Source organism: Chionomys nivalis, chromosome 8, assembly GCF_950005125.1.
Source record: "Chionomys nivalis chromosome 8, mChiNiv1.1, whole genome shotgun sequence".
NCBI classification, from domain to species: Eukaryota; Metazoa; Chordata; class Mammalia; order Rodentia; family Cricetidae; genus Chionomys; species Chionomys nivalis.
In genome coordinates this window covers 629,689-701,777 of record NC_080093.1, presented here as the reverse complement: position 1 = coordinate 701,777, position 72,089 = coordinate 629,689, and positions in this window count along the sequence as shown.

The window sequence follows — 72,089 nt, the reverse complement described above, 5'->3', positions numbered from 1 at the left end:
CTCCTGAACAGTAACCTTCATCAGGCGATGAAAGGAGACAGATACAAAGACCCACATTGGAGCACCGGACTGAAATCTCAAGGTCCAAATCAGGAGCAGTAGGAGAGAGAGCACGAGCAAGGAACTCAGGACCGCGAGGGGGGCACCCACACACTGAGACAATGGGGATGTTCTATCGGGAACTCACCTAGGCCAGTTGGCCTGGGTCAGAAAAAGCATGGGATAAAACCGGACTCGCTGAACATAGCGGACAATGAGGACTACTGAGAACTCAAGAACAATGGCAATGGGTTTTTGATCCTACTGCACGTACTGGCTTTGTGGGAGCCTAGGCAGTTTGGATACTCCTCTTACTAGACCGGGATGGAGGTGGATGGTCTTTAGACTTCCCACAGGGCAGGGAACCCTGATTGCTCTTAGGGCTGACGAGGGAGGGGAACTTGATTGGGGGAGGGAAATGGGAGGCAGTGGTGGGGAGGAGGCAGAAATCTTTAATAAATAAATAAATAAAATAAAATAAAAATAAATGTTCAGGCAATAGCTCAGGCTTGTCCCTAGCTAACGTTTACATTTAAGTTAACTCATTTCTATTAATCTATGTATTGTCACGTGGCTCGTGGCTTTACCTGTCCTTTGGGTCACTGGCATCTCTCCTGACTCTGCCCTCCTTTTCCCCATCATTCTAACTTCCTGCCCAGCTAATCAGCCTGCCAGGTTTTTATTAACCAATGAGAGTAGTACATATTCATAGTGTATAAAAAGATTGTTCCACAGCAGCCATATACCTTACCATATATTTTACACATATTTTTATTTTATCATAAAAATATTGATCAAGGGAGGAAAATGAAACCTGTGTTATTTAACAGTTTGTAGACCAGATGTTTAACATCTAAACCTTTAGCCATACAGATGAGCCTCCATAATAACTGTCTCTGCAATTATTACCAATGGGCCTGGAAGAGACCAGAGAAAGAGAGGGGCTATGTATGTGAGTGCTGGAGCTTCCCTCATGAGAATGATAAGAGCTGGCACAAAGATAAGGTGATCCAGGAAAAAAGATGAGACGGGGACCATGACCTCAGGACCAGGAGATGGACATTTTTAAAAGGTCGGGGAAGGCACTGTAGGACGTTTAATAAAAACCCAGAGACAGAAATTGGAGTTCAACCTGAAGGTCAGAAAAGCAAAGCAGCCAGCCACTGGTTCTTACCTCTACCTCTGTCCGAAATGGCGATCCTGCCTCCACGAAGCCTCAGTATGAAAGCATATATGAAAACTGTGTCCTCCCATTTTATATTCCTCTCTAGCACTGGGATTAAAGGCATGCCTCACTACCGTCCTGTTTGTATGGCAAACTAGTGTGGCTACTGGAATTAAAGGTGTGTGTCACTACTGTCTGGTCTTTAAGACTGATAATTGCAGCTGTTTTACTCTCTGAACTTCAGGCAAGCTTTATTTATTTATTTATTTATTTATTTATTTATTTATTTATTTATGATATTTGTAATGAAATATCACTGCAGGACGTGACTGTAAGACCTGAAGATGTCACTCCTCAGGAAGTAGGATGGGACACCCTTGTAGTTTAAGCTTTAGGAAAGGAACAGAAAGGAGCAGAAAGGAGGCCACCATCAGACCTTCCCTGTTGGGAGAATATAGTTTGCCTTCAGAAGGTAACAAGGGAGGCAATACTCAAAGGATTGCTAAATTCAAGGTAAGACAAGGGAATTGAACAACAATAAAAAAAAATCCATTAAAATGGGTGGGAGGGCTGCAGAGATGTATCATCAGTTAAGAATTGTTATTCTTTCAGAGCGCCTAGATGGCAGCCCACATCTGTAACTCTGGCTCCAGGGTATCTGACACTCTCTTCTAGCCTCTGCAGGAATTGTACATGCATGGTGTACGATTATACATGCAGCCTAATACCCATCCACATAAAATAAAATAAAGTAATATTTTTTTAAAAATACAAACGGCTGACCTTGGAGCAAGAGTTCTAGAAGTTACAATGAAGGGAATGGAGCATGCAAGAGAAAAGAATTTGCCTCAGAGGATACAGGAAAGTTTGGAGATGAGAAATGAGAAGTGTTTTCAAGGTAATTGAAATTCTGGTGATGAAAGGTCAGAGTAATAGGGCATGCCTAATCCCAGTGGCATTTCATTGGGAAACGGACCCAGACCAAATGCAGCTCAGCTGTGGCCTGCAAGGTCTGGTCTGATGGAGCTGAAAAGCAAAACTGGTCTACCATCAGCCAGCACAGCAGATGTCAGTGTCCGTGATTGGCACCACTGAGCCCAAGACACCCGACTCTTCATGGCCAGTGAATTCAGGCAATCCTCACCAGCATCACAGGAGTTTGGACCAAAATGCTTCATGAGCTTATCTCAACACCCCCCAGAGATTAACACTAGGCAGAGGCCAGGGTTCCCTTTATAGACATGCTGATTATCTGGGAAGAGTTGTTTCTGTCTTGTCATATGGAAGAAGAGGCCCATACAAACGAATCCCAGTTTCTATTTATTTCAGACAGTCAGGGCATCACTACCTGAAACTGTCCCCCCACCCCGTACTCTAATCCCAGACACCTCTAACTTTGGTGCAGAACTGGCCCTGTCAGCATGCAGGTCAGCATTGGCAGCATCTCTGTCATATTCTATCCGTCACCAGTACATATAGATAGAAAATTCCACATTTCCCCTCCCTGTTCTTTTAATTTTATTTTTATTTATGTATATGTTGGTATGCCTGTGTGTGTCATGTGTGCGCAGGTGCCTGCAGAGCTCAGAGGAGGGTATCTGACCATCTGAAGCTGGAGTTAAACAGTTGTGAGCTTCCTGATCTTCCTGATGTGGGTAGTGGGGTTAAAACTCCAGTCTTCAGCAAGAGCTACACGCTTTTAACTGCTGAGCAATCTTTCCATACCTATTCCTCATTGCTTTAGAAAAATAAATAGAAAATGGAAAACTTGATAAACTCATACTAATGATTTTCTCTCACTATGTAGCCTGGAATTCACTATGTAGACCAGGCTGGCCGAGAACTCACAGAGATCCACTTGTCCCTACCTACCAAGTGCCAGGATTAGAGGCATGCACCACCACACCCAACACTAGTAACTTTCTTTTTAAAAAAAAATGAAAAGAAGCTGGCTGCGGTGATACATACCTTTTAATCTTAGCACTTGGAAGGCAGAGGCAGGTGGAGTTCTGATTTTAGCACCACCCTGATCTACAAAGCAATTCCAGGATAGCAGGACTACACAGAGAAAACCTGTCTTAAAAAAAAAAAAGAAAGAAAGAAACTATAATGATAACCCATCTTAGAAACAGATAATCATTAGATCTGGTGCAAACTGGAGTTTTAATCTTTATCACTGATTTCCTGAACTTCAGCTGGTCATAGCAATAATTGTATAAAAAGAAATCAAATTCATATTGCCAGGCGTGGTGACATTTATAATTCCAGCATCCATGGGTCTGAGGCAGAAAGATTTCCAGGAGTTGGAGCCCATCTTGAATTACATAATGAGTTCCAAATTAGCCCAGGGTACAAAGTGAGACCATGTCTCAAAAATGGGGTTGAGGAGTAGGAGCAATAAATCACTGCTATGGATTATCTAAAAGGACTGCGGATTTTGTAATATTCTTGACTTTTGAGGATAGTCCAGCCTCTTAGATCATGTGGTTTAATTTTCAACTTCTGTGCTTAATTTGGTCCAAAATTTTGAGGAACCTATGTTGAAAGGAAGTCTACAGAGCTTCCGAATGGTGAGCTCTTTTCCTGGAGCACCATGCCTCCGAGACAACAGCCGTCGCATCCCTGAGGCTTTACTAGAAGGGAAATGGAGACATCATGAATGTAGCTGAGTGATTTTAAATCAAGAAAATGAATAGTTGTGAGATATTCACCAGAGAAAACTGCTCAGACATGGATTTAAGCCAATAGAAAGTCTTTATTAGCCTGCTGGTGATTACACTGGGTGTTTCAGATTCCAGTGTAGCCCCGAGCCTTTCTCAGGATGAGCTTTGAAGCACAAAAACCATGTTCTGGTTGACACACTTCAGTTAACAAGAACAGTTAGCCCGAAGCAGGACTACAGAAGCCAAGTTAGTGCATTTAGAGACTTTTCCAGAACTACAGACTTGATGGACTTGATGGTACTGTCTGTGTGTTGAGTTTTACAGCCTTAATAGCACTTCCATCATGGAGTCAGTTGTGCTAAGTCTGGGGGCCTACTAAAGTCTGGGGCCTGTTACAACAGTCACTGTCTGCCTGCTATGTACCAGGCATACACCAATGGTTTTGTCATCCACAGAAGCTGCCTCTCCTCTGGACTCAACTACTCTTAAAACCAACAAAAAGAGGGAGTCAGGTTTGAGCTGGTTGGAGTATGGCACCCTCTCTAGGTGCTCAGAACACTGGGCAATCATAACACCAATGATAACATTAGCAAACCACCATTGTCTGCTATCTCCATGCCAGACATTCAGTTAACCATGTTCTATAGATTATCTTACTTAATCATCACAAGAAGCCTAGAGGTACCTGAGGCTAAACTGGTGGAAGGAAACCCCTTGGGTCAGGGGTAAGAGATGTTGGAGTGTAAGTACATTTCATTCCCCTGGCCTGTCTCAGCCGGTGGGAAGCTTCAACCAGGATCCAGGGTGAGGGCTCTTTTTCCTTTTTTTCTTCAGTTTTCTGTCTTTCCACTTCTGGTCTCTACCACCTGCCACAGACCTCAGGAAACTATGGGTCCCAAGATTAAATCCATGATGAATATCACTAAGAGTTGACTCAAAAAAAATGTTGGTGCCACAATTCTGCCCAAAGAGTCTAAAGAGGTCTATGGAAGCCAACAATACGTATAAAGAAACGTGAGACAGGAATGTTCCCCTCTGAGGGAAAAGCTTGGGCCAGGACCAGCCATCAAAAATACAATAGGTCAAGCTGAGATTGGAAGCCAATACTTGATAAGTCTGCTGCACAAAAAATTGGAATGTGTTTGAGTCACAGATGTTTCAAAAGTGGACCATCCATTTCTGGAACTGACTTACCTCTGAACTTCTTATTGCATGAGATTCAAGGCCTCCCTTGGGGTCTGAGCCACTTCCAGTAGGGTCCTTATTACTGAGAAAGCCTTTGCCACCAATGGATTACATACCAGGTCCAAATCTGCATCAGACTGAGGGTGCCCAAGAACTTTAGTTACCAACATCCCAGACCTGCGGAAAAAATGAAATGTGGAACTTTCTCAGAGGCCAGAAAAATGGTCAGAGTGGTATCAAGCCTAATTGAAAACAACAGCTCCTTAATCTAAATTTACAGCATAATCAGCCTCCTGGTTACCCAATCATAACTAAATTAGACTGGCAGTATATTTCATACATGCTAGTTAAAATCACAGAAAGGAGAAGCTGCATTTGCAATCTAGTGTCTCTATTGCTTCCTCCTGGAATTGGGGTGAGAACTGCACGGCCTGCAATGTAGGAGATCTGAGTTTGAGTCCTGTCTATGCTGTCTATGGCTGTGTGACTTGAAGCAAGCACCTCAGACCCTCTGATCATCTCTGTCTTCTCATCTAACAGATTCCAAATAAAAGGGACTGAACTCTCTCGGAGACAGAAAATGACATTTCACAAAGGGTCAATATCATTTAGTTTTGCCAGTTTTTGTGTGCTTACATGTTCGTGGAGGTGTACACATGTACAGGTATGTGTGTGTACTTGTAGGTGCATCTACGTACTGAGGCCAGAGGTCAACCTCAGATATCCCTTAGGATGCTATATTCACATTGTTTTCCGACACGGGGTTCCTCACTGGCCCAGAAGTTGCCCATTCAGCTATACTAGTGGTCAGTCATCCGAAGAGATCCGCAACCATCCACAGAGACCTGCTTGTTCTCGTCTCAGAGCACGCCATGACACCTGAATATTTTAATATGGGTTTAGGAATCTCAGGTCTTCATTTGCTCAATAAGCACTGTAGTGCCTAAGCACCTCCCAAACCCATTATGCCTATTCGTGAGGGTCATGTAACTAAAATTATGCAGTAAGTATTGGTTTGAGTCTATTAAGAAGCCTGGCTAATACTTTTTAACACAGGGTCTCACTGTTTCCCTGAATGGCCTCAACTAAGAGCTTGTCTACAAATGCTTCCTGAGTGCTGGGATTAAAGGCATGTACCACCATGCCTGGCCTAGCCTATGACATTTTTGAGGGCATCTTACTGCCAGGAAATCGATAAGTCCAAAGTAGCAAAGATTTTGACTGTTCAAGCACTAGAAAACTTGGGTTGGTGGAGGAACCTGCACGGACAGGAAGCCAGCTTATGAATGCTGTGTACCCTCTGAGTAGGGCAAACTCTCCAAAACTCAATTTGCATGTGACTCCAGAGATGCTTAGCAAAAAGAAATCTAGAGTGGTGTCAGAGTCATCAGGAACCAGTGGACCTGATAGCTCTTCTCAGTATCAGAGGTGGCTTGACAGTGGAATTTCTCAGTCATCTTTACATCTACATCATGCCTGTCAAGGAGAATCTCAGATATCCAGGCCGGTGGCCTCTGTGTATTGAACGTTACCTGGAAGTTTGCTTGCATCATTAAAAAAGAAGCCGCACCTTCAGCCTGGAGCACACCTGTCCATTCACTTCAAGAGGGAGATGAGGAAGATGGGGAGGTGGTTAAGTGCTTTCTCAGAAGGTTGAGGACCTGAATCTGATCCCCAAGTCCCACAGAAAAATCTGGGCACAGTGTCATTCGCCTGTAATCCCAGTGCCAGAAAGACAGGAGGCTCTCTGGGGCTTGCTGGTCAGCCAACCTAGCTAGTCAATGAGCTCCAGGTTCAGGAAGAGACCTAGTCTCAGAAAGATAAGGTAGACCTTGGGCCTCCACATACCTGTGTAGTTCCCCCACTCCTCTTCCTCTCTCCCTTTCCTCCCCTCCCTTTTCCCTTCTGCTTCCCCATTTCCCTTCTCTGTTTCAAAACAGAACTTGTGTGCATATGCACTGAGCATGAGTACTGAAAATATGTGTTGGAACATGGGGAAAACAGCAGAAATGTGAACCCAAACACTGACTCCTCACCAAAGACACACGTGCCCCTTCTAGAGTGCAGGGGTTTTGCACAAACAGCTCTGGCTCTTTCAGGAGGCCAAGTCCTTGAATGGGGTTTGTGGGCAACATGCTGCAAGTTACTTGGTGGCAGCATAGGCCAACTGGTTACGAGGGTTGAGGTGGTGAGGACGGCTCCTACCCAACAGTCTCAGAGGCAGTGAGCAGACCTCTGCCATGTTGGACTGGGCAGAAACAAAAGGCAAAGCAGTCTTAGTCCTAGCCACTTTGCATTTTAAGAATTGAACCTGGTCAAAAAATAATTACAGATTTGCAAATAATAAAGACAAATCCAGATGGAAAAGACCTCTAAATGAGTTGTATAAATGTACGCAAATGAGAGAGAGAGAGAGAGAGAGAGAGAGAGAGAGAGAGAGAGAGAGAGAGAGAGAGGAGTATAGGAGTATAGACTCTACTTGGGAGTAGAGTAACTTAGTGTGGCTGTGTGTTCCCTATGGAGGGGTGCTGCTTACCTTGCCCTCCAGATGCTGATGGTTTGTTGCATGCAGTCACACATTTGCATGGACCTAAGGGGTGTGTTCCTTTGTTCCCTCCCTCTTTTGAGCAGACTGTATCCATTCTACCACCCTCCCAAAGCTTCACCAGCTAGCAAGTATAACCTGAGTTATACCCACAGCTGTCCAGAGCTGGGGGCCCTTTCCCCTGAAGGCAACGGTTCCTTCTATGCACTTGAATGCACAGTAGGCTCATACCACTGGGTTTCAAGTCTTGCCTGCTTGATGGGGTATCACAGAACCTGCTCCCTAGGCTTTGTGCCAGCCCTGTTACTCCTACTTAATGGAGCAACAACAAAAGTTTGGCTCATCCAGGGCCTGAGTCCTATCTGATCGCCTGCAGTGACAGTCCACTGCCCTCGTCTTGGGAGCACTCCAACAACTCCTAACAGGGATTCTTGCCAACCTTCCCTCTTTACTTGGCTTCAATACAATCCAAGGTGCAGCAGATTATGCACACACCTTGGGGAGGGAAATAACTCCCACTCTTCTATGAGACATACATAGAGTAACTTTCTGTCCTCTTTAGCCCAAGATCCAGGTCACAGGTAAGTCTCACTTTATAAGCTGTCCTTAAGGGAAGCCTTCCTTTATCTTCTGATCAAAGCTGCCAGCCCAAAGGCTCTGTCATGAGCAGTGAGCCATGGGTGTCAAGAGTGGCTTCAAACACAGGGATGGAACAAAATCCTTCCCCTTTCTTTCCTTAAGCCTTCAAGTAGAAGGAGAATAAGCTGAGTCGTTGCATTTAACTTTTAGGAAGTGGTCCTTAAAGTGGTGAAGACTTCCTTCTTTCTGATGGCAAGAAGGTAAATGTGATGGCTGGGAGGAGCTGTCTTAGACTGTAATCTAGACGAAGTGCCAAATCAAGGACTAGGAGTCCTAATTCCTGACAAAGGGGGGATTCGCTGCCTTTCTAATCCTGGACTGCTGGTTTCTGTCTCATTTTCATGACTTACTTCCCAGGCTTTCTGCCTCTCCCTGTCAAATCTCGCCATGAGAGTCTAATTCTGAGTTTGAAGCCTCCCTTCCCTGGAAAAAATAATTTCCTAGATTATTAGAACAGAATGGTATCTGAAGAGGAAATATTGTTTGGGACCTTATTGCTTTCCTTCAAAGAGGTCTGTGCACTAAGCAAGATCTCCCACTGACCACCAGGGGCACCTGCTCAATTAAACCTCAAAGAGTGGTCCTCACAGGTTTCAAGTCAGGTGAACATGGTGAGACTATATTAGATTTGATGGCTGTTTGAAGGTGAGAACCTTATTATCCTCTTTCATTAAATTAGTTAAAACAGGGACTGGAAAGATATCTCAGTGGATAAAGAGTGCTTGCTTTTTTTCCAGAAGATCAGAGTTCAGTTCCCTGTACCCACATTACATAAACACAAATAATAACAACAACAACGCCTGCCTTCAAGAACTGACCTTCTCTGGTATGAAAGTGCATACCTGAAATACCAGACTCAGGAGTCAGAAGCATAAGGATCATAATTTTTCAGCTGGCCTAAGCAATACCAGAGATCCTGTCTCCCAAAATACTCATCTGATTTTTTTTTCTTATTTCTGTGACAGGATCTTCCTATATTACTCAAGCTGGCCTAGAATTTGAGGTTCTTCTGCTTCAACCTCCCAAATCTGTGTTTACAAATCCAGGCCCCCTAGCAGTTTTTGAAATATTTTAAGAGTGTGTATTGTGTGGGGGTGGTCATGAGTGCAAGTGTATAAGGAGGACAGAAGACACCATGTCTCCAGGAGCTGGACTACAGGAAGCTATGAGGTACCCAACATTGAGGGTCCTCTACAAGAGCAGTGAGTACTCTTAGCCTCTCAGCCATCTCTAGCTCAATACAAGAAGTTTTTTACTTATGTTGAAGATAGGATGGAGAAAAAAAACAAAACTTTTACTCTCATGGAACTTGAGGTTGGTGGATAGAGAAGGTTTTTAAAAAGCCCATAAACAGGGTCTGGGGATGTAGCTCCAGGATACTGCACCGTGTGTGTGTGTGTGTGTGTGTGTGTGTGTGTGTGTGTGTGTCTGGGGGTAACCAGACTAAAAGAATTCTGGGAAGAGGAAAGGCAGAGAGATACAGTCACCAGTCAGACACAAAGGAAGAAAGATGAGAATGTCTCACTGATAAAAGGTACCAAGTCACATGTCTAAACATAGGTAAGAATTATGGGTTAATTTAAGTTGTAAGAGCTAGTTAGTAACAAGCCTGAGCTAATAAGACAAACAGTTAATAATTAATGTAAGTCTCTGTGTGTTTCTTTGGAACTGAATGGTTGGAGTAGGTGGGACAGAAACTTCCGTCTACATGTGAGTGTCACAGGTGTCATTGAGGAAAGACAAGATAGATAGAGGGACAGAGCACAATGAAGCAGACAACAGAAAGGAAATTTGGGAACAGAGACATCATGAAAGCTCTGGTGAACCACCAATTACCAAAAAGAACTTCCTCGAGAAGCAGTCAGCAAGGACTAGAGGCCACCATTACCAAAGCCCAGTGGCCCAGCATGTGGCTTATGCACAGACCCTACCTAGCTCTCCAATCTGTTCTGTTTCTGTCCTTCCAAACCTGAATGGAAAATAGGATTGACAAACATAGGGCTTTACACAGACCGCCCTAGCACAGTAATTGCCCATTCCTGTCTGGCACAGGCCCCTCCACTGAAGCTGGCTTTAGTTCTTCACATAATGGGCACCACCTGGGTCCCAGGGATTGCATCTGGCATCAATTAGTTCTAAGCCCAAACTGGAGTAGTACCCTGGCTCTCCTCCCAGCTACTGGCTTTGGAAGAGGCCAGATCCTGGCTGAGTGTCTTTTACTCCTAATAACCTCTATCAGTGACCTCCACTGTAGACCCACCAGGCCTACAGCTGTCACGAACACGAGCAGCCTGGTTCCAGGGAAAAATCAGCTGTCAACCTTCACTGTGTGCCCTAAGGACCTGGTGAATAGGGACAGCTTAAGCAACAGCGAGAGGGTGAGAATGCTATTTCTAGCTTCCACAGCTAAGAGCACATCCCATGTTTGGAATGATGGATGGGCTGGAATCTTTGGTAATGTGCACAATGCTTATAAAGCTGCTTGAAGACAGGTGGATGGGAGAGATCTCATCCCTACTTGGCTGTTCTCATGGTCTGATCTTGGGCAAGTAATTTACATCGCATTACCTAATCTTCAAATGCCCTATTTTAAAATTGACATGATAAAGAACTTACTGCATATGTGGGGCAGATTAAGTAAAATAATCCATGCAATGCACTTAAAAATATTTAATGTATGTCTTTTGGGACTCATCTTCATTCACAACCTCAAAAATATTTTAAAGCCTTCACTATGTGCTAGAATAAACATTCAGACATGTCCAACCTTTTAGCATGACAATAACAGATCATTCTTGAGATGACTAACCCTCCCAAAACAATCATGTGCCACACACACACAAAAAAAAAACTCATAAAATTTTAAGTATGTTTGTGACTTTGAGCTGTATTCATAGTTGTCTTCAGTGTCATGTGGCCTTTGGGCAATAGGTTGGATACATCTGTCAGCTAGCCTTTGAGGATGTAACAAGAAATAAATTTGGAAGTGATATTGAATCATATCCGCAGACCACACATTGTGTGAGCTTCACAACATTCAACCTGGGCTGAAGATCTCAGGCTGGAACTAAAATGCCCCTGTATGCCTGAGGTTTTCTGAGTAACCCAAAAAACACCCCAAAATATAGTGGCTTGAAGCAATACCTGCTTCTGCTTTCGCAAGACTTTCGGTGATCTGGGTAGTTGTTGTGAACTGGGTGATGCTGGCTACAGCAGGTGGTGGAGGATGACCTTAAACATGAGCCCCAGGCCCCAGTATGGATATATGCAATTCTCTTGCCACAAGGCTCTCAACCCCCATAGAGCTGTGATGTCTGACAACAGATGTCAGGAGATTCCACAGTAAGGTGGTCCCCAATGCCTAAGTACCCTCCAAGTCTCAGCATGTATACATAATATTTTGTTTCATTGGTCACAGCAAATCACAAGACATGGAACCAGTAAGCAAGAACAAATGATGTTTTGAACTGTCATGGCCACACTGACCCATTCCTAAGTGGTTCCCAAATGGTTTTGTTCATATAACCTATATTAGTCAGTTCAGGCAGCCATAACAAAACAACATGAATTGGACAGTTTAAGCAGAAGTTTCTCTCATAGATCTGGAGGCTACAAGTCCAAGAACATGGCACCATAATTATTGGGGTATAATCAGAATTATTGGAAGTCTAGCTGGCCTCTCTTCTTAGTTTGCAGATAGCCACCTCCTTGCTATGTCCTTTCTGGCCTTTGTTCTTTTATGTGGAGAAAGAGAGTGATATCACTATTTATTTTCTGTGTGGGTGTGTATGTACATGTGTATGCATACATTCATAGCTTTCTTTAGTGGGTAAGTAAGAGGATCCTCAGTCATTCATTAAAGGACTGGAAAAGTTTAATTGCTTTCTTATTTTTTTAAAAAATAGTTTTAAGTGCATTGGTGTTTTGTCTATGTGTATGTCTGTGTGAGGATGTCATATCCCCTGGAACTGGAGTTACAGACGTTTTGAGATGCCATGTGGGTGTTCAGAATTGAACCCTGATCCTCTGAATGAGCAGCCAGTGCTCTTAACTGCTGAGCCATCTCTACAGCCCACTTTCCTGGTTTTTAACCTCAAAGTCCCCATAATTTTCCTAAAGCCCAGGAGATCATATTGAGTATCCCATTTGGAGAACATTTGGACTTGCTCTGTCAAGGAAAAGTATTGGTTTTTCATATACTAAAATTTGAAACATCTGTGTAGATGGTGAAATAAATAAGGTTCTTGCCACACAAGTACAAGGACATGAGTTAGATTCCCAGCATTCACATAAAAATCCAGACCTGGCAGTGCGTGCCTGTACCTTATCGTACCAATGCTGGGATGCTGGGATGTAGACAAGCAAGCCCCTGAGGCAGTGTGGAAAGAAAGACTTGTGACAGTAGAAATCTGTGTCTGTGGGAACAGAAATGCAAGCTGAGGTGTGAGTAGGCAGTGCTCCTTAGGAGATCCCAGAAGAGGATACTTCCTGGCCCTCCAGTCCCTTGTGCTGTCACCTAGTATTCCTTGATTCTACTTCTAGGTTCCATCCTTGTATTGCCTTTCCCTTATGGCTGTCATCACCCCTATCATCCCGAGAAAAGAGCCCCTGATCATGCTTGTTAAGGACTTTAAAAATAATCTTTTCCTTGAAATTTTGATATGTGTATACAATATATCCTAATCATATCTACCCCTACTTCTCCGTGAGGGATTTTCTTAATATATATTTATTGACTTAGGAAGACCCACCCTAAATGTGGGTGGCACCATTTCATGAGCTAAGACCTGAACTACATAAAAGGCAGAAAGGGAGCTGGGCACAAACATTCATTTCTGCTTCCCTACTGTGGATGCCAAGTGACCAACTGCCCTCACGCTCTTGCTACCATGCCTTGTTACCATGGACTGTACTCTCAAACTGTGAGCAAAAATAAAACTTTTTACCCTGAAGTTGATTTTGTCATGGAATTTTATTACAGAAACAGGAAAAGAAACACACACATACCAATAAAATCAAAGAAGAGAGGAAGGAAGGAAAGAAAAAAGGAGGAAGAGAAATAGGGAAGGGAGAGAGGGACAGGGAAAGGAGAGATGGAGAAAAGGAAAGGAAAAGAAAGGAAAGGAAAGGAGCTTTAAAATCTGTTTGCAAAAAATGCCTCTGAGATTTGATACAGGGGTTCTACCACAGCCTGAGTGACTGTGATGGTCCAATGATGTAGGGGCCCCTAATGAATTGACTCCAGAACCTTAGACTGATCCACAAACACAACAAAAATGCCAACCAGCTACCAACCCCCTGGTAGCAGTTTATGAGTGAGTACATATGATAATTGTCTTTCTGGGTCTGGGTTACCTCACTCAAAATGATGTTTTCTAGATCCATCTATTTGCCTGCAAATCTCAAGATGTCATTTTTTCTGTTGTGTAATACTCCATTGTGTAAATGTACCACATTTTCCTTATCCATTCTTTGGTCAAGGAGCATTTAGGTTGTTTCCAGGTTCTGGCTATGCCAGAACAATGCTGCTATGAACATAGCTGAGCACATGTCCTTGTGGCATGGTTAAGCATCCTTTGGATATATGCCAAAAAGTGATATTGCTTGGTCTTGAGGAAGGTTGTTTCCTAATTTTCTGAGAAATCATCATACTGATTTCCAAAGGGATTGTAACAGTTTGCACTCCCACCAGCAATGCAGGAGTGTTCCTTTTACCCCACATCCTCTCCAACATAAGTTGTCATCAGTGTTTTTTATCTCGGCCATTCTTACTGGAATCTCAGACTTGCTTTGATTTGCATTTCTCTGATATCTAAGGATGCTGAACATTTCCTTAAGTGTCTTTCAGACATTTTAGATTCCTCTGTTGAAAGTTCTCTATTTAGGTCTATACCCCAGATTTTTTTTTTTTTTTTTTTTTTTTTTGGTTTTTCAAGACAGGGTTTCTCTGTAGCTTTGGAGCCTGCCCTGGAACTCCCTTTGTAGACCAGGCTAGCCTCGAACTCACAGAGATCCACCTGCCTCTGCCTCCCGAGTGCTGGGATTAAAGGCGTGCACCACCACCGCCCGGACCCATTTTTTTTTTTTTACTGGATTATTTGTTTTTTGTTTTTGATGACAAATTTCTTGAATTCTTTGTATATTTTGGATATCAGACCTCTGTCCAATGTGGGATTGGTGAAGATCTTTTCCCATTCTGTAGACTGCCGTTTTGTCTTGTTGACCATGTCCTTTGCTTTACAGAAGCTTCTCAGTTTCTGGAGGTCCCATTTATTAATTGTTTCTCTCAGTGTTTGTGTTACTGGGATTATATTTAGGAAATGGTCTCCTGTGCCAATGAGTTCAAGTATACTTCCCACTTTCTCTTCTATGAGGTTCAGTGTGGTGGGTTATATGTTGAGGTCTTTGATCCCTTTGGACTTGAATTTTGTGCATGGAGATAGATATGGGTCTATTTTAATTCTTCTACTTATTGATATCCAGTTATGTCAGCAACATTTGTTGAATATGCTTTCTTTTTTCCATTTTTTTTTGCATCTTTGTCAAAAATCAGGTATTCGTAGATGTGTGGATTAATATCTAGGTCTTCGATTCACTTCCATTGGTCCTCCTGTCTGTTTTCATGCCAATACCAGGCTATTTAAGGTAGCTCTGTAGTAGAGTTTGAAGTCAGGGATTGTGATGCCTCCAGAAGTTCCTTTATTGTACATAATTGTTTTGGATATTCTGGGTTTTGTTTTGTTTTGTTTTTTCCCTTCCATTTGAAGTTGAGTACTGTTCTTTTGAGGTATGTGAAGAATTTTGCTGGGGATTACATTGAATCTGTAGATTGTTTTTGGTAATATTGCCGTTTTTACCATGTTAATTCTACCTACCCAAGACTATGGGAGATCTTTCCATTTTCATGTGTCCTCTTCAATTTCTCTCTTCAAAGATTTAAAGTTCTTGCCATATAGGCCTTCTACTTGTTTGGTTAGAGTTACTCCAGGATATTTTATGCTATTTGTAGCTGTTGTGAAGGGTGATGTTTCTTTTATTTCTTTCTCAGTCCATTTATCATCTGTGTAAAGAAGGGCTACTGATATTTTTGAGTTAATCTTGTATCCTGCTACATTACTGAAAATGTTTATGAATTGTAGAAGTTCCTTGGTAGAATTTTTGGGGGTAGCTTATGCAAACTATCATATCATCAGCAAATAGTGAGAGTCTGACTTCTTTTCTGATTTGTATCCCCATGATATCTTTTTGTTTTCTTATTGCTCTAGCTAGTACCTCAAGAACTATTTTGAATAGATATTGAGAGAGTGGACAACCTTGTGTTGTTCCTGATTTCAGTTGGATCGCTTTGAGTTTCTCTCTATTTAGTTTGCTGTTGGCTGTTTGCTTGCTGTATATTGCCTTTATTATGTTTAGGTATGTTCCTTGTATCCCTGCTCTCTCCAGTGTTGGGAGTTGCTGGGTGCTATGGACCCCCAGACCCTGAATTCCCTGTGAGTGGCTTGTTTTTCTTAAGGTTGCAGCTGCTCTGAGCAAAACAACTTCTTTTCCTCTGCTCTGAGCAGGCTACAGCTGCTCTGAGCATGAGACCTTGAAGGCAGGCTGATGGGTCTGCAGCTAAAAGAACCCGAGAGCCAGGGCGTGGCCAGAGCCCTATAGAAGCTTCCCCTGAGCACAATAAATTTGACACTTTTGTATCAAGAGTGACCCATCTCTCTCTCTCTCTCTCTCTCTCTCTCTCTCTCTCTCTCTCTCTCTCTCTCTCTCTCTCTCTCTCTCTCTCTCTCTCCCTGTCTCTCTGTGTGTGTGTCTGTCTGTGTCTGTGTTTTTAAGTCTCTCAGCCCAGTTCCAGGCTTGCACAACCGGTCCTGTAGACACAGGACCGTTGGGAGCTACAAGCATAGTACTGTATAGCACGCAGTACAGACGCCGGGTTCTAACACTCCAAGACCTTTATCATGAAGGCTTTTTAGCATCTAATGAGACGATCATGTGGTTTTTATTTTTCAGTTTGTTTATATGGTGGATTACATTGAGAGGTTTTCATATGACAACTGATTTTTTAAAGGCAAATTCAGTCCTCAGGAGTCTCTTTCTCCAGCTGAGCATCCCACGCAACTCTTTATTGAGATCCTCTAGGTAACACACTGTCATTAGATCTCATCTAAGCTTGATTGTTCTGCCCACATCCTGGGCTCATCAGAAAAAGTCAAGGCAAGCTAGCATCAGAGGGACCCAAGAGATTATAACAAATAACTATCAGGCCACCCTATGAACTTGTCCAAGCTTCTCCTGCCTAAGTGCCACCTCCTTGGCTCTTCTGTAGAACATCTGTCTTCTACTAACTGCTTGGCAAACTGTTCACCTTTCAGCAAAGTTCAAATGTCAGCTTCTCTACAGATAATGTCTTGGATACTGCTACATGAAAAGTGGCTAAAGTTGGGCTGGCTTGATAGGAGACCCAGTTCTGTCCCCAGTGAGGTAGGTGACAGTGGCCAAAAAGTTTAGCTTTTCTGAGACAAGCTTCAGATTTCTCCCACTTGTAATTTATTAATCCAAATTATGGCTCAGAGTTGCTCTGCCTTGGGCTTATGCTGGACTGAGCCTGTCTGAGAGGCCCTGGCATAGAATAGGAGCCTCAATCTTATGCAGGCTGAGGACTGGAGCACCTTGCCATGAAACCATAAGACTTCTAGTCAGAGGTTGAGATCACGACTCTAGTGGTAAACTGTTTGCTAACGAACATAAAGACCTGAGTTCAGATTTCCAGCACTCATATAAAAATCAGGCATAGGAATATGCCCCTGTAGCTCCTAATGCTGGGAATGCAGAGACAGAATGATCCTTAACGGGCCGGTTAGTCTAGCTGAATTGGTGAGTTCTGGGATCTGTGAGAGATTAGTTGGCAAAAATCAGATATAGGGCTGGAGATACGGCTCTTGATGTTCTTCCAGAGAATCTGAGTTTGGTTCCTAGCATCCACAGCAGGGGGCTCACAACTGTCCGTAACTCCAGTTCCAAGGGATCTGACACCTCTGGCCTCTGCAGGCACCTGTACTCACAGGCCCACACTCACAAACACACACTCTCATACACAACTAGAAATAATATAAATAAATCTGTAAAAAAGTAAAATATAGATACACTGTATTTATGAATGAAATTAACACAGAATAATTTTAATAACATGTAGATGATTTAAGTTGATAACTGGTGCTAACACACACACACAAGAACAGCTCTTTTCAAATTTAAATGAGGTGCTACTAGGCATAGTTAGAAGGCAAGTTTTGGTCTCTGGTCACCTGAACAGCTCATGCATTCCAAACATGTTCCAGGGTGTGTTGAATCCATAGGCCCCAGGACTACACTTGAGGAGACGCTGCCTTCCTGATCAACAGGAAGGAAGCATGGAGCCTGAAAGAGGCTGCTATTCCCACAGATGCCCACAAAAGCTGCTGAGAAAGGCAGCCCAGAAGGCTCTACATGGTGGAGCTCAGTGGTAATTTGTGTTTTTTTGTTGTTGTTGTTGTTGTTGTTTTTTTGTTTTTGTTTTATTTTACTTTTACGCCTTACTCTTTTACTCTTTTGGAGACCTGCCACCCAGCTCCCAAATAAGTCACTCACATGGCAGCTGATTACTATGAGTGCCTGGCCTTAGGTTGGCTTATGTCTTGTTAACTTTCCTTAAATTATCCCGTCTACTTTTTCCTCTGGGTTTTTTCCTTTTCTTACTTCTGTATATCTTCACTTGCTCCATGGCTGGCTGTGTGGCTGGAGAGCTGTCCCCTGACCTAGCCCTCTCCTTGTTCTGTCACTCCTCTCCCCCTCCCCCTAGATTTCTCCTAGACTCTCTGCTGCCAGTCCCACCTATTCTTTCTCCTGCCTCACTATTGACCTTTTAGCTCTTTATTAGACCATCAGGTGTTTTAGACAGGCAAAGTATCACAGTTCCACAGAGTTAAACAAATGCAACATAAACAAAAGTAACACACCTTAAAATAATATTCTACAACAGCAGTTCATGACTGTTTAAATCACCTACTAACCACGAACCATGAGAGTTTTCTCTCTCCATCACAAATGTGTTTTTTCCATCCCAAGAGATAAACACTCTCAATTGCTGACCAAGGGAAGCTGCCTTTCCAATTTGTCTGAGATGGAAGGAAGAGAAGGTGAACTGGACAATCTAAAGAGCAAAAACCTTCAGCCTGTAGGGATGGTCTGGACAAAAGCAGCCATGACCAAGATCTCTAGGATGCCAGGAAGGGTTTAGAGACAGACGTTTCTCTTCTACCATAGTTATCAGACTGCCCACATTAGAGAAACATACAACTCATTCCAGCTGCTGCAACTCTGTTATGGGGCATGCTGAAATGAGTCCTCTGGGATTCCCAAATGTTCCCTGGAGTTGTTCCACAATTAAAAGGGCATTTTGTTCTGCTGCACTAAGGAGGGGTTGCTCCCCAAACAAGCCTGTTCCATGAGCTCTACTCCCTGTTCTCCACATCTGAACATTCCTTCCACTAGGTACTTGCTAAAGCTAGGTACCTGCCATTCTTCCAGGCTCAACTAGAAAAGGATTTGCTATTCAAAGAGAAGGCTAGAACCACCAGCTCTCAAATGTGAACTGGTCAAGACTGGACTCTGTCCTAAGGCTGATGTCTCCTCAGCTCCCAGGACCACACCCTAGCGCATTGCCCCCACCAAGTTTGGGAAGTGGAAACAAATTAATCACTGGGTGTCACTTACCCCCAAAGGATCAAGAGGAACACAGAGGGACACGTACAGAAGAAGGCTCACCCGTTCTCCTGCAACACGGACTCTGGTAACTCTTGCCATTTTCTACTAGCACACACCCACACATCCGTGTGCTATGCTCTAGAAATAAGACATATGAACCATCTAGCTCATGTCCTCAGAGAGCTGACAATTCTGTAAAAGCCATGATACAAATGTGCTGCTTAGTTCTTATCAACACAAAAAAGTCACCTGAAATGAGGAGAGTTCAATTGAAGAAATGCCTCCATCATATTGGCATATAGGCAAGTCTGTGGGAGCATCTTCTCAATTGTTGATTGATACAGGAGCGCTCAGCCACCTCTGGGTGGTGGCACACCTGGAAAAGTAATCCTGGAAAGTGTAAGAAAGATAACTGAACATAAGCCATGGTATCAGGTCAGTAAGCAGAGTTCCTCTGTAGTTCCTGCCTCTGCTCCTGCTTGAGTTTCTAACCTGACTTCCCTTCATGATGAACTGTGACCTGTAAGCTGAAATAAAACCTTTCCTCCCCAAGTTGCTTTTGCTCATTGTTTTATCACAGCAACAGAAACCAAACAACCATGCCAGGAAACAGACTTCTAGGAAATAAAACGTAAAGTTGTTTTTGCTCTAGTGAGGAGAATTGCTGATGGAAGACATGACTCTTACCTAGTCTTGCCCGTCATAATTTCATGCTCGTATACTCTCAGCTTTCTTAAGGATGTCTCAGTTATGGGACAAGTCTTCTATTTTAAGGAGAAAGAACCAGAAATATTGTTTGTAGGCAGCGTTCTGTTTTTATAAATGTAGAATGTGTGTAAAATTAACTGCACAGAACTGGAACAAGAGACTTTGTATTATAAATGGCAGTTCCATCCTGGGCAGCTCTGCACTGTTTGGCAGATTGTACACTGTGTAGCAGCATCTGGCTACAGATTTAGTAGGGACTGGAACTCAGCTGTGTATCATGGTACAGTGTTATACTTATGTAGAGGAAGAAGAAAAATAACTCCCTTTTCAAATTTTCACAAGATACCCTTCCACTGGTAGTGGTCTTAAATCTGAGAGATCAAAGGTATTTCACATCCAGGGTTGGCTCAGCTGTCAAGAGTGCTTGCCTAGCATGCCTGAAGTCTGAGGTTCGATTCCTGACACTGCATAAACCAGGTGTAGTGGCCCTGTTTTCTCTAACCCTAGCACTGGAAAGGTGGAGGCAAGAGGATTGCAAGTTCAAGGTCATCTTCAGCTACAGAGAGAGACTGGAGCCACTCTAGGTTATGGGGCTACCAGAGACCTATCTTTTTTATTTTTTAAAGATTTATTATGTATATGGTGTTTTGTCTGCATGTATGCCTGCATGCCAAAAGAGGGCTTCAAATCTTATTACAGATGGTTGTGAGCCACCATGTGGTTGCTGGGAAATAAACTCAGGACCTCTGGAAGAACAGCCAGTGTTCTTTACCACTGAGCCATATCTCTATTCCCAAGACCTTATCTTTTTAAGAAGTGTTCCACAGGCCGGGCGATGGTGGCGCACGCCTTTAATCCCAGCACTCGGGAGGCAGAGGCGGGCGGATCTCTGTGAGTTCGAGACCAGCCTGGTCTACAGAGCTAGTTCCAGGACAGGCTCCAAAGCCACAGAGAAACCCTGTCTCGAAAAACAAAAACAAAAAAAAAAGAAGTGTTCTACAATTTTAAATATTTAAAGATTGATGTTTTCTTTTTCTTTACTATTAAGTCTTTGTAGAACCATTCAGGTCAAACAGCATCTGAGGCCAAATATTGGCAACTGAATTTCCTCCTGGAAACAGACATACTAACAGCCATGGTGTCTTAGGTTTTCTATTACTGTGATAAAACACCATTACCAGAAGCAACTTAGGATAAAGGGGTTTGTTTCAGCGTGTAGCCATCACCCAGGAAAATCAGGGCAGGAACCTGGAGGCAGGAACTGATGCAGAGACCATGGGGCAGGTGCTGCTTACTGGCTTGCTCAGCCTGCCTTCTTACAACACTCAGGACTACCAGCCCATGGGTGGCACTGCCTACAGTGAGCTTGTCTCTCCCACATCAATCTTCAAGCAAGAAAATGCACTTCAGGCCAATTTGGTGCAGGCATTTTCTCAACTGAGGTTCTTTCTTTCCAAAATGACTCGAATTTTATGTCAACTTGACATCAAATTACCCAGCACACATGGAAACGTTATTCTGTTTAGCTCTAATATTAGCACTTTCTCTTTGCACTGCTTCCCACTTGTTTTCGGTAAAGCAACACGGGGAAAATTCGATGACTGTTGAACAGAGCTGTGTCAGCTGTGGGCTGGCAGGCAGCACCACCTTTGGGTGGCTCAAGTTATTGTTCAGTAGCTGGCACTTGACAGTCCAGTTTTGTTCTAGGAAGCCAGATTAGGTGTGTCTGTGCATGGCATTAACAGAGGCCAGCTCTAACACTAACACAAACATTAGGTGGTGCTATGTTGTGCTGAGTGCCCTCTAAAGATCTGTGGGTCAAGGATTTGGGCCCCAGATTGTGGCACCATTGACAAGTAGTAGAAACTTTAAGAAATGAGACCTAGTGAGGTCTTTAGGGTGTGTGCCCTGAAAGGGAGAAAGATGCCAGCCCTTTCTCTCATGTTCCTTTCCTGTCCATGAAGCGAATGGCTTTACTTTATCGGGCATTTCCCCTACGATATTTCACCTAATTGCAGGCTCAGGAGTGGCTGGATCCACTGATCATGGACTAATACCTCCAAAACTGAGCCAAATGAATCTTTCCACTTTGTAAGTCGATTATGTCAATGTTGTTACAGTGACAGGAAGCAGGTACATCTATTACTTCTCTTATTGCTACAACCAAATCTCAGGTGAGAGGCAGTGTAAGGAAGAAAGGGTCTATTGGACTCACAGTTTGAGGAGACACTTCAGACTCCAGTATGGAGAGTGGGAGATGGCAATATTGCATCTGGGGTCAAGAAGCAGAGAGTGGACAGGAAATGGGGTTGGCTATAAAACCTCAAGGTCCAGACCCATGGATGTCCAAACCCACTTCTGTTAGAAAGGTTTCATTTCATAAAAATTCCTTAATCTTCTAAAATAGTGAAACCTGCTGCTCCAGGGCGGCTAGAGCCGAGTCTAAGGGAAGGATGTCAGGATTAATTGAACACACACTCTGGATGTTGCAGAATCAGAAGCCCTTTATTGTACATCACCAAAGGGGTTTTATACCTAACCCAGACAGGTGGGCCAACAGGATGGAGACCTCATCACCAGATCCTCAGGTTAGGGCCAAGGCAATGCGTACTCAGGAAGCAGGGTTGGTAAGCAACCCTGAGAGCAGGGAACTTGGAAGTTTCTCAGAAACCTGGAACAACAAGGGCAAGAAAGGTCACCAACAGGGGAGGTGGGTAGGAAAGCCAGGACTCCATTAGGTCCCAAAAGAAACAAGCTGGTGACTAAGTGTTAAAATATATGAGTCTATGAAGGATCTTTCACACTCAAACCACAATATCCAGCTAACACCCAGTGGGTTGATTTCTGCTGCTGCTAAGAATTCTCACAAAATCTGCCTCAAGGTGTAGCCTCTGATGCTTGTATACCTGGGGTTCATCCGCCTCTTCTGTCTTTCTCCTTTGCTCACTGTGTCTCTCAGAATCTTCTACTTTCCTGGAAGCAGCATACTTAAATGAGTCTTGACTCCACAGGAACTTCCTTCTGATGGCTGCAGTATGGTGCTAGCCAGGCCTGCTGGCACCCAGTGTCTCGACACCATTGGTGATGCCAGTCAGTTCTGAGGCTGAGGACAGGTTCTGCTGTTCACAGCCTGGCTGTATGATCAAGTCACCCTAAAAGGCATAAGCTTGCCGAGACCTGGGTTGGCCCAGAAAAAACAACAAGATTCCTGCTTCAGTTTCCATGACTGCTGCTCCATTCATCACTCCACAGGCATCCAGCCTAGCTCAGAGTTTCCTGTTGAAATAGATGTCACCTAGCATCCTGTGTTCTTCGAGCCCTTCCTAGGCTCCTGGCACCTGCTGCCAATGGTAGATCCTGACAAGTAGTCATTTGAGTGGCACTCCTGGAACCACACCTCCATGCTCTCCCCATAGCTTATTACACGGTATGACTATGGCCTGTCTGTCAGCTTGAGCTTGTTCCCTTTCTCTTCTCATGCTCCTTCCAATACCAGATGTCATAGCTCAGTAGCTGGACAAAGTCTAGGTCATCACATCAGAAAGGAACTAAAAGGAAGTGGTATCCTAGGGTAAAAAGTGCTGTTGCTGGAGGAATAAGGGAGGTTCAGGTCTAGTACAAACACAAACATGACAGAAAAGAGCATCTGTGGGGCTGGACAGATGTTCAGCTCTTCTAGAGAACCAGAGTTCAGTTCCCAGCCATATCAGATGGCTCACAACTATCTATAACTCCAGCATTCAAGGGGAATCCAACACCTCTGGCCTCTGCAGGCACCCATTGCAAGTGTACATAGCCACACAGAGACATACACATATACACATAATCAGAACTAAAAGATATGTTAGCTCTATTATTCTGTGTATTAGTGTCTAGTCTGAATGTATGCATTGCACTATGTGCATACTTGGTGCTAAGGGAGGTCAGAAGGTGTTGGATCCCTTTGAACTAGAGTTATAGATGGCTGTGAGCCACCCACCCATGTAGATGTTGGGAACTGAATTCAAGTCCTCTGGGGGGGGGGAGAGCAAGTTTTCTTAACCCTTGAGCGACCTCTTCAGCCCCCACAATAAATACTTTAAAAAAATAAAGATTCTGTGTGGATTCAACAGCCAGGCTCTGGGTAGCTGAGGGGTCTGACAACCAGGTTCAAATAACCTCCAGTAACGTTGGGTATTTCTCTAAGTGTCACCTGGACTTCCTTATCTGAGATTCTGCCAGACTCAGGGACCTCCCCACAAGCAGCTCAGCAGTGAAACGGGAATCATTTTAAAAGGTGAGGATTGTTTGGTCAGTGGGGAGAGAAACAGCTTTTCTAAGGCTCAAGGGTACTGAGCCTCCGAACACTACACATTCTTTTTAAATCAGTAGGCTGAGAGAAAAGCTATTTCCAGGCAGGAAGAGACACATGGGCCAGTACCTATGAAAGGTGAGGCCCAGACTGCTCAAATTGAAGTTAGAGGCTCCTCTCCACTGGGCAGGATTCTGGAATGATCAGCCTGGCTCTGTGAATGCCTGTTTGCCATGGCAACAGGGACTGTGGAGATTCAGAGCCTGTTCTAATAGGAGCTCCTCTGATGGGCACCTGCTGCCCAGGGACATCTCAGAGCTCTTACTGCGAGAGCAAGCTGCTTCAAGGACGCCTCCCGGGATGCTGGGCTAGGGAAACAACTCACACTACTGCATCTCTCCTCAGACTCCACTTTTTCCCCAGCCAGCTTTCTCATGTCCAGTCTTAGATCAGCAGAGAGTGGATGTGGAAAAACATGCACACTGGGCACACAATCTGTCCAGAACCACCTCGCAGATTTCCCGGCCTCAGCTTCTGCCAGCAGAAGGCAGCAAGCTGGAGAATGCTTTGTCTTCCCCCTCCTTGCTGAGCCAATATCACTGCTTCTCTTTGGAGGCTCACCCATTCATCCTTATGCTCAATGCACCAGCAGCTCCAGCAGTGACAAAAATTGACAGACTTTGCAGGAAGCAGTGGAGACTGTGCCAGGCCTCCCCCTGGTGGCGGTGGAGACCAGGATCTATCCCTGTTTCTAGAACTTCTACCAACACCCCTCTTCTTGCTTGCTGATATGAACACCACTGACACCCACGACCCCAGACACCAGGGGTTTTCCAAAAGTCACCCTCTTGAAGTTGCTGTGACTCTCCACAGGGACTAAGAATAAAGATAGTCCCAGCTGTCAATCTCCTGACATCTCACGTTGAGTCAAAGTCCTGCCTTCTCACCCCAGGTAGAAACGTCCTCACTTTAGTTGACTTGGGCTATATAATAAAATGCAATAAATGGGATGGTGAGCGGGAGGTGGCCATAAACAGTGCAAGTGCTTTTCCTGTAGTCTGGAAGCTACAGAGTTCAATCAAGCTCCTGATGAGGGCCTGCCTGCCTAGTGCTGACATTGTAGAAGTCTGTGTGTGTGTGTGTGTGGGGGGGGGGTGTCTCTCTTGGATTCCTTTATTTAAGTGCTAATCTCATTATTGGGCTCTGTACCTGTGACCAATGATCTCCTCTCCTTGGTATAAGGATTTCAATACAGGAATTTAGGGGCAAGAGAGACAGTCATGTTCAGACCTCACTCCATGCTCACAATTCAGGGTAGTTCTCTTCTTTTCCCTTACCTCCCATATTCCTGCTACCATTGTTCAAATTCAGGCTGGATCTGCCAAAACAGGGGAAATTAAGAGGCAATAGAAAGGAAAAGGAGGCTGCCCATCTGCAACCTAAGATTCAGAAACTTCAACCTAACTGATAAAACCCAAATGTTATAGAGACAGAGTTCAACTTCCTAGAGACTTATCAAACAAGGTTCAACAGATTAGAGCTCCTTCCACCAAGCCTGAGTTTGATCACCAGGACCACAAGGTAGAAGGAGAGAACCAACTCCTATAAGTTGGTCTCTGATCTCTACATGTGTGCTGTGTGCATACACACAAATGAATAAATATAAAAACAACAGAAAATTATACTCAAGGCCAGAATGTTTGTGACCTTGACTTGAATTCCATCATCACTCCTGTTTCATCTCTAAATCTAAACAACACTCCATTAAACACCTTACAGAACTATTGGAATGGCACAGTTGGTAAACTACTTTACTTGCAAAAACTTGGTTTGATCGCCAAAATCTTTGCTTAAAAAAGAAAAAAACAGGCATGGTGCATGCTTATAATTCCAGCCCTGGGGAGGAGGAGCAGAGACAGACAGATCCTTGGCCAGCTAGCACAGCCTACATGACAAGTGTTAAGACAGTGATAGACCCTGTCTCAAAAAACTAATTGTATTAAGACTATAGCAGTTCTTTGAATTTTCAAATCCTGTGGAAACACACTAATGTCCCAACTTCCTTTCTGGTACCTGAGGGCTGACAGTACCCACTTTTGCCTTCTTCCTCACAATACAGAGAGTTAGTCTACAGATTCACCCCTTTAAAAGTTGGTGTGGTGCAGATACTGAGACCTGGAAACCTCCTGCAGTGACTAAGCCACTGGTCACCCCAGCAGGCTTGTGTACCTAAAATCACTTGTCTGGTTTTATCAGGGTCTCTCCACCCCTGAAGATCCAGGTAGTTACCTCTGACCTCCTTCCAGTCCTAAGATTCCCCAAAGCATACATTTCTCCCTCCCCACGCTCTGACTTGTGCCACCCTGATTGCTACAGGGTCCATGGCTGTTTCTTTATGGTCATGTGACCCCTGCTTGACCATGGGACACAGACCCCAGTACCCATTCCCAGGTGACTTAGAAGGATGATGGACGGAGGGCATTGATATACATTGTCAGTTGAACTGGATTTGCAATCTTCTAGGAGAGAAAACCCTGAATGTGTCTACAAGAGTTTCTAGAGAGGTTTAACTGAGAAGACCCACTCTGATTGAGAGCTGGGAGCACAGAGTGAATTTCAAAAGATAAAGGAGAGAGTGAACCAAGCACCAGAATTCATGTTTCTTAGCTGTGGACTCGTAACCAGCTCCCTCATGCCTCCACCACCACAACCTTGAGCTGCTCCCACCCACACCTTCCCTGCCATGATGGACTCTATCCTCAAAGTGTTAGGAAAATCAACTCTTCCTGCCTTCTCATTACAAAGCCCATCTATACAGTCACAAATACAGATTTTAACTTCCCCAGGAGGACCTAAAGAACACCACCTAGAAGGTGGGAGAGTCTCCCCAGAAGGGCAAGCACCGCGTGTTTTATGTTAGAGCTCCATACTGGATTCTACCCTTGTCCTACCAAATTCTTTCATCTGATCTTGCTTTTTGCTTCACAAGTAGAGTTGGGCTGAGTAAGTCCAGGACCCTGACTTTGCAAGCAGTCTGCTTGAAGCCATTAGGGGATCAAGAGGACATTGATCACAGCCCTCACAAGTTAGGCCAAATGTTTGACCTGACCAGCACTCGCTGGGGTACAGGGCTCCAGAGAGTTTGCAGAGGTCCTGGAGTTGAGATCTCCTTAGCCCTGTGACTGGGTATCTGTTGGTGAGAAGACCACAGAACGCCATCCTTCCAGAACTCTCAGCTAACACCTCACCTTTGCTAGTTCTCTGTAAAATATACATAACATATATGTATAGCAACAGGCTATCAGATCTCTGAGAACAGTGGTAAAAAAAAATGGAAAGGAGGATATTTTCAAGGCATCAAGAATAAAAGCTTGGCCTAGAGATGTAGTTCAATGGGTAGAGTGCTTCTCTAGCATGCTCAGAGTCCTGAGTTTGATTTCCAAACCCAAATAAAACTGGGTGCAATAGCCCATGCCTGTAATCCCAGCATTCAAGAGTAGAAGCAAGTGCTGTGGGACAATGGTCTTGTACACTGTAAAGATTTGTCACTTGTATCAGTTTAATAAAACGCTGATTGGCCAGTAGCCAGGCAGGAAGTATAGGTGGGGTGACAAGACTAGGAGAATTCTGGGAAGAGGAAAGGCTCAGTCTGTAGTCACTACCCAGATGCTGAGAAAGCAAGATGAAAATGCTGTACTAAGATAAGGTACCAAGTCACATGGCTAAACATAGATAAGAATTATGGATTAATTTAAGTTTTAAGAGCTAGCTAATAATAACCCTGAGCTAATAGGCCAAACAGTTATAATTAATAGAAGCCTCTGTGTGTTTCTTTGGGACTGAACAGCTATGGAACCAGGTGGGACAGAAACTTCCATCTACAAGCAGGAGTATCATAAATTCAAGGTCATCCTCAGCTACATGGTAAATCTGAAGACAGCCTAGTATACATTCTTCTTAGTCACCAGGTTCAGAACTGGGATGGTTGATGGAGTATGTGTCACATGAACACAAAGAAACAACCATGGACCCCATTTCAGTCAACAGGAAATCAGGGGCAGCACAAACCAGAGCTTGGGGCTACAGAAGTAAACTTTGGGGTGAAGTCAGAGATAACACTTCCTGAATATTAAGGGGACAGGAAGACCCTGGTCAAACTAAACAAGTGACATTAGCCACTTGAGCCCACTGTGGTGGCCAACAGCTGCTTTAAAATAGCAAAAATAAATAAACAGTAAAAAAAATAGAAATTTAAAAGCTAGTTGGTCCACACCTGGAGGCTTGCCATGTCATGGTCAGGGCATCTTGTGGCTTCTCTTTTCCCCACTGCCCTGTGCCCATGCCTTCCTGGAAGTATTCTCACCCTCCATCAGGCACCATCTGGCAGTGTTGTAGCGAGACTGGAGAGCAGCCAGGAGTTGGCACAAGCTGAGAATGAAGATTATGGGCCTCTGTGCTGGACCTGGCTCAAGGGACCTTGGCTCTCTCCTGATTTGATGGCTGGAGAGGGCTCCAGCTGCATGAAGAGTGGTCTCCCAGGGTTGACAGATGGGCAGCCCCAGGAGAAGCCACATGGCCGGGCTTGTTGTTAAATGCAGCTCATTAGATTTTATCCACAAGATGCTGCTGACTTGGCAGGGACACACCTGTCCCCAGCAGGAACAATCCATAGTGGACTGTAGTGGGAGATTAGAGTGAAAATATACCTCTCCCAAACCTCAGGGGCCCCATTTCTTTTGTGGTGACACCAGAGAAAGCCTAAAGAGCATGTTGGCTGTGTCCAAGGATCTTCATTTTTCAGCCTCCCCAGGGAAGTCAAGGTGGAAGCAAGGCCAGGTCTCTCTACTGGTAGAGGCTGGACTCTGGAAACAACTACACCAGGGACCAAGTAGCAATCACTTTAGTCACTGTAGACCAAAACCTAACGTGAATGCAGTGTCAGGATTTGAAATATTGAGAATGTAACCATCTAAAACTGTGAAAGCAATGCATGGGCCATACAGACAGCGGGCCACAGTTTGCCAAGTCCTGGATTTTTGCTGGGTCAGGATGCCATCAGAAGAAGTCACCTGTGGATCTCCGCTGAAGCGGTGCTCTCTCATGAGGGCACTATGAAGGTTTCTGGGGAGAGTTGGCCTTGAAATACCTGTGAACAACACCTCTGTCACAGCACCTGCATTATGTCTCATCACTGCGACCAAATACCTGACCAGACAGGCAGGAGGATTTATTCTGGTTCACAGTTTCACAGTAGAGAAAGCACATCAGTTGGACCAGTGTTCTTCAGTCTCAAATTGCAGAAATGAGTTCAAAAGTTATTGGATAGGAACCTCCCACCAAGTGCTCAGGCTTGCTATTGCCACAATACCAGTTTCCAGATATTATGGTCAGCACTAGGCCTATCTGTCAGGAACCGCTTCTAGGACCTAAGCCAACCACATATGCAGCCACTAATCCAACTCTGGTACTTTTACATACTAAATGTTATTAACTACCCTTCCCATTCTTAGAAAATAGCAGAAAGAGGCTTGAGTGTGACACCAGGTAAACCACCCAGAAATCTTGCCAGGGACTCTTGGAGCAGACCCCCAGACTCATGGAGCTGGAACCAAGAGAGCTGGGGACCAACCAGAAGCCACTTCATGCCACCTGACCCAGTCTTCACAGCCTAAAAGAGAGCACAACCTCTGTCTCTCTCCTTTTAAGAGATCACATCCGCAGACAAGAGGCCACATCCTAAGGCTGGTACCCCAAAACTATTGATGGAATGAATTCTCACAACACTTCCCCTTTTTGTCTAAACAAGAAGATTCTAAACCTAATATAAAAACTATATACAATAAGAACAATTATCAAGTATTGTCCAGGAGATAGAAAGTGTAATAACATACACAAAACTGGAACTACAACCAACAAGAACAACATCAAGCAAGAAACACATACTAAATGTTCAGGCTATAGGTAATTGACAAGTAACAGGATTATTCCAATAGCTGTCCTATCCTGACTACTCTAAATCTTGTACCTATGTTTAGCTAAGATATGAGAGGGTAGAATTTGTGACTATCTAGTCTTCAACCCCATCAAAGACCTGAGAAGGAAAATATTACCTTAGTAAACAGGAATTACAAGTAAGACACTGCCAAAAGAACTTCCCACCCCTATTCCTTTCCTGGAACATTCCACAGTGGCTCAGAGTTCCCTGACACAGCTTCAGGGACTGACAGGCGGGAGAGAAACCAGTCCAGCGGGACCAGGTGAGACAGAGAAAAACAATCGGCTACAACCCAGCGTTGCTCATTTATACCTTGGCTCTGGTTAGTCCTCAGTGGCCACTTATTGGATTCACATGTGAAACAGCAGTGCAGAAACAGCCAGACATGGATACAGGAGTAAAGGATGCAGAGAGGGCACTACCATGGGCGAGGCAGAGAGAGGTCCTGATCTGAGTGGAGTTGGGGGAGGAGCTCATGGGATGGCTGGAGTCACCACCATATCTCATTTCTCAGGGCAACACTCATAGATCTCTGACATAAAGGTGAGAGAGACATGGGGAAGTATTGTGTGATGATGTTAACAGTCAGTGAGATAGAACCTAGAATCACCTGAGAGATGGGCTGCTAGGCCTGCCTGTGAGAAGTTATCTTGACTAGAGTCATTGAGGTGGGAATTCCCTAGAATTGTGAATGTGGAGAAAAAGAACTGAGCAGAAGCATGAATTAATCACTGTCTTAGTCACTGTTCTATCACTGTGAAAAGACACCATATCTGAAGCAACTCTTACAAAAGAAAGCGTTTAATCGGGGTCTGCTACAGTTTCAGAGGTTTAGTCTATTATCATGACAGAGAAAATGGTGGCAGGCATGTAAAATGCTGGAGAAGTAGCTGAGAACTACATCCTGATATGAATGCAGAGAGAGAGAGAAACCTCAAAGCCCACCCCCCAGTGACACACTTCCTCCAAAAAGGTCACACCTACTCTAACAACATCCTTCTCAAACAGTGCCACTCCCTAGGGACTAAGCTGTAACCGGATGTTTCTCTCCCACCTGCCAGGAGTTCCTGAATAACCACTCAGAGGCTTAATATTAATTATAAACTGATCGGTCTATTAGCTCAGGCTTATTATTACCTAGCTCTTAGAACTTAAATTAACCCATTTCTATTAGTCTATATTTTACCATGAGACTCATGGCTTGTTACCTCACATCTTACTTCTGTGGCAGCTGCGGGCATATTCCAGACTCCGTTTTCTTTTTCTTCTTTTTATCTTTGGATTCCTGTCTATCTATATTCTGTCCTGCCATAGGCCAAAGCAGCTTCTTTATTAACCAATGGTAATAAAAAATATCAACCTGGAAGGAAGAATACGTACTCAAGTCCAGACCCTTCTGGAGGCATGTGTATATCAGCCAAGACTCCTATGACATGCCTGAGGAACCTCTGAAAACTACAGGCTGCATACATATGATTCTGTGAATGGATTTGCTCATTCTTAATCACTTCTGCTGTCTGAGTGAAGAATAAAGCTCAGAAGCACTACAAAAGTCTCTCCTGAATAGACACATACAAGAGTTTTCGCAGCAGTATCACAATAGCCAAACTAGACACAGCTCAAATGGCTGTGAATAAGAGGGTACATCTGTGGAATGTTTCCATAGCAAAGTGTCACTCCACACTAAGAACGAACCCTTGGCATGAAGAACAATATGGATGTGCCTCACTACCTTAAAAATGAGGCTAGAAGATGGACTCTGTTGGGGTACTGGCTAGGAACAGGGTCAGGGGAATGGTGGGAACATTCTAGATCTCGGTACAAGCAAATGAGTATACATGGGTGAATACATATGCAAAGATTTGTACATAGCAGTACAAATAAGTCTGAGCTCCTCCGTCTCCAAGTATGCTTCTCTCTTAAGTTAAACCTCAACTCTCAGGCTGGTGAGATGGCTCAGTGGATAAAGGCTCTTACCACCAAGCCTGTAATAAATCAAGTTTGATCTATATCATGGAAGGAGACCTCCCCATAAGTTATCCTTGAGCTTCCACATGCATACACCCACATTTACACAAAATTCTTTAAAAACTTGGGTTGTTTTCCAAAAAAATACTTTTGAGAGCTATTAAAAGAAGAGTACATCAAAATAACCCAAAGAGCATCCCTACCATAATGGCACTGGTCTCCAAGCAGAGTGACCAGGCTGGTACAATACTGTAAGACTGATGTGGGATTCTCCTCTTTTTGCTGTAAATTCCACTGGTTAATAAAGAAACTGTCCTAGGCCTGGGCAGGGCATAATAGAGAGAGGTAGGCAGTGAAAAACTAAACAATGCTGGGAGAAAGAAGGCAGGGTGAGGAGAAGCCATGTAGCCCCGGCGGAGACAGACACCAGAACTTTACCCAGTAAGCCACAGCCTCGTGGTGATACACAGATTAATGGAGATGGGTTAATCTGAGATGTGAGTTAGTCAAAAATAAACTTAAGCTATTGGCCAAACAGTATTGCAAATAATATGGTCTCTGTATGATTATTTTGGGGCTGAGCAGCCGGGAACAAACAAATGGCCTCTTACAACATAAGACCAGCTTTTGATCACCTATGCATCTACCACTGGCCCACGATGGCTGGGATCTGGGCATGGGAAGTAGCTGTTGCTCCTTGTTCCTTATCTTTACTGGGATGTCGTCCATTGGGATGGCTTTCACTGTAAGTAGCATCCCAAAACAGGTGTATTAAAGTGGAAACTGTCAGAAATGGAGGGATGGTTCAGTACTTAAGAGTGCTTTCTGCTCTTGCAGAGAACTTGGTTTCTGTTCCCAGCACACCAGCACCTGGCAACCACCTGTAACTCTTGCTCCTGAGAATCTGACACCCTTTTCTGTCCCCTCCACGTATATAGTACACATAAACTCATTTAAGTACACACACACACACACACTCACACACACACACACTTTTATTATGTGTATGGGTGGTTTGCCCTCCTGTTTGTACACCACATGCCTTGTTCACACCGAGGTCAGAAGAGGGAGATCTGGACCTGGAATTATAGATCATTTTGAGCTCAAATATGGGTTCTGGGAATATAGCCCAGATCCTCTGAAGAGCAGCCAGTCAGTGCTCTTAACCATCTCTCCAGCCCCTACACATAATATTTAAAACCTGGAAGCTGTTATCTATTATAATTTGAATATTTAATGTCCCCACAGTGTTAAGTATTGAGAACTTCTTCTGAAATGACAGTGAGAATACAGTGGAGATTTTAGGAAGTGCAGTGCAGCTGAAGGAGGTGGATCGTTGGGACAATGACTTTGGAGGCTCTACTGGGTATGGTAGAGGGTAAAGAAGACCCTCTACCACACAATTCTGCTACCATGATGTTCTGACCTAGTACACAGGGCCAAGAAAAGACTGAACTCACTAAAATTAATCAAAATAAATCTTCCCTCATTTATATTGTTTCTGTAGGTATTTGTGCATACCCCTGATGAAACTGACTAACACATGTCTCACGTAACAAGAAGTACAATGGTAGGAGACTCAGGTAGTGGTTGCAGGTCTATGATATAGGATTACTCTGGGCAACTATTTTGCTGCTCTTGCTCTCCTGATTTTAAGATAGCTGTTGTAGCCATATTCCCACCACAAAACACTTGCATCCCTGACATGGAGAGGCATGCTTTCTCATCTAAATCAAGTTCTTTATAGTACCATTGTCCAGAACTGGGTCTTGGGACAAATCCAAAAGCAATCCTTGGCAAAGGAGAGGCACCTAAGCCAGAGTTTACCCCCCACCACCACCTCGAGTGCATCATTCCCCATACCTGACCACAGCTGGAGTCCTGTTGGAACAATGATGGGAGGTAGGGATGTTGTGGTGGAAACCAGCTCAAATACCAGGCCTTGTTGGAAGTTCTACTTTTTGGTCTCTGCATATTACTTACTAGAGAGACTGTACTATCAAGACAAGTGAGTCATTATGCCCTTCTGACAGAAGTCTGGTGAATTAACACTTCCATCTAAATTCCCAGGGAGACACAGATGCATGGACAGGATAAGGCAATGAAAATGTTGGGCTGTCCTTGGGAGGGTTGGTTGTCATCACAGCAGGAGCTGAGAGACTATATTTATAGAGATGAGCTGGACTGAAGTCCCTTGCTTAAGTATTTTGTAATTAATGGCTTTTATTCATTCACTCTATGATGGGCATTCTGCTAAGACACAAAAGAAACAGTTCATAAAACATTGAGAGGAAAAACAAATAGCATTTTCCAAATCCTTCATGCATGGTTCCCACAGAGATGGGATGGGAGTGCTCTCCGGGCTCTGCTGAACACTGAAATGGTTCAGAGGTCATAATGACAACGGACCAAAAATAGGAAAATGCCAGCATTTTCATTCTAGCTCTGGGCCTCAGGTACTTCGTTTGTAAAATCATCTTTGGGTGTTATTAAAATCTTTGGAGTTCTGCCTTCTCTAACTACAACTTGGTACCACAAATGGTAGCAGAGCCCAGAGGTCTAAAACCAGTGGTCCTACAGGTTATGGTCATTCTCTTTAGACTAATAAAAAATAATGTTTTGTTGATGGTTCAGCAGTGAAGAGTACAGGCTGCTTTTGCAGAGGACACAGGTTGATTCCTAGCACCTGCATCACAGCTCACAACCATCTCTAATTCTCATCCTAAGGAATCCAGTGCCCTCTTCTGGCCTCTACAGATACTGCACATACATAGTACACAGATATCCATATAGGCAGAGTGCCCATACACATAAAAGTTTTGTATGGGCACCCCCAATTGACCGATAAATGCCCAATGATAAAACCAACATTAGAGCCAGCTAGATAGGTTCCAAGGCAATATTCCTAGGACCTCATCATCTACACTTCTCATCGCATTACCTCCTTCCTTTCACGACAGGCGATAAGCTATCAAAAGCAGCCAAGACCCATGTTTTTGATGGGGAAATATGAGTGAGAACAGTGGGTAGCTAGAACCATCTGGGTAATTTTCAGGGCAGGGTCATGCCTAAAATGGCTGCCAGCCTGGAAGAGATTTGGACAAGAAACGGACAACATTATCACCATCTGCTTCCCATGGAAGAGTCTTGGATGCCACTCCAACCAGACAGCTCTGAGTTTCTACTCTGCCTTCCCCAAGGTTTGGGGCGGCCTTGGGCAAGTCACTTCTGCCTCTGAGCATATTGTTCCATCTGTCACAACTCTGCAATGCACCTATGAGGATAAGAGCAATCGCTAAACAGGAAGCTGCTTCACAGATGGTCTGAATTCACTACCACTCAACCCCAGAGACCACCTGAATCTCCTTAGCATCATCAAAGCCAAACCCACAGTTACAAATCCCCTGGCAGATACCGCCAGTCTTTTCTGGAAGGAGCTGGGTATAAATTATAGATCACAGCTTCTTGGGTCAGCTGTGATTCTGGATCTTGTCCACATACACACTAAGATCTGGGCTGGCTTCTCCTTGGAGTGCTGTTCATGGCCTTGGGGGTCTCTACTCCCCCTTCACTCCCTACTCCTGCTCCAGATTTCCTTCCCAAAGATCAAATGCTCCTTGCCCTGGAAGAACTCACAAACAGTGTCTTCCCATTGGACCCTACGGCTCGGAAACCCCACACCTGAGCCATAGCCTCAGCTCCACCAAGTACAACCACTGTATCTGCCTCTATCCTTGGGCAAAGATTCCCTACCAGGAAATCCAGGAAGAGAAGCAGAATCTCTTGATGGCATTCTGTCTTTAAGACTAGGAGACTGCCAAGAGGCCAGTTCTCTGAAGGATCTTACCTGCCTGTTGGATTCAAGGAGGCTCCTTGACTTCCATCCTGTGGATCCCACCCACCCTTCCCACACACACTAAAGTCATTCTTCCAAAGCCAAATGAGGCAATGAGATCCCTTTCCATTTCCTAAGACTACTTCCAGAAACCCAAGTCAGAAGAGTACAAGAGCATTGGCCCATACCGCACCTTTAGCTTTTGTCCTGTGACAACTTGTGCTTCCCCTCTAAGCTCTTTTCCTCATCAGGAAATGAACTCATAGTGAATTAAGAACAAAGTTGCTGTCAACATCCATATCACCCATGCTGTTGTAAGAACTAAAGGAGAGGCTGGAGAGATAGCTCAGAGGTTAAGAGCATTGCCTGGTCTTCCAAAGGTCCTGAGTTCAATTCCCAGCAACCACATGGTGGCTCACAACCATCTGTAATGGGGTCTGGTGCCCTCTTCTGGCCTGCAGGCATACACACAGACAGAATATTGTATACATAATAAATAAATATTTTTTAAAAAGAACTAAAGGAGATGATGCACCAAAATGCTTAGCACAGGCCTGACAAGTGTCAATCACATGCCAGTTAGGTGATGCAGACGTGGGCTTCACAGGATACAAAGCCTAAGGTCCTGACAATGAAGGCTTCCTTTGTTTTGGTACCTTAGACACCTTGATCTCTTCAGTCCAACTCACAGAATGTGTGCAGGGACCTTGAGAGACACAGAGCTGTAAGAAGGCCTGAATCACCTGACATTGGCCTTAGCCTCCAGGAGAATGAAGAGCAGAGCTCAGCCTGTAGGAATCACAGTTCCTGGCATCAGCAATATTTCTATGACTTCTCTAAGACTGTGTTCTCATCCTAAAGTCTCATGAGTTTGATCCCTTCTCATTATCTTCATCACAGAACTGTATGGAACCAAATAAGATACCAGAGGGAAAGGCTTTATAGCCCACTGTGGGATGGACCGCTCAAAAGATGATGTTTACAAGAATGGTCGCTACCCATGAGTCCACTCACCATAGCCCAGCCTGAACATAGAATGTTCAAAGATATTCTAACTATTCAAAGTCTCTATTAAAAATAGCCAGAGACTACTCAATTATTTTGCTTCATATCTTTTTTTTTTTTTTTTGAAGTAAATAAAGTGAAATTATTCAGCACAGGAGCTGATGATGAAGTGCTCGATGGTAGGACCCATTCATCTTTCCTCCAATTTAGGTTTTTTAACCACTACAAATCATGACTTTCATTGAATTAAATTGTAGGGGAAATTAGGAAACAGCTCAGATTTTAATCAATGTTTGCCTTGACCATGAAAAAAGAGGCTCCTATTTTGCCTGTCTCTAATCAGGAGTGTTAATTATCTTGGTTACATGCTAGCAAATTAATTATGAGCTAATGAAGTTAAAGGAGGTCATTTGTTAAGGGAAACTGATCACATATTGTTAACTCTGAGGGATTAAATGGAAAATCACTGTTAGAAAAATGGTTTTTAAAATTAGACCGAATATTTGATTTGTGAAGTTGCCCAGAGGACAGGATGCATAACAAAGTACCTTTCCACCATTCTGCAGATGGCGAGGGTGTTACTCTGGACACCATTTACACCTGTGGAGTTGTTAGGGTTGATAGTAACTCTAGAAGTTTCCTTTTTTGATATGTATTTGAATTGTTGGAAGGGAATTGGGGAAGTTTAGTTGAGTGCATGAAAAGACTGAGGAGATAGCTCAGTCAATAAAGTGTTTGTCTTGAAAGCATAAAGTCCTGAGTTCAATTCCCCAGAACCCACATGAAAAAGCTGGGTACAGTGGCATGTACTCATGATCTCAGCACTGAGGAGATGGAGACAAACATTCCTGGGGCTCACTGGCTGACCAGTCTAGTCAAATCAGCAATCCCCAAGCCAATGAGAATGTCTGTCTCAACGACTTAAGCAAGGGAGATGCCATCCTAAGAATGACATCCCAGACTGATCTCTTCTTCCACATGCACATGAATACATGCACAAGTATACCTGCAAAACACACAAGCACATATATATGTACACACACATATATGGTAGGAGGGTCATCGGAAAGTGTGTGCAGACAGCAAATACCCTAATAACAAACACAAATACCCTAAAAACACAAATATACTGTAATCTCCAGCCTAGTCCCAAGACAGTGCTGTATTCCCCAGTCATAAACTCACTGTGGTGAACAGAAACTGCCACACTGACTCAGGCTTCCAAAACCCGAATGAAACACAAGATTCCTGGCTTAGTCAATATCTGGTTCTATATTTGGGCACACAAGCAAAGAAAGCTGAGCAGCGTCTCTCCATGTCTGCCTATTGTGATGAGCCATGTCTATGATGCAGAAAGCGGGGAGCAGACCGAGCTCTCTGGTGTGACGTGTGTCTAAGGATTTGAGTGTCCTGCAGAGGGTGATGAAAACTTGCTGCTTGCCTCTTGCATTATTACTTGTCTCACTACTGTGACCAAATACCTGGCAAGAAGCAACTTAAGGGAAGAAGATTTATTTAAAGTCATGTTTTGAGGGCACAGTACGTCATGCCAAAGAAGGCATGGATGAAAGATCGGCTCTCACCTGTGATGATGGGAGTATGCAGATTCTTGCTCATATCTGGGCAAATTATCTTGCTCATTTCTGCTCATATCTTGCTCATATCTGCTCATATCTGGGCAAATTATCCAGGCTATAACCCTCAAAGCCTGTCCTCAGTGATAAACTTTCCTAAACTTTCCTCCAATGAGGTTTCACCTCTATTTATTTATTTATTTATTATATACATATAATATTCTGTCTGTGTGTATGCCTGCAGGCCAGAAGAGGAAACCAGACCTCATTACAGATAGTTGTGAGCCACCATGTGGTTGCTGGGAATTGAACTCAGGACCTTTGGAAGATCAAGCAATGCTCTTAACCACTGAGCCATCTCTCCAGCCCCCAGAGGTTCCACCTCTTAAGGGTCCCACGAGCTCCCAAAACAGCAGCTAGGAACCAAGTGTTCAAACACATGGAACCTATGAGGGACATTTCACATTCAAACCAGAACATCTGCCAGTGTTCCTTTTACCTGTTCTTAGTAGAATCCCCAGTTCATTCACCCAATTAGAAAACTCAGATGCCCACCTTACACCTGAGTAATGAAATCTCAATCAGGGAAATGTGAAGTTTTCCTCACGAGGTTGAAGACATAATGGCGGAAATTTCAATGCTGAACAAGTTGAGGAAGAGGCAACCTTGAATATGAAAGCCACTCACTCACTGATGGCGGCAGTACAGAAAAAGCAGAAGCCTGGGCTCCTGGATGCTGCAAAGCCCTGGGCAAACCCTGCACCTTCTTAGATGTAGATGCATTGCTACATGGGAGGAAATATACCTGATGTGATACATTTGCATCATGATTCTTATTAGATGATGTGGTGAGGTTCTTTGTTCTGCACTGAGTGTTCTCTGCAAGTCACACAATGGGGAATATGATCATCTGAGAATGGGCAGAAATATCTCCAAAGCTTTGATTCTTCAAACAGAACAAGAAACAACCACTTATAAGGCGAAACTCTTGTGAAGGGAATAGAGTAAACATTCTCATTAAAGAGAGGAAGAGGAGAATAGAAAAGAAAGGACGAAAACAAGACCAAAAGCTGAACATGGTAGACAGGAAACACTGTAACTCCATGTCTAGCATCCAGGGCACAAGACGGTGTGATGTGCATTCTAGTGAGCTTGGTAACCCCATCCCTATGGCTCTGCCACCTGCAGCACAAGGGCTTCCTCTTGGGCTTGTTTCACTCAGGGCTTGAAGTTTTTCTCAGAAGACACCTCACATTTGCTAGAATCGCTAACATCTCAAAGTTTCCGTCTTAAGATTCACCTACAGCCTACTGGGGAGCTCCACATAGAAAATCTGTTCCTACTATATGTTGCCTAGCCTGAGTGGCTCTTTCCTGGAACCTGTTTCTTTTTGCAGGGCTCTATGACCCCACCACATCTGTACTCTGCACACCTGTAAACCCAGTGCTATGTCGGTGATGCCAAGTTCTGCTGCCAGCTCAAGTAGTAGCTGAACCCCCTTGAACCATGGCTGCAGTAGCCTCTGAGTGCCTGTGTACTGAAGCTGGGAAAACACTTACCTAGGTTACCCTATTCCCATGTTCTAGTGCAAAGAGTTTGCTTTCTCTTTAATGGTTTGTCTGCACCCATCTTGCCACTAATTTAACAGTACACATGCCCCTTTACACAGCAAATTCCACATTTTTCATCTCTCTCTGCTGTGTGCTTTTTGCTCTGGCTACTCAGTGAAACTCTGACTACAAGCAACAAGAAGCAACCATGCCACCACCTGGCTGTTTTTTTGTCTTAAAATTTCTTCTGCCAAATAAGTTAGTTCTTTGTTTTTAAACTCGTCCTCACTCAGATTTTCAGTACAGGAGTAAAACATAGTCAAGTTATTTGACAAAATGTAAAACATAAGTGGCATCTAGTCAGTTCCCACTGAGTCTTTGTTTCTCTCTGAAACCACATGACCGTAGTCTTTGCTATCTACATCTCCACTGCATCCCACCTTTAAATCATTCTCTAGCCTGCCACTCCAAACTCTTCCACAATCAGGTTCTGAATGCCATGACCATATGATCAGATACATCAGACAACAACCCCGCTTTCTGGCATTAGCTACTTTTCTCATTGCTGTCACAAAAATACATAAGAAAAACAATCTAAGGATGGAAGGATTTAGATTGGCTCACAGTTCCCAGGGTATCAGTTCATGGCAGTGAAGACATAGTCGCTGAAGTGACTCCATCTGTGGTTGTGGAAACCTGAAGCGTGGCTACATCACATGGATAAGGAAGCAGAAAGAACAGAATTGGAAATAGGGCCAAACTACAGCCCTCAAAGGCCTATCACCTTAGTCAACCAGGGCCCACCATCTTGCAAAATAACATCACCAGTTGGGGCCTGGTTATTCAAACACATAGGTCTGGGGGGTACACTTCACAGCCAAACCATAATATGTATCTTTGTATCCAGCTTGGATGTATCCAGCTGTCACTGTGGTGTTCTGCTACCAAGACCTGTAAAATTGCCCATACGACTCTGTTAGGCCAGAAACGACTGTCAGGAGCACCTTGTTGTGGAATATTATTTTAACTGGGCAAAGACGTGCTACATTTGTTTATGCTGCGGAATATTTCTTTTTTTTTTATTAATTAATTTAATTATTAAAGATTTCTGCCTCTTCCCCGCCACCACCTCTCATTCCCTCCCCCTCCCCCAATCAAGTCTTCCTTCCTCCTCAGCCCAAAGAGCAAGCAGGTTTCTCTGCCCTGTGGGAGGTCCAAGGACCACCCACCTCCATCCAGGTCTATTAAGGTGAGCATCCAAACTACCTGGGCTCCCACAAAGCCATTACGTGCAATAGGATCAAGAACCCATTGCCATTGTTCTTCAGTTCTCAGTAGTCCTCATTGTCCATTATGTTCAGCGAGACCGGTTTTGTCCCATGCTTTTTCAGTCCCCGGCCAGCTGGCCTTGGTGAGTTCCCGATAGATCATCCCCATTGCCTCAGTGTGTGGGTGCACCCCTCGCAGTCCTGAGTTCCTTGCTCGTGCTCACTCTCCTTCTGCTCCTCCTTTGGATCGTGAGACTTCAGTCCAGTGCTCCAATGTTGGTCTCTGTCTCTGTCTTCTTTCATCGTCTGATGAAGGTTAATATTCAGGGGGATGCTTATATGTTTTTCTTTGAGTTCACCTTCTTATTTAGCTTCTCTAGAATCACGAATTATAGTCTCAATGTCCTTTATTTATGGCTAGAAACCAAATATGAGTGAGTACATCCCATGTTCCTCTTTTTGGGTCTGGCTTACCTCACTCAGGATAGTGTTTTCAATTTCCGTCCATTTGTATGCAAAATTCAAGAAGTCATTGTTTTTTACTGCTGAGTAGTACTCTAATATGTATATATTCCATACTTTCTTCATCCATTCTTCCATTGAAGGACATCTAGGTTGTTTCCAGGTTCTGGCTATTACAAACAATGCTGCTATGAACATAGTTGAGCATATGCTTTTGTTGTATGTTTGGGCATCTCTTGGGTATATTCCCAATAGTGGTATTGCTGGGTCGAGAGGTAGGTTGAACCCGACTTTCCTGAGAAACCGCCACACTGCTTTCCAAAGTGGTTGCACAAGTTTGCATTCCCACCAGCAATGGATGAGAGTGCCCCTTTCTCCACAACCTCTTCAGCAAAGGCTATCATTGGTGTTTTTGATTTTAGCCATTCTGACCGGTGTAAGATGGTATCTTAATGTTGTCTTGATTTGCATTTCCCTGATTGCTAAGGAAGTTGAGCACGATCTTAAGTGTCTTTTGGCCATTTGAACTTCTTCTGTTGAAAAGTCTCTGTTCAGCTCAGTGCCCCATTTTATAATTGGATTGATTAACCTTTTACGGTCTAATTTCTTGAGTTCTTTGTATATTTTGGATATCAGACCTTTGTCAGTTGCGGGGTTGGTGAAGATCTTCTCCCAGTCAGTGGGTTGCCTTTCTGTCTTAGTGACAGTGTCCTTTGCTTTACAGAAGCTTCTCAGTCTGCGGAATATTTCTTTAACTGTGCAAATGTGTGTTACTTTTGTTTATGCTGCATTTGTTTAATTGTGTGATGACTTGTTGCATTTGTTTCACCTTGACTGCCTAAGGCACCTGATTGGTCTAATAACAAGCTAAACAGCCAATAGCAAGGCAGAGAAAGGATAGGCAGGGCTGGTGAGCAGAGAGAATAAACAGGAGAAAAAAAATCTAGGCTCTAGAGAAGAAATGAGAGATGGATGAGGAAAAAATGAGGGACAGGCCTGGGTCCAGAAGCCAAGCAGCCTGCAGGCCAGCAGACATGAGAAACAGTGCAAGTAAGATACACAGGAGGAAAGAAAAGTAAAAAGCCCTGAGGCAAAAGGTAGATAAAGAGAAACAGGTTAATTTAAGTTAAAAGAGCTAGCCCAGAAAAGAGTTAAGCTAAGGTCAAGCATTCAAAACTAAGTCTCTGTGTCATGATATGGGAGCTGGTTGGTGGACCTAAAGAAAAAGCCTGATACAGCATCCTTTTATGCACTGTGGTAAACACAGGCTAGGAAAACTTCTATCCATTTTTCTTAGAGCTATAGGAGGGGCCTCAGTGATGACCTCACTCCTCCAGGTCACATCAAGGAGAAACTGGGAGGCAAGAGGGGCAGAGATGTTCAGTTTTTAACCTCACAGGGTCAGGGGCCCACCAAGATTCCTCTGACCCCTCCTAACCTATCCTGATCCCAGGATGGATTAATGAAAACTCTTAGTCATGGTAGCCTTGTTAATTAAGGGTCAAAACTCTTTTCATGACATCTCTTCATAGCACACAAGCATTACCTCAGCCGTATTCTAGAAAGTCCGTCCACTAAAATATGCACGTATAAATCAGATTTGCTAGTGGCCAAATCTGTTAAGCAAAAGGAAACAGATAAAACTGATTTTAATATTTTACTTAATTATATGTTTTCAAAATTATAATTACTCTGTGTTTATTCTTAATGTCAGAGAGCATGGATGCACAGGAGGGCAGGTAGGTTCCCACAGAGTCAACAGAGGATGTCAGATTCTCTGGATCTGGAGTCGCAGGTGGTTGTGAGCCACCAAATGTGGGTGCTTGGAACTAAATCGGGTTCTCTGGAAGAGCAGGATGACTTTTTACCGACTGCACTATCTCCCCAGACACATCCTCTTCCTGTCTTAAAAATTGGGGGTATCTACTTTGGCTTTCTTCTCACCAAGTCTATTAAATACATTAGTTCTTCGTTAAAGATGAAATCCCATGCCTGCGCCTTTTTCTCTGTGTGTGTTGCTTTGTGTTAATCTGAACTGTTTTTAAACAGTCTACTATGCCAGCCTTGCTATTTATAGCATCTGAATTTTTTGACTTGATGAAGGCGTGTACTCCCCCAAGAAGACAAAAATACCTGCCTGTATTTTGTACAAAGATTATTCTATTCTAGTTCTTATTTGTTTAGCACTGTGTTCCATCTGGAATGCATCTCTGCTCAGCGTAATTTTTATACTTACAAGAGTGTGACGCTAACCCTGATGCCTAGCTGAAGAGAATGGAGCTCTCCAAGGGGACTGGAAATGATGAAGGAGAATTTTCCAGAAAGGACCAGAAATTATTCGTTGGGTGGGAAATGCTGAAGTACCAGGGGGAAAGTGCTTCACTGGATAAGCAGGGCAGCCAGAAGTCACAGCAAGACAAAGACCAAGAGCCCAGGCTAACACTCACCCTCCTGCAGGAACTTAATCAGAGAAATATTTTCTCATCACTTGGAACCTTAGTTTATCACCAGTAAAATGGGGATCCTAATACCACATGGCATTGTAGTTGGGTCTTAACAGCCTCTTATGTCTCCATATCCTGCTCTCTGAAGGGTTTGCCCTGCTGGGACTGCTGTGGTGATTACTTAAGTCAGGGGCTGGCAACCATGGCTGAGGAGATCACCTTTCCTAGTTTTGAGGTGCTGAGCTGACAGTTCTAACCTGGAATCATCCTGATTCCTGAAGTCAAAAGCCACCTGAAGCTACAGTGAAGGTTTCACTAAGTCAGGCATCTACTCATCCAGCATAGGAAGGGAGCACTGGAGGGGCAAAGCTGCTTTAGGAAGGCAGAATTCTTACTGGAGTCAGGGCCTAGGCTCTGGACTTCCTAGAAGGCTAGTCTGTTCATCTGTCTCAAACAGGTCAGTTTTAAAAACAAACTAGAAACACAAACAGACGAACAAAAACAAATATTGAAAAGCAAAAAGTGGCAATTTATTCAATGTGACCATATTGTGAAAGGGAGCAAAGTGGTCCAGTGGCTCCTCAACCAAGGTCATCTTTGGAGCTCTGACATGAGGTTTAAGTTCAAATGGAAGACAAGAGATATGTATGACTAAGCAGCCTTAGTCAGAGAGTGGTCCACCCATCACCATTGTCTGGGCTCTAGTCTCTTCTGAAAAGCAGTCTAGATAAGTTGTCAGGATTGTGTGAAATTTCCTTCCAGGAGGTAGGTTCTAGCTGGTAACAGGCCTTTCCTTCTCTCTACATGAGATTTTGGAGGAAATTCAAATTCCTTGGGGACCACCGTTTCAATAGTCTAAGAGTCAAAGGGGACAAGCATCTCTTTTGAATTATCTTCTTTTCTTCCAGGACAGCTACAGTCAGCAAGGGTTTCTCTAAGAAAGTGACATTTGAGCTAATGCCTGTTGATGAAGGACAGAAGACTGGGGGAGCTTGTCTCCAAATGAGGGAACAATTATGATATTCCATGAGACCAGGAGTCGTACTGCAGATAAAGGCCCCACGGCAGGTGAACCAAACTGGCCAGGAATTAGAGTAGCTGATACCTTGGAAGAAAGTTACTCATAAGAAAGAAATACAGTAAAAAGAGTGTACAGCAAGTCTACCTAGCTCAGTAGGAAGATGAGATTGGAGCCAGAAGCCTCCTTCCTCTGGGAACTGTCCCCCTTGAGGAGTCTGTGATAGTTCTCCACTCTTCAGGTTTTATTACTGCATTGCCACCAGCAACAAGACAGTCACAACTTACCCTGGTAGAAATATCCCAACTGTAGACAAAATACAAGATAACAAGTCTTCTTTTATGAAGCAAGCCTAGCAGGCTCCCCCAAACACCCCTTGCTCTGTCCCTTTTCTCTGACATGAGCAGCTGCACTGATGTAAATTTACCCATCAGATCAAATATAATTTGCTAAATAACAGTGGAGTATTGCTAAGTGGCTTTGGTTATCATCATGACATGCAGGATTCATGTTCCTTGGGTAACTGCAGGGCACAGCTAAACAACAAAGAGACTGTAAACAAAGTCCAGGTCAAACAGACCTGTGTTATACTTCCACTAGAAGAAATTGTAGCTCAGATTATTTTGATCTTTGTTCACAATTCTCCCTTTTATTGTGGCAAAGATTACCAAATACAGGGCCCGAAACTGGACTTTATTTTCTATGAAAACTAAAACAAGATTATCCTGAGTCAGTACTGAAGCTGGTTTTGGGGGAGAATCATGATGTGAATTAAGACCCAGTTCCTGTCCTTGGGAGCACAGAGATTGTTGTGGAAGGTGGGGAGACAGATATATAAACAGCAGATCTTTAAAAAAAAATGAGATGAAATACTAGTTGACAGAAGGGGACTCAATATCAAATTTACTCAATGGAAGAACTTAAAGAGAGATGGCAAGGTGGCTCTGGAGCATAGAATCTCTGAACTGGGCTTTGCAAAGTGTAGATTTCTGGTTTTGTTTTGCTTGTTTAAATAATATGTCAGAAGAAGGTACTTGGACATTTCTCAGGGGATACAGTGCTTGTTAAGCAAACATGAAGACCCAAGTTTGATTCCCAACACCATGTAAAAGAAATCATGGTGGTATATGTCAGCAATTTCATAGCAGAGGAGAAGAGACGGGAGGATCTCTGGAGCTTGCTGGTCACCTAGTCTAGCCTAATTGGTGAGCTTCAAGCCAGTGAGACATCCTGCCTCAAAAATAAAGTGGGAAGCAACGCTTGACATCAACCTCGGGACTGCATGCACACAGGCACACACAATTGCAAACCTCTACAAAGAGAGAGACCAAATCTATGAGTCTGTGATATAGAAGAGGGAAATGGGATAAAAATTATAAGTATAGGAAACTTAAAGCAGAAAATTCCCCAGATCTATGGAAAGAAATGGATACCTACATTTAGGAGTCATTTAGAACTTCAAATAGACATGATACTGAAAAAGAACCTCTCTATCACATATTATAGGAAAAATATCAAATGTACAGAGCAAACAGTACTGAACTGTAAGAGAGAAATATCAGGTTATATACAAGGGTAAACTACCAGCATAACAGAAGGCCCCTCAACAGAAATTTTAAGCATACAGTGGTATATTTCAAATAATAATAATAACTGTCAACCAGGATGACTACAGACAGCAAAGAGAAACAAAGAACTTTCATGGCAAGCATAAACTAAAGCAATCCATGACCAGCATTGCTGAAGATATTAAAGGAGTACTAAGAAGAGAAATATATAGAAATGTAAGAGATCAGAAAAATAAATCTTATTGGAAGAAAAAGCAAGTTAGAATTAGAAAAGAATCAAATATTTTAACTTAATAAACAAATAAATCCAACCTAGTCTACAGAGCGAGTTCCAGGATAGCCAGGACTACACAGAGAAACACTGTCTTGAAAACCCAAAAACAAACAAACAAGAAGCCCTAAGTCTATAAAAAAAAGAGAGAGAGAGAGAGAACTTAACACATAATTTTCAATAACCCTAAATGTAAATTCTGAATTCACTAATTAAAAGACCTAGATATGGGGTGGGAATAGGCAAACTCAATGAATTTAAAAAATAAAATCTAACTATTCGTTGTTTGCAAGAAACTCACCTTACTGGAAAAGATGAAGACAGACTGAAGGTGAAAGGGATAAAAGTGATAACCCAAGCAAATAGAATCTGAAGTTAAATAGCAGCTATACTTATATCTAATAATGCAGACGTCAAGACAAAATTAGAAATAAAGACAGTCACTGCAAATATTAAAGGAGGGAATAAATGGTCTTGAAGAAAACAGAAATCAAAGAAATCCCTATATTCAACTGAAAAGGAAAGCAACTATGTAGTGAAATTCCAAGAGGAATCTTTATAGCTATGAGTGCCTACATCTAAAAATCAGAGGCATCTCAACCTGTGAGAACAAAATGACATCTAACATAGAGAACAAAATGAGCCCAAAATTAGCAAACAGAAAGAAATAACAAAAGATCAGTACAGGATTGATGAAATGGAAATTAAAAGAATAAATAAGACAGAGTTTATTCTTTAAGAATATGCCTTATTCAGTCATCATCAGAGACATTTCTTCTTGCAGCAGATGGGAACAGACAGAGAGACCAACAAGCAGACATTACACATAGAGAAAAAGAGACGTTGAAACACACAGCTCTAAATGGGATGCCTTCATCCAATCCGAACCATTTAAGCTCAGGGAACCCCATGGAAGAAGAGGAGGCAGAAACAGTTAAGAGCCAGAGGGGATGGAGGATACTATGAGAACAAGGCTCTCCAAATCAACTCAGTAAAGCTCCTATGAACTCACAGAGACTGAAGTGCAAACACAGTGTCTACACAGGGCTGTACCAGGTCCTCCACATATGTATTATAGCTTTCAGTTTAGTATTTTATGGAACGCCTGAGTGTGTGAATGAGTGGATCTCTGACTCCTGTGCCTTCTCTTGGAGCTCATTTCCTTCTGTTGGTTTGCCTTGTCCAACTTTAATGTCTTTGTTTTATCTTATTGCATTTTATTTTGTTATGTTTTATTCCTATCTCTGTCACCTCCCAAGACCATGGGCATGGGGAGAATTACATATAACTGGAAAGAAGGTGGACAGAAGAGAGGCTCCCGGGTGATGACCAATGACCCTTACCATCCCTTCCTCCTAGGAGGGAACACCAGCAGGCACAATCTTGAGAGTCTTTTGCAAGTAGTCACAGCTAATCTGATGAGGAAGGTAATGGCTCCTTATGCCCAGAGGACAGTATACTATAAAGGTCACTTAGCATCCTATGACTCCTGAGTAAACCTTTTAGGAATGTACAGATACCTTGATTTTACCCACTCAAAGGCTAAGAGTGTCATCAGACAGCATCTAAAGCCTATAGTAGAGATTTTACTGCTTTGCAATGTTCCTACCAACATAAAAGTGCCTTGATTTACGATTCTTTGTTTTGTAACTGTCAAAGTTTTGCAAAACTGTTAGCACGTGGAGCTTGAAATTGGGGAAACCTAAATCTGCCTTCCTCAGCCATGGCCACTTGTATTTATTTGACTCTAGAATAAACTGTCATTTCCTTTGAGGTCAGAGGTGTGTTTTTGTGTCATCAAAACTCAGAGAGCAAGTAGTTTACCTTTGTGATTCACACAGCCTCTGAACAAGCTGAACAAGCAAGCTCGCTGAAAATCGACATTCAGAAAGTTTAGGTGTCACACAATATTCTTTATTTCTTTCAATTTTGTTTGTTTATTTAGAGACAAGTTATCACCACGTGGCCCAGATTAGACTCAAACTCACAATTCTCTTAGCCTCCCAAGTGCTAAGATTATGAGCACACACCACAATATCCAGCTTACAAACATTTCATAACCATACAGTTATTCTCAGCTCAGCCTAAATTTGGCCCACAGGCCACGACAAACTGAACCCTATATTAATCCATCCACAAAAAGCCAAGAACCAAGGGTCTGGACCCCACAAATCACTCTGCCCTTCCTTGTCTTTGCACTGACCTCTGATTCCCAGATTGGCACTAGTTCCTACGACCCAAGATAGAGTCACCACTATCCACTCCCTCACCTGCCTTAACAAGTCTCTCTGGGAGATCAAAAGGCCCCTTCCCAGAGATCATTGACAACCCTATGGGAATTGAAAAGCAAGAATTGATTTGTCTTTTCTTTCTTTTCTCTTTTTTTAATTTCTTTTCTTTTAAATTTCATTTTACATTCCAACCTCAGTTCTCCCTCCCACCCCTCTTCCAGTCCCTCTCTCCTCTCCACCCCCAGCCACCCTCCCACCCCCTCCTCCCAATGGGTAAAGGCTCCCATGGAGGGACATTAAGTTGGGGCAGGACCAAGCCCATCACTCCTGCATTAAGGCTGAGCATGGCATCCCACCAAAGAGAATGGGCTCCAACAAGCTAGCTCATGCACCAGGGATAGATCCTGGTCCTACTGCCAGGGGCCCCTCACATAGTCCAAGCTTCGCCACTGTCTTCCACATATGAGGGCCTAGTTTGGTACCATAGAGGCTCCACAGCTGTCAGTCTGGAGTTCATGTGTTTCCACGAGCTTGGTTCAGCTGTCTTTGGAGATTTCTCCATCATGACGTTGACCTCCCTTGCTCTTATATTCCTCCCTCCCTCTCTTTGATTGGATTCCTGGAGCTTGGCCTGGTGCTTGGTTGTTCCATCAGTTACTGGATGAAGGCTCTATGATAATAGTTGGAGTATTCACCAAGCTGATTACAGGGGAAAGCCAGCAAAGAAATTCTACCCTTGGGCTGAACAGGGGCTCAGGGGGCAGAGTATTCATCTACACTCATAAAGCCCTAGTTCCATCTCCAGTACCGCACACCATGGAGGTGTGAGCATAGGAGTACACACCTGTAATCCCAGCACCTGGGACAGAGACGGGAGGATCAGAATTTCAAAGTTCTTCTCAACTCCACAATGAGCGCAAGGCCATCCTATGCTATGTGAGACTCCATTTCAAAGGAGGAAGAAGAAGAGGAGATAAAAGAGGACAAAGAGAGAAAAGAAAAAATCCTATCCTTACCACCAGCTTTCTTTTAATTTCATTTTACATTCCAACCTCAGTTCTCCCTCCCACCCCTCTTCCAGTCTCTCTCTCCTCTCCACCCCCAGCCACCCTCCCACCCCCTCCTCCGAGGCACGCACAGCCACAGGTAAGACTGCTAAATCATTTTCAAGTTACACAGATGGGCTGCTTCTCACAAACTTCCCACTCTGCCTTTCATTCCTGATGCTCTCATGACACTCAAGTCTTTTCCAGTGGATTAGTTTTTAGCTGCCAGCCAGTTCTATAATCTCTATCCCCTGGGGTCAAGTTCAAAGAGAATTCCAATGTGATTAGGTAAAGTTATGCAAGTCATAGATTTATGTACTACTGTGCTATTCTTTGTGATGTAGGCACTGGGGGCAGGGACTCTTACGAGCTTCAGTGGTTCCGCTGATTTCCTAAGATATGAACTCATCTGTCTCCACTGTGGATGAAAGCACATTGGGACATTTGAAATTCAAAGTTATGGTGCTCTCAGTTGAAGAGGAGGAGACCCAAAATGAAGATAATTAGCAAGAGAGGACCTGTGATGAATGCCGGCTGTTTGTGAATGCATGCGGCTCATGGAGAAGGGTAGGTATTTCAGTCCGTCACCACTGTGAAATTGAACTGTAAATGGTACCTGGATCAGTGGGCTGGAACTACCCCGTGCAGGGAGTTAATGGAAACAGGGAGAGGTTTTTTCTTTTAACAAAGTACTTGAACAATTATATTAGCACACCCACAGAGCAGGGACCAGCGCTGGGTTACCCAGGCATTTAGAAGCAAAATAAATTCCCTGACAGCCTTTGTGAGCCAGATTCTCTTGTCCTGATTGGCCACTAACAGAAAGCTATAACTGGGATCCAAAGTCCTCTGCAGTCACTCAGAAGCCTGCTCAAGGTGCTCAGGTCAAATCCGTTTCCCTGGGGAAGACTCACCTATCAGGGAGTAATTATCACCACCCTACCTTCCATAAGCAAGAGTCCCATTTTACAGGGTTTCCTGGGCAAAGCTAGGGCTAGATTGAGTCAGCTGACTCTGGATTGCTTCATTTCCCACTGCAAGAGGATGGACCCTTAGCATTCTGAAATAATTTTATGATTCATCCTCCAAATCAAACTCAAGCAAGCTTTGAGCTCAGTCAAAATTCTCAGGGTGAGGGCAAGCAGCAAGATGGCTCCATGGGTTAAAGCACTGTTGCCTACCCTGAAAACTTGGGTTCAATCCCTGGAACACACATGGCGGAGGGAGAGGAGAAAATCAGTTCCCACAGTTGTCCTCTGACTTCTATAACATCGTGTGTGTAAACCCACAAACATACATACACAAAAACAAGTTAAAAAAAAAGAGAGAAATAGCAAAAAAAAAAAAATTTAGGATTAGAGAGAAGGACATGCAGTTAAGAATCTGTCTTGTTGTTTCTATTGCTATGAAGAGACACCAGGAACACAGCAACTATTATAGAGGAAAGCATTTAACTGCGGCTGGCTTATAGTTTCAGAGGTTTAGTCATTATTATCATGGCAGCATGCAGGCAGACATGATGCTGGAGAAGGAGCTGAGGGTTCTACATCTTGATGAGCAGGTAGCAGAAGGAGACTGTGTGCCACACTGACCAAACTTGAGCTTTTAAGACCTCAAAGTCCACCTCCACAGCGACACACTTCCTCCAATAAGGCCACACCTATCCTAACAAGACCAGACCTCCTAATAGTGCCAGTCCCTATGGGCCAAGCATTCAAACACATGAGTCTATGGGGGCTCAAACCACCACAGAGCCCACACTGCTTTTCTAGAAGACCTAAGGTCAATTTCCAGCATCTTTGTCAGGAGGTTCACAACTACCTGTAATGCCAGTCTCTTGGGATCTGACATTTGAGCGCAACCTCACATATATGGATACACCCCCCGCAACACAGAGAGAGAGACAGAGAGAGATTAAAACCAATAAATAAACTCACCAAGAAGGGGGAAGTAGATGGGTCAGACCTTGAAGAAGAAAACAGAGAGAAAATGGGAGGAAGAAAAAACACAATAAAGACTGAAGTCCCACTCTGATCTATGAAAACTGAGCCAAACAGATATGTCTGATAACCTCATGATGTTTTTTTGGTTTTGTTTTGTTTTTATTTTGTTTTACTAAATCTGTTTGCATTGAAGGCCATGCTGTCTCTGGAGAGGACCAAGGCCAAGAAACAAGGAGTCCAGGGGAAGAAGCTATTAGCCAGGAAGCAGAAAGCTGATAGGGATAGAGTTTAATGCAAACTCTGTTATTTACATTAGTTGCCTCCTGAGCTGCTCACTGTGCACTCATGGTGGGGTTTTATAGGGAGCAGACACTAGCAAGAGAAAAGTAGTTTAGTGTTAGCAGGTGGATTAACAACAAGACCAGGTCTCACCCTGCTGCTCTCTAGTGTGACCTTACTTACACAGACGCTACTTACCAATGTGAATTGTAAGATTAAAAAAAAAGAAAGAAAGAAAGAAATGATTCCATGATTTTCTAATGCTATTAATCTTAGCTCCTTCCATGAGGGAAAAACATATGAAGGAATCTATATAGGAAGAAATCTAGTAAAGACTCTGCAGTTGACTAAAGTAATATTCTTTTTAACTCAAGAAATACATCAACATATCACATTTACAGTTTTTGGGAAATCCAGGTTCAAATTTTAAAAACAACTGTTAGGGTGTTAAGAGCATTTGCTGCTCTTGCAGAGGACATGGGTTCTTTCCCAGCACCCACACGGTGACTGACAACTTCCAGTTTCAGGGGATCCAACACCCTCTTCTGGCCTCTGCAAGCACTGCATACACATGGTACACACATACCTATTGGCAAAACATGCAAACATTTATTTTTATTTTTTAGATAAGATGACTCTAAATGTGTCATATTTGTAGAAGTACTAGAAATCTAAAAATCAGTTTAATCACATTTGTGAATGTCAATACTATTAACGGATGTGTTTCTTATAAACACAGCCCTTATATTATATGTATTCTTCTCAGATGAATGCCAAAATATTTTAAAATAAAATAGGGTATTAGAGATTTACTTCACAATAATATGTGCCAAAGACTTAACTAAGTATTTCCTTTCTTAGAATATTTTTAGTGTGTGTGTATATGTGCGCGTGCATGCACACATGTGTGCATGTATATACCAAGTATTTATGGGAGCCTAAGGAGAGCAGAAGAGCTGTTGGAACAGCTGGGTGTGAATGAGGATCAGTTGTGAGCTGCCCATAGAGTACCAAGAACTGAACTCAGATCACCTGGAAGAAGAGCAAGCACTCCTAACTGCTAATCCACCTCTCCAGGTCCCTAATTAAACATTTATTAAAAGAAGACTTGCAAATGGTCAACAGATGTATGAAAAAGGCTCATGACCACTGATCATCAGGGAAATGCAAATTATAACCATATATGACATCACCTCACACCTGTGAGATGGACAATTATCAGAAGGACAAAAAGGAGGTGCTGGTGACAGCGTGCCTACAATGGAACTTGTGAGCTATTGATGAGGCTGTGTCTATACAGTTCTTATGGAAAACAATTCAAAACCAAGACTATGATCCCCAAGTGTTCCATTAACTCTACTCCGAGTATGTAGTCAAAGAAACTGAAAGGGCAGCCGCACTTCCTTGTCCACTGGAATATTATTCACCATAGCTAAACAGAGATGCAAATTAGGTGCCCATGAATATGAATGAATAAAGGAAATGAGGAATATACACACAGCAGAATGCCATTAAGCCTTCAAAAGGGACAGACTCTCATTTCAAACATCACAGATAAACATGGAGGGGATTGTGTTAAGTGATATAAGCCAGGGATAGAAAGACAAATATTGCATGACGTACTTAGATGTTGACTCTGAAGAAGTTGAATTCGTAGTAGTAGAGAGTAGATGATGGTTGCCAGGAGCTGAGGAGAGGGTAGATGGAAAGGAGAAACGCTAACAAAAGGATGTAAGATGTCAGGCATGCAGGAGGAATAAGCTTTAGGGATCTCTCTATAGGATAAATAATTATACATTGCATATTACAAAATTGCTAAACTGTTTGGTGTTCTCCCACAAAAGAAGTGGGTAGTGGGTACTGAAAAGATGGCTCTACAGTCCAGAGCACTTGTTGCTCCACGGAGAACCTTGGTTGGGTTCCCAGCCCCCACATGCAAGCTCACAACTATCTATAACTCTTATACTAGGGGATCTGATGCCCTTTTCTGACCTCTGTGGGCATCAGGAATGCATGTGAAGCACATACATACATGTGGGCAAAACACATAATTTTTTTTTAGTCTTTTAAAAAATGTATGTGAGATGATGGGTTTTTCAGCTAACCTTATTTCATCATTATACATGGTGTAAATACATCAAAATATCATATTGTGTCTCATAAACATACAGAATTATCAAAACAAGAATAAGTAAAATTATATGAAATATTATTTAGAAATAAACAGTATTGATTGATTAGGAGTTGATAACAGGAACATCAGGTCACTTTATCATTTTATATTTTACACATATTTAATTTTCTAATATAAATAAGGCAGAAAAGAGGGAGACTAATACATCATTCATCAGCACCCAGAGCACGATGTTTTGGGGCCTGTCCTGAATTGCCTGGATGATTTTGCAAAAAAGTTGGAGGTCTTGTATGCGCAGCCAGGGAAGAGTCAGGTTAGTGATGTTGTGTTGATTCTTATATGTGCACATATATAAAGAGGCTCATTATGGCTCACAGAAAGGTAAAAAAAATGTTCTGAACCAACTGGAAAGGCTTTCAGATACTCAATTTGTCACCTTTCTGTGGGAAGAGAGATCTAATGCTGCCTTCTGCTTAAGGTCATTTAAAACCTAGTGTATTTAGTTGCTTAATCCCTGAGTAGCTCCCTCTTTTCCAGAACGAATATTCTTGAACCAGCTGTGTTCAACTTTAGAGGACATCAGAATCATGAGTTGAAAGTGCAGGTGTCAACCAACTCCACACCAGACTTCTGAGGGCAAGGTTACGAGAACCACAGTCCTTAACAAACGCTTAGGTTCCAGAACAGGTTCTCTTTCAAGATAAGGGGGGAGGGGGAGGCTTTTACTCACTCCCTACTCTTCCCACCAGTACCAACTAAGGACGTGCAAGATCACCATGTTCCTAACTTGCAGAACAAATGCTTGCAATGTATCTTAATGGTGATTGAGAGTCACAGAATAGACCAGAGAAGACAGGTCCAGAAGATAATAAAGACATAAAGATATAGATTAAGGTTTACTTTCCTTCCATCACTGTGAGGGATATTTGACGGAAGCAGCTTATGGGAGAAGAAGCTTTTCACTGGCTTATGGTTTCGGGAGTTTCAGTTCATCATGTAGGGAAGGCACAGCAGCCTGAGGAACTACTTAGTGCTGGTGATGGGACTGTGAGGCTCCTCACATGGAGACTGGATGGGGAAGCAAACAGAGAGGCCAAGCTAGAACCCTCAGGCGCCTGTCTTCAGTGAGCCAGCTGCACCAGAGAGGTTCACAAGTTCTTAAAATAGCACTACCAGCTCTACAGCTGTTCAAACACATGAGCCAGGAGGACAGTTCACGAACAAACTGATAATGGCCTAGGCCAGTTGATATCTACCTCTGTGAAACTCGTGCCTTGACACCCTCACCCCCTGCCCCACCCCCTCCACTGATCTGACCACCTCCTGCAGAGATCGGCAGTCTTTCCGACTATTCTCTCTTCCTGTGTGTCCAAGAAGAGGGAGGGGGTCTCCTGGAATACAGCAGACCTGGCAGATGGGGCTGACTGCTTGAGGACATCTTCTTTGAGCTCCAGACTGGAAGAGGAAATACCAAAAGGAAAGAAGCCTTTCCTTTGTGGCCTGTCCAACTCCATGCACTCCCCCCATCCTCTGGGATTTTCCTTCTTCTTCAGAATAGTACAGTCACCTCTACTCAGTCCTTCCCAGCCTTTCAACCTTCTAATTCTTTTTTCATCCTTCTCTCTTCTTTTCTTAAAAAGAGACAGAACATGCCATAGTCCTGCTGAAATTCCACCTTAGGCTCCCCTTTGCCTCAAAAACATAGTCTGCTACCTTGAACAACATCAAAGGCCTCATCCTCCTCTTCTGCCCATCCAGTGTCCTGCCTGGTCTACAACCATCTAGCCCTCTGTACCTCCTGTGAGCCCTTATCCAGGAACCTGACCTCCTTTTCCCTTCACAGAAGTTTCTCTGGTGCTCCCATCAAAATGAGCAGCTCTCTCCACCTAGAGCAGGGTCCTGCCAACTGGAGTCACACATCTGTTTTATTCTGCTAGCTACTCTGCATGTTGTTTCTCCTACTAGATGGAGTCTTCTTTCAGAACATGCCTGGCTTGGTGTGTGGGTTATAGATGGGTGTCTGTTGACTAGACTAAACAAACTGTCCTCTAATGTTTGAAAGACGAAAGTTTGTCTTCTAAGTAAGGCAATCACCACTAATGCCCACGATAAAAGGGAATCTCTAAATGGGGGCATAAAACTGTCTTCCACTCCCACTCCCAAACAAAGGCTCACCTTCCCTAATCAACTTAACTTCAGGAAGTGGGGATAGTGTCTAAGTTAGCTGCTATAGTGACATAATGTGAACTGGGCAGCATAGACACAACAGGAAGGTATTACTTATAAACCTGGAGGCTAGAAGCCCCAGCTCAAGACACCAGCATGATTGGGTTCTAGTGAGGACATCCTTCTGGCTTTCACAATGAAGGCTTCTCCCTGAATTTTAACATGGTAAAGAGATTGTGAAAGAGACCTCTGGGTTGCTCTCACAAGGACACTGATCCATCCATGAAGTCTTTACCCTGTTACTTATTTCCCTAAAGCTTCACTTTCTAATTCTGTGTTGCTAGGGCTAGGATATCCTCATGAAACAGAGGGCACAAATATTCTGCCCATGCAGAGGAGAGTTTCTGTGGTACCCCATGGGTCCTCTTGGCAAAGGAGATTCCTTCTGAACTCTAAATGGACTAAGAAACATCTATAGCCCCAGAACTGTGTTACTTTTTATTATTGTGACAGAATGTCTGTGATAAATAACTTAAAAGGAAGAATAACTTCATATTTTCAAAGGTTTCAGTCCACGGTTGACTAATCACTTTGGGCATGTGGTAAGGAAGAGCATCATGGTGGGAACACATAGTGGAACAAAGCTGCTCATCTCATAACATCCATAAACCAACAAGAGATTAGGAGTCTTCAAAGTGTGAACTTTGGCTGGAAATCTAAGGTCCCAAACAACATATTATTAGTGTACTCACCAAGGAGCTGTGCCAGCTATAGCCTCGAATTGATACACACAGGCACAGCAGAGGTACAGTCTCTATACCCATCAGTCATGTGAAGGTCAAACTCCTATAGTCAACAGAGAGCAGGATGCAGAGGGTGCACACAGTCAGTCCTGAAGGAGACTGAGCCAGCATGGCTTCTTACACATCCCTATGAGTGACCAGGAAAGAGCTTTATCCCTGACCTTTGTGGTCTCAAATCTTAGAGAGGTTGAAACACAATTTGAAAGTAATGAGACTTATTCTATACCCTCTTAAGCCAGAAGCACTTTAAAAAGTGCTCAAAAAATCCATTCCTACAATGTTTAGTAAGATGTAAACTTTACCAGCTCTTTGGAGGGAAGACATTATAGATGACAAATCACAGGTAAAGCCTCATAAAAAATCACCTTTATCAATCCTCAGTGTCCTCCAGCCCTTTAGCTAGCTAACCTCCTGTTATGGTTCACATCTATATGTCCCTAAGGACTGGCACACTCTTAGACCCTAGGGCAGCAATATTCAGAGGTGAGGCTTCTGGGATATGACTGCATCATGATGGCTGTGACCTAATCTTTGGGTTAATCTGCTTGCTGATGGACTCATAATCTGGTAGATTTAGGAGGTGACAGAAGCTAAGAGATAGGGCTGAGTTGGAGGAAGTAGGTCACTGGGGAGTGTACCCTAAGAAAACTGTCTTATCTCTGGTTCATGTTAATATTCCTATTCTCTCTCTCTGTGTGTCTCTTTCTCTCTCTCTCCTCCCCCTTCCTCCCTCCCACTCCCTTTCTTTCTCCCTCCTTCTCCCCCTCTCTCTCCATCTTCCTACCAATCTATCTTTCCTCCTCCCTACCCTTTCTCCTGTCTGCCCTAAGCAGCTCTACTAAAACCATGTTTATGCTCACTCAGGACCCAAAAACCATGGAGTCAAGTGACCTGAACTGAAACCTTTGATATTATGATTCAAAATAAATCTGTCCTCCTTTAAGTTGAAGTCCTCATATATTTTGTCAAATATATTAAGTCACTGCCCAAATTATTCTATTATCCTCATTTCTAGTCTTTACCAGAATCCCTAGTAAGCCAAAAGGACATTAGACATCAATTGCAACTTGCAGGATGGGTAAACTTATCCTCCGGCCACATTTAGGCCTCTTAAAATATATTCTTAAGTTAACCCCCACCCCCAAAATAGATATCTTGATATGAGAAAGAGTGTCATCAAGAGAATAAAATAGTCTCCATAAGGACACAAGGATAATATCATTGTTGCTTCTTCCATGATTCAGGCACTGTTTTAGACTCTGACATGCAATGCCTCACAGGTTGTCTCCAGATCACCCGAAGTCATTACTAATAAGATAAGAAAATCTAGTTCCAGAAATATTGAGCAGCTATACCCAAGTCAAACACTAATAGAAGACAAATGACCCACTATTTTTGAATGGCAAAGATTTGAACAGCCATTTCTCAAAAATATCAAGTGATCAATGAACACAGGAAATAGTGCTTAAAGCTTTAGGGCAATGCAAGGTAAAGCAATGAAATGCCACTTCACACTTACTAAGACAGCTGTAACCTGACAGACCGATGACAAGCGCTAGTGAGGGTAGAGAAAATGTAGACTCCTCCTGCATTTCTGGTGGGACTGTGAAGTGGTTCAGCCACTCTGTGAAGCAGTTTGGCACTCCTCTGGAAGTTAAACATAGGATTACCATATGATTCAGCAAGTCTCATTGCAAGGCATGTGTGCCACAGGATGGATAAGATATTCATATCAATATAACTCAAAACCAGGAAGTGTAAACAACACAAGTGCCCATGGAAAGACAAGAGGCTGTGGGAAAAGAAATACAATAGACCCATTAATAGAATTTTATGCAGTGAAATTGAGGATGCTGAGCCATGCTGAGTCGTGAATAAGCCTCCCAAACACTATGCTAAATGAAGACCATCAACACAAAAGGCTGTAGATTGTGTGATTTGAATGACATGACATGCCTGAAATAGACAAATCACAGAAATAGAAAACAGATCAGTGACTGCTCGGGGCTGGATGGAGGAGAAGTGGGAAGTGGATGCTCATGAACACGGAGTTTTATTTTTAGTGATGATGAGATAATCTGGAATTAGTGTCAGTAGTTGCAAAATCTTGTAGAGTATAACCCCCTCAAAGGGTAATTTTATAGTACATGAATTACATCTCAAAAAACAAAGCCAGTTAATAAACACGGCAGTCAAGAGTCTAAGTGAACACTTGGTCTCTGCAATCTGTCCTACCAAGAGTTGGCCACAGTTAGGGCCACTTCTGAGGAATATTTTGTTAACATAGTTTGCTGAGAGAGAAACTTTTTTTCCAACAAGGTTTCATGTAGCCTAGGCTGGTCTTGAACTTGCTGGGTAGTTGAGAATAAACTTGAACTTCTCATTCTCTTGTCTCCATCTCCCAGGTGCTGGGAACTACAAGTGTGTGACACCATACTTGGTTTATGTGGTACTAGGAATCCAACCTGATGACGATTCATGTGTGCTCGGCAAGCGGTCCACCCACTGAGCTCTGTCCCCAGCACAGAAGATGATATTCCTTCTTATCTAATGACTTTGAGAAGGTCCTGTACTTACAGCTAATTGGATCAAAGGTGGCTCTGAAGTACCTGCAGACTGTTCAGAACTGTGACATCAATAGCTTGACTCAAGATCATTGATCAGATCAATCAGATTCCCATCCTCCACATTTAACTTCTCTCTGGAATGTGGGACTGGGAACAAGGGATGAAAAGTCAAGGCCAAAGCAGGAGAACTGGGCATGAGGACATGAGGAAGACCTGAATTGAAGTCAGCCTCCAGAGACAGTGAGCAAACAGAAACCAGGATGAAGCAGCAATGACTCAGAAGCCAAGGGTGGAGCCAGAAGAGGAAGGAGAGGGCAGTGAGGGAAAGAGAGTCTGGGGCAGATTCCATCCTTTGTGAGGTCCTGGTCCTTAGGCTCCAGGATTCTGACACTAGTAATCCTAGAGACCCAGTTGGGGCTCCAAGTGGCTCTTCACTGGTCCCCATGGTCCCCACCTGCCCTATACATGAGCAAGTTCAAGTGCGGTCTGCTGCCTGCACTGAAAAGAGATCACCTAGAACCCTCAGCAAGCATCTTTAGCCTTCAGCGTGGAGTTCCCTGAACTGATGGTGGCCCTGGGGAGAGCCTCTTGGTGAGCTGTTCCTTTCAGAGAAGATAGCAAATCCCAAAAGACAGGATTGGAAAATAGCCAAGACAGCATAGGCAGCTGCCTGACATTCAGGTAGAGGCCTGGATGCAATAACTGGAGAGGGGCTTGCGAAGCTCTTGGCCCTGCCCAGCAAAAAGGAGGTGTCACCAAGCATCAAGGTTACCAGATGGGTGTGTTCCATACCTTTCCTTTGTCTCCTGACTGGACGCGATTTAGATGCTGTTTCCCCTGCCACTGCACTGAGCAGAGAATAAGAACCCATGTGGAATAGCCAAGGTGGCTGGGAGGACATCTCTAGGCTGACCTTGAACACATTTGTTTTCTTCAGAGTAAGAAGACACTTCACGTTTCACTTTTAATGAGAAAAGAAAAAGAACTGTTGCTGGAACTATTTACCTTCATCTCCTGTGCCAGGAGACTAGGAGATTTGTCGGCTTTGATCTCTACTTCTTTAATTACCAGGACATGGAGTACGTCTGAGCTGGCAGGATCAGCAAGGCTCACTCTTGCTGCAGAAGTTGGCAGTGGGGCACCCAGAAACCTGGCCTTTCATTCTCCCAGATCAAAGCTGAGCCAGCCCTAAGATGTAAGAGTTTTTGATAAAATGGTGGGATCTGGCTTGGAGGAGGTCACTGAACCGGCCATGTGATCTCGCTTCTTCCTCCCCAACACAGGGAAGGACCCTGTGCAGCTCATGCATACCAGCTCTCACAGGCAATCCCAGCACCCTGCACACCCACCAGTTTCGTTATTGCTAACAGCCTCAACGCCTGTTTAGAAGCTTCCAGCTATGATCTTGGGGAGTCCCTTCTTGATCCTCATCCATATAGCCTGGGAAGGTATAGAGGAAGCTAAGAGATGGGGTACAAGGCAGAAGATGGCTTTTGGGGGGATAGAACACCTGTGATGGGGAGGCTGAGGTTTGACTTCTCAGTAACTCAGGGATGTCGGTAACCATGGAAACAAGGTTAGAGAGGGCACCTCTGAATGAGTGTTCAGACAATACCACCTAAAAGGCCTGTGTGGTTCTATGCACCGAATGACTTTTGTAACCAAAATTGTGCTACATAATGAAGAAAGCCCATGGCATGATGATGATGATGATACTGATGATGATGACCGCTGTTTATTGAGCACTCATTCAGTCATGTGCAGTGAAAAGATTTAATCCTCCCAAACACAGTGGTGATCAATACTGTAATGGTCTGTCCTGTCCCTTTAAGAGACAAACCCCACCCACTCCCTCCCCCATCCGCTGAGGCAAACAGATCTTCCTTCTGCTTCCAGCCTGAGTTCCTTACTTTCTGTCTCTCTCCTGAAGAGGCAGCTTCTGCCTCTCCCCCTTCTCCCCACTTCTCTCCTCTGCCCCCCCTCTCTGCCTCTCTTTGCTCTTCCCCTTTCTCCCCTTCCCCCTTTCCCTTTCCCCTCCATAACCCACTAAATAAATACCCACTTTCTCTGCCTGGCTCTCTGTCTCTCACCCACTGCATGGCTCCCTGCCTGGGACAGGCTGCCTTCGTGGCCCACCCCACCATGGTCTCTGATGGATGCCACTGCCACCATTCAGGGACCTGCTGCGTTTTATTTTTACCATAACAAATACTACTATTATCCCCATCTGACAGATAAGGAAAACAAAGCCAGGGAGGTAAGTAACTCATTCAACTTCACATAGCTACTGAGTCGCAGAGTCTGGTATAAATACGTTACGCTCCCCTTATATTCCAACCAGAGAGAGAGGGAAATAACTCTACTGAAACATAAACCAACAAAAGAACATAACATACACTTAAAATGCCCAGCCTTAAGAAAGTGTCAGAAAATTAAAGCCTGTTACTCACTGAGAAACCTGAGACTCGCAAGAGAAAGACCAGTTCCACAAATTTTGAGCCAAATCTGAAGCAAGCTTTAATTAAATACTGGCGGCCAGGATGAGGGGCTCAGACTAGGACCACTTTGGGAGTTACCAGAAAATGGTAACAAGTCGCATTTTGCAAAAGCTTAAAAAGCCAAACCCATAAGGCGACTGCATTTCCCATCAGGTCCAATCAGGGGCAAGCATATATCCTGATGGACCTCCTGCCTCCATCCAATCAGGGGCAAGCATACATTCTGACATATTTCTGTCCTGTACTTCCTGCCTACATGTGATCAATCAAGTCCAGTGCAGTTGGGGCAAACAAGTTTATTTAAGGGAATGAAAAAATAAATCATAGCCTCCAGTATTTCAAAAATTATCTGTCTTTGGGCAAAAGACTTAGAGGCTAGAAGCATTTTTATTTCGTGGGTCTCTTAGGCACAGTAATTAAAGCTTAAAAACACAACAGACTCTCAGAAGACTTTGCACCAAACACAGCACACTGCCTATTTCTGAAAATAAAGTTGGATTGGCACACAGCCATACCCATCAGTGACATGTTGTCTAGAACCACTTTTACCTCACCCTGGCAGAATCAGGAGCTCTCAACTGAGATCTAAAATATTTATTCTCTGGCCCTTTAAAGTTTGCCAAGGCCCTCTCATACAATCAGTTGGTTGGGTTTGCCTGGTCTGGTGGAGAGCTTGAGATGAAAGACTTTATATTTTAAAACCAATGAAATCCTGAACAAACTGAGACATCTTTCCTGCACTCAGTACAGTGCTTGGATGTCTGTAGGACATCAAGACCATTCCAAACAGGAAAGACCAGTTCCGAGTCTGGAAGAAGACAAGCACAAGACAGTTGTGGGAGGTAAGGCTAGGTGATGGCCCAGAGCACAGTGCCTACTGGGAAGCATCTACCAAAATCTCCACCAAAGTGACATTCATGCAACACTGGCATCAAAAACTGGTCCCATCTGTTAGACAGTCTGTAAATGTATGCCCAGATGTTGAGTGTTGAAGGTGCATGTGTCTTTGGGGAGGTGATTACATGAATAAGCCTAAATCAATATGACCACTCCCACCCCCAGCTCTACCAACCTTTTTTAAAGCAGGGTCTCATGCAGCCCAAGATAGCCTCAAACTGTTTTTGTAGCTGAGGATGACCTTCAGCTGATCCTCCTGCCTTTGCCTCCTGAGTGCTGGGATTACAGGAGTGCACCACCACACCCAGGTGAAGAAGTGCTGGGAATCGAACCTGAATTCTAGGCAAGTACCCCGATGAATGAACCCTACCCCAGCCTTACCCTTGCCTCTTGAAAGGTGACTTTGAAGTTCTTCTCACCTTGATCACTTGATTTTGAGTTCAGGTAAGCAATTTGACATGGTCAAAGTGATGTTGGTTGTCCTGACTCCAGCAGAGATTCGAAAAGCCCTTGTGTGGAGATTTCTTCATCTCTCGTTCTTCTTTTAACTTGAGCACATGTCTGGAGACTGTATAGCAAAACAAAATCATCTTAGTTTCCCTTGTCAAGGATACCTGAGGTCATCCTACTGGTAACTGACTCACAGACAAGAACAAGCCCAGCCCAGTCGAGAAGAGCAGCCCAATTGGGATCAGCCTAAATTGTCAACTGCAAACTTGTGAGCTCAAAAAATACCCAACTTAAAGCTACTGAATCTGGAGACTGTATATTATACAGCACTACTGTATAACTAAGTAGTTGACAACCAGGTTAAAAGATAGGATATCAGCCATTAAAATATACAAGGCTTATCAGTATTTGCTGATGTGGAAAGATATCCATTCACATTAATTAAAAACACGGCAAAAACTGTGCTTAAAGGCTAGAGAGATAACTCAACCAGTAAAGTACTTGTTGCTCTATATGAAGACCTGAGTTTGACCCCTAGCACCATTTAAGAAGTTCTTGGACTTGTAATCCCAATGTGAGGGGAGACAGAGACAGCACGGCCTGGCCTATTTAGTGATTCCCAGTCAAAATGAGAGACTATGACTCAAAACACAAGATGGATGGTGTGAGGAACAACACCTATGGGTGACCTCTAGCCTCTACACACACACACACACACACTCACACACCCACACCTGCACACCCATGAAGATGCACACACACACACACACATTGGTGCTTAAGGTCTAACTATTTTTCACAAATTTTGAGAATTCTTTATCCTATTCTGTATTCCTTAAATTATTAAAATGTATACATGCTATCTTTACAGACCAAAAAAAAACCACTTGGAAATATCAACAAAGAAATGTAGTTATCCACATTTTTCAAAATGTTGCCTTCCAATCCTAGGGAAATTGCTCTCTGTGTCCCTACTATCAACCCTAGAATGGAATGTGACCTTGAGTTCTTATTTGCACAGGCCCAGGAGATTTGATCCCACGCCAGTGGGTGGAAGAGAGCACAAAGCCCCAGAGAGACGGTTCATGAAAATCCTAGAGAAGAAATCCTCCTTCCCAACTCTCTACAGAGCAAGGAAATTAGCCATGGAACAAACCCCAGCCATGTTTTTAGAAATCCTTCCGTGTAAGTCATAATATTTTGGGAGTGAGATTTACTTTAGAATATTTTAATAACTCTAGCACTGTGACTAGAAGTCCTTTGTAGCTGGTCTCAGGGGCCTTCCTGGGATGCTGCACTTAATGAGGTTTATAATTCAATATAACTACATCTGCATCTTTAATTATGCCTAACATTTAATCTTCATTGCTCCACTTGAATTGGAAGAGCTAAAATTAGGCCTGCTGTAGTTTAATCTGACAATAAACATCCATGACATTTAGAGCAAAAATGTACTCATTTCATTAGAGTAGCCGACACATTTACCATTTGCCTGAACTGAACAAACACTCTCACAGCCCTCCTGACTGTAGCAGAGATCACTGTTTAAAGGATCTTCCTGCAGACTTCTGGACTCTGACGTAGACAAGGGCTTGGGGGCTAAGTACCCAACACCATAATTTTACAATCAAGAACACTGACTGAACTTTAACGTTAAATTGACTGGCCCAAGAACATATAGCAAATTAACAGGTGGAGTAAGTTATAAGAAATAAGACCCAGGACCTAACAGGTCTCAGAACAATGGGACACTAAACACTAGAAAGCCCCATTTAAGACAGAGAGTGGGAACCTGACTTACTGATTTAAAGCTGGGGCAGTGGCTAAAGAACATGTCACTAGACAGTACTAGGGACTGTCATTTACATCAGGAGAGGGTACAGAAAGCATCCTCCAGCAACAGGGGGACCGCATCACCTGCAGCCTCGGTGGCAGCAACTCTGACATGCTTCCTACCTGCCCACCATAAGACCTGATTCTTTACCACGAGTCTTCACTTTGAAGTGGGCCCCCAGGCTGGTGAAAGTTAGTGTAAAATCACTCATGAGAAAAGAGTAAGACAGCAGAGAGGGGGAGACAAAGCAAGACATTTAAGATGAGCCTGGAAACCAAAGCTACCAAGTGATAAGAAAGACAGCATGGCTAACTGGGAGTGCTGCATGCTCACTGCAAAATGAAAATAATGGAGCAGTCTAAAAACGATAAGGAAGTAACTATGTGACAACCTTAAGGAGATGGCATTATGAAAGAATGGGCTCTAACAAAACAGAAACAAAAATGGACCATATGATGGCAAAAGCAATTTCTTTAGGGCATGAACATGGCATGGCCGTTGGCCATTAAATGTAGGTTGCTATGGTGACCTTACATAACACTTGGCCCTGTAGTCATGGCAACAAAATAAGCAGAATAATGCAACATTAGCTAGGGCTATGGTAATGATAACGGCAGGGGCTGTTAACAACCCCCCTAGTAAGGGGAATGTCACAGGACCCTGAAATTCCACTTAGTATCTCCTTCTGCTCTTCTTGGATGTGATCTTGAAAGGTGAAAGGTTAACTAAAGATGTGATTTCTCTGATGTAGCTGGTGAGCTGGTGATGAGTGGGCCTTGCCAATGGTGCAGCTGTTTCTGAGTTATCAACACTCTTATAAGTAACCCCCAACCATGCTCCTGTAAGAAAGCCCAATCAACTCATTGGCTCACTGAGGCAGACTTGAGTAGAATAACTGCCCTATCTGGGGTGCATATATGAAAGTTTACATCTCCTGAGGAACAGTAACATAGCAGGCCAAGTTTTAAAATGTCAGAAATCCTGGAATGAAAAATGTGAAGTCATTGAGGCTACTTGAGCTGCAGGGGAGGCTGGGAAAGGCTTTGGGAACATGTCCAGAATAGACCAACTGAAGCCTATAGAAGTCTATGAAGATGAGAAGCATCCCTGACTGGGTAGGGTAACTTCTGTGACCACCCAAAACTGAGCTGCATCCCTCAAAGACCATGGTGAGTTCCAACTAAATTAACAACTCAACAACTGTAGCACTTCAGGTTACAAAAAGTTGAACAGAAGGTAATCCCCTGCTCTCAGGGATCAAAGAGAGCAGCTACTCTATGCCAAAGCAAAAGAAATGAGGTAAGGCCAGTTTTTATTTTATTTATGCCTATGGGAGTTTTGCCTGCAAACTTGTCTGTGCACCACATACCTGGTACCCACAGAGGCCAGAAGAGGATATCAGATTCTCTTGAACTACAGACAGTTGTGAGCCACCATGTGGATGCTGGGAATCTGAGTGCTCTGTGCTATTACCTGGAGCCATGGTGTCATCTGAGCCAGGGTTGCCACAGGGAGCCATATCTGGGTCCATAGCTCCTGATACCAAAAAAGGTAATGCCGACACTAGGGGTCTGAGGCCATTTTGGTGTTTGAGGGCCATGCTGCTACAGGGGCCATGCCAATCTGAATGGCCTGTGCTGCCACCTGGGGCCATGATGACATCCAAGCCCAGGCTGTACCAAGGACCATGTCTGGGTTCATGGTCCTACCACAGACAAGTTCTATGCTGATGTCTATCACACATGATACCACCAAAGACCACACAGATGATCAGGAAGAAAGGAAGCAAGCAAGCAAGCACTCAGAAAGAAGCTATGTCAGATTCCAACCTTTCTGTAAAAGATGGCAATAAAAGACCTGGAGATAGTCCTTCTACTTTCAGTTCACATACTCAAAAGTAATTGATAATAAATGAAATCAGTGTAAATGTGTCATAAATGATCTCAAGTGCTGGGCCCACCTTCCATGGACTAAGCTACTTATCATGCTATGGAACAGAGCAGCTTTTTAACTGGTATCTTCTTATTCAACAAAGTTGAAACAAATAACCCCAAAGATTGCAGTTTGTTCATTAGCCATTTTTTCCTGGTCTTTTAGGACAGGATCTCACTATGTAGCCCACATTGGTCTGATTTAGCTATCTATGTAGCTGAGGCTGGCCTTGAATTTGTAATTCTTTTGCCTCTACCTCCCAACTACTGGAATGACAGGCATACATCATCATGCCAGCCTTAAATTAACATTTCTGTACTAGAGTGAATATCTATATGTAATATGTTTAATTTTCCAGACGTTCCTTAAACCAGTTCTAACAGGTTCCTATATTAATTAAGAAATTAATTCAATAAACATTAAATTTTGAGGTGAAATAAAATAATCCTGGGCTCAGCAGTATACAAAATCCCTGTACCAGGAAGTCAGAGACAGGCGGATCCTCGAGGTTCCCTGGGCAGTCAGCCTAATAGAAAGGCAAGCTCCAGAGTCAGTGGGAGATCCTGCCTCAAAAAAGATAGGAACAAGGGAAGACACTTGATGTCGACAACTGCCTCTCACAAATGTTCACACATATGCACCTGCATATGTGAGCACAAGCACATATGCACACGCCTGCACATGCCTGCACACACACACACACACACACGCCCGCACGCATACACACTCACATAAAGAGGGAAAAACAGATGTCTCTGATGACTTCATAAAGTTCAGTGTCCCACAGTTCTAAAGCCCATTGCCCACATGAACATCCACTCGGGCAATACCATAAAGCTCCTTAAGTCAGTCAACATGACTTTATTGTCATTGTTAGCTTGTTTGGGTTTGGTTTTTTTGTTTGTTTGTTTTTGAGGGGTTTTTTTTTTGTTATTTTTAGTTCGGGTTTATTTTGGTTTTTTGTTTTTTGAGTTTTTTGGGGTTTTTTTATTGTTTTGTTTTGAGACAAAACAAAAGGGCTTTCTATGTAGCCCCTTACTAGCCTAGAATTTATTATATAGCTAAGGCTGGCCTCAAACTTGTGGTCCTCCTACTTCAGTATCCCTAGTGCTAGGATTATAACCATGTCTCACCTTTTCGTGTACAAGTGGACTTGTTAAATGCAGCTTTTTAAAAAATCCCAGTGGCCTGATAGAAGAGAAAATGGGAAGTACCCTACAACATATGGGCACTGGAGATCGCTTCCTATGTATAACCCCAGCAGCACAGACATTAAGGGCAACATTGAATAAATGGGACCTCCTGAAATTGAGAAGCTTCTGTAAAGCAAAGGACACTGTCATTAAGACAAAAAGGCAGCCTACTGACTGGGAGAAGATCTTCACCAACCCCGCAACAGACAAAGGTCTGATCTCCAAAATATATAAAGAACTCAAGAAACTAGACTTTAAAAGGATAATTAACCCAATTAAAAAATGGGGCACTGAACTGAACAGAGAATTCTCAACAGAAGAAGTTAAAATGGCCAAAAGATACTTAAGGTCATGCTCAACCTCCTTAGCGATCAGAGAAATGCAAATCAAAACAACTTTGAGATATCATCTTACACCTGTCAGAATGGCTAAAATCAAAACCACCAAGGATAGCCTTTGCTGGAGAGGTTGTGGAGAAAGGGGTACCCTCATCCATTGCTGGTGGGACTGCAAACTTGTGCAACCACTTTGGAAATCAGTGTGGCGGTTTCTCAGAAAAATTGGGATCAACCTACCCCTGGACCCAGCAATACCACTCTTGGGAATATACCCAAGAGATGCCCTATCATATGACAAAAGCATTTGTCCAACTATGTTCATAGCAGCATTATTTGTAATAGCCAGAACCTGGAAGCAACCTAGATGCCCTTCAATGGAAGAATGGATGAAGAAAGTGTGGAATATATACACATTAGAGTACTACTCTGCGGTAAAAAACAATGACTTCTCGAATTTTGCATGCAAATGGATGGAAATAGAAAATACGATCCTGAGTGAGGTAACCCAGACCCAAAAAGAAGAACATGGGATGTACTCACTCATAATTGGTTTCTAGCCATGGATAAGGGCCACTGAGTCTATAATTTGTGATCCTAAAGAAGCTAAACAAGAGGGTAAACCCAAGGAAAAACATATAGATATCTTCCCAGCTATGGGAAATAGACATGACTGATGGGCAAAAAATTGGAATCTTGGGGGTGGGGTGGGATGGGGATGAGGGGTGATGGGGAGAGAAAAGTGTGAAGGAGAGGATGAGGGGAACTGGGGGAATCGGGGTGATTGGGGATAAAGGAAGGTTGGATAGGGGAGCAGGGAAACTCATACCTTAGGTAAGGGAGCCACCTAAGGGTTGGCAAGAGACTTGAACTTGGAATGGCTACCAGATGCCCAGGGCAATGTCCCCAGTTAGTTCATTGGGGCACCTGAGGATAGGGAACCTGAAATGAACCTATCCTATAATCATACTGATGAATATCTTGCATATCGCCATAGAACCTTCATCTAGCGATGGATGGAGATAGAGCCAGAGACCCACACTGGAGCACCGGACTGAGCTCCCAAGGTTATAATGAGGAGCAGAAGGAGAGAGAACATGAACAAGGAAGTCAGGACCATGAGGGGTGCACCCAACCACTGAGACAGTGGGGCCGATCTATTGGGAGCTCACCAAGGCCAGCTGGACTGCTACTGAAAAAACATGGGATAAAACCGGACTCTCTGAATGTGGCGGACAATGAGAGCTGACGAGAGGCCAAGGAGAATGGCACAGGAACTTTCATCTGGCGATAGATCGAGAGAGAGACAGAGACCCAAATTGGAGCAACGGTCTGAGCTCTTAAGGTCCAAATGAGGAGCAGAAGGAGGGAGAACATGAGCAAGGAAATCAGGACCACGAGGCGTGCACCCACCCACTGTGACAGTGGAACTGATCTATTGGGAGCTCTCCAAGGCCAGCTGGACTGGGACTGAATAAGCATGGGTTGAAACTGGACTCTCTGAACATGGCGGACAATGAAGGCTGATGAGAAGCCAAGGACAATGGCACTAGGTTTCGATCCTAATACATGAACTGGCTTTGTGGGAGCTTAGCCTGTTTGGATGCTCACCTTCCTGGGCCTGGATGGAAGTGGGAGGACCTTGGTCTTCCTGTAGGGCAGGGAATTTGGACTGCTCTTCAGTATCGAGAGGGAGGGGGAATGGACTGGGGGGAGGAGAAGAGGAGTGGGGATGGGGGAGGGGAGTGGGGGGAGGGGGCAATGTGTGGGAGGAGGGGGAGGGAAATGGGAAACGGGAGCAGTTGGAAATTTTAATTAAAAAAGAATTAAAAAAAAAAATCCCAGTGGCTGCTGCATCCTTCCCCAGCACCTTGAGTATCCCAATAAGCTCCAAGGAAAAAAATAATTCCTGCCTCTCCACCCTCCACTCACCCAGCTTTCCTCAAATGGCCACCGGCTGGCATTATTGAACTTTATTGAATTGAATCCCAAGAGGCCTCCAGATACACAGAAGGCTGTTCTATGGTGTTGTGAGTCAGCCTTGGGAAGCACAGGCCCAGTGTGGAGCCCACTTGCAAAGGAATCTGGTCCCCAGCCCCTCCTTCCCTTCCTCCTACACAAAGGGCAGCTTTACTCAGGAAGCTGTGCACTCTGATTGATTTCTAACCACAGCAGCAGGTTCCTGCACTGTTGCATGCTGCTTCTGGCTACTCACTTGGAATCACAGCAGCTGAGAATTTGCAATTAGCTTCATTCTACCAGCACGCCGCAGAGGCTGGGCTTTGGAGAGGCAGGAATCTGGGGTCTTTCTCGCCTCTCTGTGAACACCAGTGATCAGAGTGACAGAAGTCTCTGTTACATCGTCATCTGGAAGTCTGAGTATTGAAGACTGTGGTGTCACCATCTTCCTGTAAAAGAAAGGCAGGCAGAGTGAGAAAGCTTCCAGGGGAAGGACAAAGGAGCAGCCAGCCCATTAAAAGTCACCACAGTCACTTCAGCGGGCAAAGAACATGGTGTTAATGACCCTACGCCATGCATACCACCATGGTGGCCACATTTTTTTTTTTTTTTACCCTCTGTGTTTTATTAAGTTTTGACATCCTAGGGTTTTGCTGATGCTGGAGAGCCTGTCCCTTTGAGGGAAAGGTTCCTAGAGATAGTTAAGACTGGCCTACAAACATCCGAGTTAGGGTTTCTATTGTTATGAAAAACACCAATGACCAAAAGCAATATGGGAAGAAAAGAGTTTGTTTCAGCTTAGAGCTTGGAGTCTATTATCAGAGCAGGATACAGAGGCCATGGGGGAGTGCTATTTCCTGACTTGCTCAGGTTGCTTTTTTTTTTCTTT